The 72,089-nt window shown below is 43.7% G+C and overlaps 4 protein-coding genes and 1 long non-coding RNA gene across 7 annotated transcripts; 1 reads left to right on the top strand and 4 right to left on the bottom strand.

Moving 5' to 3' along the window:
- Positions 1 to 17,282: 17,282 nt before the first annotated feature.
- LOC115779969 (uncharacterized) lies at positions 17,283 to 19,343 on the bottom strand. Its single transcript, XM_030728875.1, has one exon. It carries the CDS (start codon positions 19,341 to 19,343, stop codon positions 17,283 to 17,285), a length of 2,061 nt encoding a protein of 686 aa, XP_030584735.1.
- Positions 19,344 to 30,336: 10,993 nt separating this feature from the next.
- Positions 30,337 to 33,961, bottom strand: LOC115779838 (trichohyalin-like). The gene is given in 1 exon segment (XM_030728696.1): positions 30,337 to 33,961. A coding segment is annotated over 1 exon segment (3,174 nt). The 5' UTR covers positions 33,795 to 33,961; the 3' UTR covers positions 30,337 to 30,620.
- Positions 33,962 to 34,368: 407 nt separating this feature from the next.
- On the top strand, positions 34,369 to 40,533 carry LOC115779840 (uncharacterized). Of its 3 annotated transcripts, none has more exons than XR_004019948.1 (4): positions 34,369 to 34,439; positions 37,675 to 37,916; positions 39,097 to 39,369; positions 39,853 to 40,533. It is a non-coding gene; the product is annotated as an uncharacterized LOC115779840 (long non-coding RNA). The 3 variants fall into 3 exon arrangements; XR_004019949.1 differs by having other exon boundaries at positions 34,425 to 34,439; positions 37,662 to 37,916; XR_004019947.1 differs by lacking the exon at positions 34,369 to 34,439 and having other exon boundaries at positions 35,988 to 37,916.
- A 7,166-nt stretch (positions 40,534 to 47,699) lies between these two features.
- On the bottom strand, positions 47,700 to 49,106 carry LOC115779967 (nuclear factor 7, brain-like). Its single transcript, XM_030728872.1, has one exon. It carries the CDS (start codon positions 49,104 to 49,106, stop codon positions 47,700 to 47,702), a length of 1,407 nt encoding a protein of 468 aa, XP_030584732.1.
- A 7,208-nt stretch (positions 49,107 to 56,314) lies between these two features.
- LOC115779966 (protein shortage in chiasmata 1 ortholog-like) lies at positions 56,315 to 64,020 on the bottom strand. Its single transcript, XM_030728871.1, is given in 17 exon segments — positions 56,315 to 56,743; positions 56,745 to 56,873; positions 57,522 to 57,671; positions 58,161 to 58,292; positions 58,630 to 58,717; positions 58,906 to 59,027; positions 59,796 to 59,907; positions 60,345 to 60,444; positions 60,529 to 60,685; positions 60,688 to 60,709; positions 61,457 to 61,520; positions 61,695 to 61,754; positions 61,989 to 62,107; positions 62,109 to 62,172; positions 62,532 to 62,619; positions 63,792 to 63,895; positions 64,002 to 64,020. Coding segments are annotated over 17 exon segments (1,959 nt in total).
- Positions 64,021 to 72,089: the final 8,069 nt, after the last annotated feature.

The following is a 72,089-nucleotide window of genomic DNA, read 5'->3' as shown; positions in this document are numbered from 1 at the left end:
GCTTGGTTAGATGCTCGCTGATTAGACTTGCAGGGACTTTGCGGCCTATGTAGCCTACGGAAGTGTCCGACCTCATGTCCGCATTTATGCATGTATAGCTGGATTGCGTGTGTTAATTACCTTGTGGTTGTGTGCTGGGGTTTTTTGGTCCTCGCTCCTTGTGCTCAGTTTTTAGGGTGCAAACATATTTGTCCCTGTTTTTTCACTTTCTTCATTTCTTCACGTCCATTCCCATAGTTTCAGCAGCTCCCTCCAGGAATTTGCTGACATTTGTGAGTCCTTATATTGATGCTTTATTAGTCCTGATTGTTATTATCTGACTGATAAAGTAGCCGGAAACGCACAAGGACTAAACACAACGTTGTGGGCTGCGTTGACCCGACGAGTAGTCACGTTTCTCTGGAGGTGCAGGCCGGGTTGCCTTGTAGGATGAGAGCGGTTTCCGTAGCTGCCTTGTGTGCGCTTCTCAGGTCTACTTTGATGTTGGTGTTTTTTTTCCTGACTAAGAAGTGTTCCGTACATCATCCACAACATCATCCACAACAAGACACTCGCTGCTATCTGTGCTATCATAGTAAAAAAAAAAAAAAAAAAACACATGGGACTCTCTGAGGAGCAGCGCGGTGTGCGCACGCACGCACATGCGCACCCATTTGCCCGACGGCGTTCCGAGCTTAAACTCGGAGAGAGGAAAAAAATGATTTCATATCAATCCACAAGACTTTTGAAAAAATAACAATATCTATCATTTCAGTTAGTTTTAGTTAGTTTTGTAAACTCACAATTCAGTTTTAGTTAGTTGTCGTTTCTTCCTTTTAATTTTAGTTTTTATTTATTTCAGTTAACGACAATGTTTTTTCAATTTTAGTTTTCGTTATTTCGTTCGTTTTCGTTAACTATAATAACCCTGCACAGGGGAAGCAAAGCTGAACACAAAGCACAGGAAAACCAGACTGTCAAAATAAACAGGAAGTGACAAACCAAGGAACATACTGACTAAACAACAGGCACAGACTCAGGACAGAGACGCAGACATATCACAACACATCAACCTACTGGGAGGACACACTCAGGAAATAAACTAACACAAAACGCTGGGCCAACGGCCCAGGACATGACACACACTCCCCGCTACTTGACCTTCACTCTAGCAATACTGTGTCAAAAGTGCACTGTGCACAAAGGTGAGCCTCTAAATATGAATGAGTGCAGTTCTACTAGTAGAAAAAACCCAAGGCCCTGGCTTAGGAGGCCTCAGTCCTTTCCACTCACCTAAAGCATGCAGTGTTCCAGTGTATGAATGACAATATAGGTGACAAATAATATACAATGTGACCATTAATTCAGATTAATATAGGTACTAATGAATGCTACAGTGAAATACCAATATCAGAGTGATAAAAATATCCAACATTCCCCCCTTTGATACCTATTGGTATCAATACACAATATTTTTATCAAACAAGAGTAAATATTTATTGAACAAGATGAACATTCAAAACACTGCGTGAGCTGTTTTTATTGATATAATTATTGACAAGCTTCAAACCTAAATCTTCTCACTCACATGGTGTGCTCATCAACTCTGGATGCTAGAATAAATCTCAATCCAGCTTTCACCAAACAAACAAACTGCTCTTACCAACATGCATCCTCACTTGCAGGGCACACCACGCAGGTCAGAGGCACCTATACTTATAGGCACAAAATATAAGGCACTTGAGATATAGTATATATATGAAAACACAATAAATGCAGTATTAGCAAAGGCAATTTAAGGCAAATTTCATAACATTGTCAGCATCTTTTAGACAATCATTCAGTCCTCATGATGTTGCAGCATCTTCTTCAGGCTTCTGCAAGGACCCCTTCCTCCATTCCACCTGCCCCCCCTTCGTTGCTCTAAGCAAATCATTGATGATCTTCTATTTCAATTCTCAACAGTGAGCTTCTGAATCTCACTGGCTCCATCGGCGATCCTGGCCGTAACCAACCTACTGGTGACAAAATCAGTGACACAGTACTTTTCCAGAGCGAACAGGTGGTGGTGGTTAAAAAAAGGACTGAGGGGAGGGTTTCAAACCAAACAAACAGGACACACACACAGTCATAAAAAAGGGTTGTGGTTTTATAAAGCAGGCATGGCGAAGACCGTAACATTCACTAACACTCATTGTGAAGACGATCGCTGCGCCCTTTTCCTCGTTTTTCCACAGACTCCGGCGCAAACGCTACTCTCTCTGTCTTTTTAAATGGATTCAGGTAAGCATATTCTTTTACACAAAATTATGTGAACCAAACTGTATTCTGTATACCATCTCACTTCTTTTTAAAAAAAAAAAATAATAATGGTATGTTTGTGTATTACATGAATGTTGGCTACATAACTAACAATTTTTTCTTTTTTTCTGTTTTTCCAGACGTTAAAACTTCAACTGTTACAACTTCACAACCATCACAGATGCTGGCCGTTCTTCCTCATCCTCCTGATTCCTCATCTTCTTCACTTTCACCATCTCACCAAATACCTGAAGAGCAACTAACGAAGCGCGGCGTCGCGGCCGTTAAGCTCGTCACACTACGCATTCTGTGTACGGCGGTGGAGAAGTATCAAGAACAGATATGCTACGAATGTCAAGTCAAACGCCCTATCGATAAGCACCACAGTTGTATGCAGCATATTCCTGATTTCTTCTATGGTCTACATTACGATGAAGTGATGAAAAGATTCTGGTCGGATCGTCTCATTCCTGCCATCAGGCTTTTCTTGTGGTCCAACAGTCTGGACGACGCACGTAAGGATTTCACACGGATTGTGGAAGCCCAAGCGTCTGAATTGAAAGATGCATTAAACATCATAGAAGCAACAGAGAGTGTGCGTTATGAACTGAGGGAGGAGTATTTCTTTGAGGACTTACCAGTAGAGCTTCTCATGGTGGAAAACTACTGGTTAGGCAAACACAGACTGTGTATGTAATACATTCTCTGTATTTTTGGTTTATGGGGTTGAAATAAAAATCAATGTTAAAAACTGTACAGGCTGCTCATTTTTAACTCTGCATTCCTCATGGAAAACACAGTGCAATATATGTTTAAACATCTTTTCATTCATAAAACATCACATACTATGTCCCAAACAAAAAAAAACTATGGTTAAAGCAATAGCTGTGTATTTTCCTATCTAAGGTGGGTAAAAAAAAAGAGTTCTTACAGCATTCTTGTGTTCTATTTGTTATCACATCTGCATTTTCTTAAAAAACACTAACTGACTCTAATTTTCAGGTACAAAGAGGCCGGCACTCACCCATGTACACTTTAACTATTCATCCCAATTACCAGGGTGTGTGTTACTTTAGTTTCTGTTTTATTAAATCCACAGTTAAAACTTTTGAATAGTCTGTTTTTTATTCAATAATAATAATAATAATAATAAACCTGTCATCACTGTGAAAAGGATCATTGCATTAGTTTCTCATCATCCAACAACATTATAAATTTGACTCGATAAAGTCAGAACATAAAGTAAAACATCACAGGATTAGATTAGTATTACTTAAATAGATGTACGTCCCTAATAAACACCTAAAAAAAAGCCCCAAAGTCTCAGTCATGCGAGACCTAAATTGTTTTGATTCATAAAGAATCAAAAACTTCACATGCACCGTTGTTTTGATCAAATGTAAGTTCGACAAGAACCCCAGACAGGAGGAGTTGAATAACATCAGGAGCTATTTCCCTAAAACACTAAGGAGTGTAGAAGATCATTTAATCATTAAAGATATGCGTTTTTCACACACTTTAACCACAGTGTGCATTGAATGATACCATAATCTTCTGTATCACCCCTCCTATGACCACTCCCCACTCCTATGTACGATTTAAAATCCACAACTTGATGGTTAAGCCTGTCTTTTGACCTGGATAAATAAACTTAAACTATTTTTTATTTTACCCAAAAGCATCTATACCAGCTTTCAGCACCATAGGGCATATCCTCTAACCGTTTGCATGCACAAAGAGTCTAAAGTCAGCACAGAAATATGCTGTGGAAACATCACAATTTAAAATACGTTTGTTTTTTTCTGTATTGTAGTCTGCATAGTGCACACAGGGTTAGCGTCAGAGCAAAGGATCATGGGAGTTCTCATGTCGGTGTTTATGTGTTTAGTTATAGAGTTATCAGCTATGTTTTGCTGCTCTCTCATTGATATTATTAGTTTGAGATGTGAATTACGCACGTTGTCTGGTATGAGGCTAGCTAGTTAATGGAACACCGTGACTGTGATGGTCGTAGCCGCTAAAGGCCTAGGGTCACAGTGACTGCTTCAGCGCACGTCCTGTGCTCTGTGCGAATAAAACAGCAGTTCCTGCATATGACCAGTAGGATGAGGTCAGGACTTAGGTTATAAGCTTGGTCCTGCAGCGTTTGCACAGTGTGAGAATTTTACAATGTCACAGGAGTACGATCTGGTGGAACTGCGCAACTTCCCTGTGGAGACGTGTCAGCTACACGCGGTTGTGCTAGACTTTGTGAAACTTACCGTCAAGTCTGTTCTAAACATGCTTATTCAAAAACACAGAAGAGAGTTTTGCGCAGGATGCGAAGCCTCACAAAAAAGGCACACCTGTGGGTCTCCTTTAGAGAGACACTACTTTTTCAAGTATTATGATCACCTATCGAAAAGATTTTGGAATGGACATTTTATCCCTATATTGATGCAAATTCTCCGTTTGGAAGGCTTCACCCCGGACACACACAGGCTTATGGGCGCTACGGAGGCTTATCTCCACGAGTTAAGAGAGGTCAATGATATTGAACGGGCACTTTTTGAAATGGAGAACAGTGTTATCGGTGTCAAACGAACATCTGTTGACCATGTGCTAAACCAGAAGTATCATCTGTGGATTTAACTTCATTGTGTGCATTTAAATCGAAACTGCATACTTTTTGGCTGGTTCCATCATTTGTACTTGATTTACTTAATTTATGTTATAAATTTTTTATTATTTTATGTCTATGAACATGTATTTTAACTATGTGATGTTTGTATTTCTGTTTTACATGATTATATTCTACTGCTGATTATCTTAGTCTGAACACCCATGAAAATAAGAGATTTTTAATCTCAACGGATCCTTTCCTTGCTAAAATATCACCTTAGTTTGATTTCACTATAGCGGACTTAAGTATTTTTCATAGTATCATATCATTGGTTGCTGATGCACAAAGTCTGCAACAAGATGTTTTTAAAATAAAAGTTTGTAATGCAGTACTGGTGAGACATCAGAGGTTTTATACACAAATCTGCACACAATGACCAATACATAATGTATTTATATTTTGGGGGTTTCAAGCGTGTGCTACAGACGAGTCATTGAGCTTAAAAAGGAAAAAAAAAAGTCCACACAGCGCTGCTCATAAACCCTAAAGGTGTTAAACCGTCTTTGTACTTCAGCACAGCTAATATCAATATTATTCCGTAAGATAATTACCCGTCTACTCATCTGCAGGATGATCCATAAAGACTTTATATGTTCATATATCACAGCAGACATTTCACAAACTCCATGGTGGACACGCAGGACTAGTGAACGTGTAGACACACAAAGTATTTTGTTTATCTCCACAGCTTGTATATCACTCCTATTGTGGTTTTAGTTTAAATCAGCTGTACAAGAGAGAGAAAAGCATCAACTATATTCTAACAACACACTTGAAAGAAAGTTCAAACTTTTACTCAAACAGCGCTGCACCGCGCACATCTACTATGAAATGGGTGAATATCAGTTAGGATTAGCTACTAGGCTTTGTTTTTTGAGTAAAATCATTTGTATTGAATTATATTACTTAAAACTATGAGGTGAAATTAACACCATCACACAAGGTTGTGATGTTTATGTATCCAAAAATCAAAACATTCAGCGCTCTGAAAACATTATTGCAGCAGGATCCTTTATACACACTTTCAGCTTTGTCCCAATAAAGTTCACAGATTAAGCAAAAATGGACTCTAAGCAATGCAAAATCCCACAGACTGGAGAAGGAGATAACTCAGAAAACCTCATACACACAGATCAACAACAATTACCCCCACATCCACAAACCCTACCAACACCGACAGTAGTCCACCTGTTCTAACATCCCCCCATCACACCCCACCAGACCAACAACAACACTTCTCCACCTTCAGACCTGTACTACCCCCACATCACCCCATGTCAGCAGTCCTGCGCGTGATTTATAGGAGCTTTATAGGAATGAAAGGCCTATGAATTTACCGCTGTTTTAATTCCTTTCATGCCAAACCATCATGAGCTATGTTTGAGTAAATTAGCCACATATTTTCAGAGCCTACATCAGTTGTAACTGGATTCTGAAACTAAGTTAAATAAAAAAAATGCAGTTGCATGAGGGTTGCAGGCTTCACACTTACTTCATACCTGCTAGAGGAATATCAGGCTCATGTAGTTGAAGAAACAATTTTAAAACATTTATTTAACAAGATACATTCACACATATTTTGTTGTAATTAAACGGGTCTCTTACACTTAGTTTGCAACCACAAATTTATTCTGTAGTAAACATCATGAATTTTTACATGTGTAACAGTTTTTAATGATCAGATACACATGAACAGATGTGTTTAATGTCTCTGTGACAAGAAAAGAATCGTTAGTTTGGACATTTGTAGCTGGGAAAAAGATCAGTAAGCACAGAAAAGTCCTTTTCTTTTTGGAACACAAAAACTATAGTTTTTAACCCATACACAAAACAGTGTATCACTCCTGCTTTATGAACGTTTATTCCATCACATATCACAAAAAACAATGTGAGGCATCAAATGATTTATACACCCTACCATACCTGGATTATTCAACATTAATAATTATCAGATTAAGTGCATGTTTGAATGTGTGAGTGAGACATATTAACTTACAGAACTTTGTAGAAAGGCGCTTCATGAAGTTCAGTTTATTCACTCGGATTAGTTTACAGTGCAGATCTGCCACATCCAATATGGCGGATGTGCTGACGTGTCACAGCAACAGGCCGCCCCGCTCAATGTGGCATCTGCGTATGTATGTCTATGAATATAAACACAAGAGGAAACTAAGAATTAAAGAGAGACAACAGAAGTGAAAGAGCAGAACAGAAACAGTCAGTTTGGTGACAGCGTTGCTCTGTGGCTGCAGACTCTTTAAACATGACTCACACAGCAGGAACATCTTCCACACATCCAGCTGATTTTTCCCACATTCTTCCCGCTCTAACTGATTTTCCTCCAACATCTTCACAGGAAGGGAGCCAGGATGGAGGAAATCTAAAGTGGAGAGCAGAGAGCGAGAAAAAACTTCAATCAGTATCATATAATACCTGCAGTAATACATAAGTAATGTGTTTTATTACATACGCACAAGTGTGTGTTCCTATTGATGAAGCTACCAAGCATTGCTGGTCCAGTGTGAAAACTCTGGCTGGCTAAATAAATGAAAAACAAGCCAACAATAATCATGCAAGAAAAATGCAGTGAGGTTCTTTATGATTCTGTATCATTATTATTGTTAATTTCCTCAAATAAATGTCCAAAACATAAATGTGCTGACTCAGCAACACTCTAATTAGTGTCTGTCAGATGTGAGATTCACAGTAAAATGTGCTGACTGATATCTGCCTGCTTTCATATATATTTTAAAAAGCTTCATTTGCTCAAGCATGAAATAATTTCTGTTTGTCAAATGGTCAGAAAGACACAAGCGAGGTAACACAGACTCACTGCCCTCACTACAGGCAGCTCCTCCTTAAGATTAGTTAACACATGAGCAACAACACCTTTAAACTTAAACAATAACAAAGATGTTGAGCCCTGTGGCTCACAACTGACCTGGTATCAAAGCTCCTCCTCCTTTCTGGCTCCACCATGGTCACATCCACCTGCATGAGCACATGACACCAGAAGAGACACCACAACAAAGTGTTAGTGCTGCATAATTGATATTTTATTCGTGGCTTAGTTAAGATAGATTTCTGATGTTACACAGACCCTGTTCACACAACATCTGAACAAAGAGTTGCTGAAGCAAAGTTCAGATTGTATTGACCTTAATTAGGCAGCGTGCAGAGATGAGACGGCCTGAATAAGATCAACAGTGAGCTGCAGGCTGCAACACAACATAGAGGTATAATATTAATTAAAACCGCAAGCGGTGATATCGGGCCCTCGCACTCCCTGCGCATCGACCCGTGGCGCTCGTCGACCCGTGCCGCACTCGGAGGTCTTGTGATCGTGATGGTGTACAGAAGGTCTGTAGAAAGTTGAATTCTTTTATAGGAAAAGATATCTTTTGCTCTCGGCATAGACGCAATGGAATATTTGGGGGTGGGGTCACGGCTCCAGCATGCAAAATAGGGCATGGGTCTGATAGACTGTTTTGATCAGGATGATGTCAAGAATGTTGAAACACATTTTCATACATTTCCGAGAAACTAAGTTTGTGGATGCTATACAAAATTTCATTTGCTTCTGTAGGGGGCGCTCTTGCAGCTACGTATAGCCTTGAATCCATAGTTATGGGTTCAGAGTGGCTGTGTACATGAGTGATTACATTTTCAGGCAGATCGGGCAAAGCATGTACGAACACGTGGCCAAACAATTTTGGTCGCCATTGAGAAAAATGAAAGCCAACTTCAATGGCCTGGTGTGACAACACCATTTAATATTTTGTCAAGATTTCCACAATATTTGATGGGCTGTTTGTCTAGATGATCTGGAGCCAATTTGGTCTCACTGGCTGAAATGCCCTAGGAGGAGTTCATTCAAATAGCAGGCCTGAAAATGGCAAAAATTGACAAAAATTGACACTTTCAATTGAAGATGCTGGACTTCCTGTAGGGTTTCCAGTATGGCTCCAAGAGACTTTTTTGTACGTCTTAGGATGTTACATGAGTGTGCAGAATTTCAGAGCTGTAGATATAATGTAGCTCTGGGGCTAGCTAAAAAACATGCTATTTTATGATATTTCAAGCTGCCAGTAGGTGGCGCTGTAACATTTATGGACTTTATGCATATCAATGTGTTCAGGGCAGGAGGCTTATCAAATTGATGAGGATTTCGTAAGGAATGGTGAAAGATAGTTTCATGCATTTCAGAGCAAAACTAATTATGTGGACGTCATACAAATTTTCATTTGCTTCTGTAGGGGGCGCTATTGCGCCTACAGTCTTGAATCTGTAGTTATGGATTCAGCCTGGGTGTGTACATGAGTGATTAAATTTTCAGCCTGATCAGACAAAGCATGTGCGAACAAGTGCACAAACAATTTTGGTGGTGAGGGAGAAAAACGAAGGCCAAATTCAATGGCCTGGTGTGATAAGGCCATTTAATATTTTGTAAAGATTTCCACAATATTTGATGGGCTACTTGTGTAGATGATGTGGAGCAAATTTGGTCTCACTGGGTCAAATGCCCTAGGACAAGTTCGTTCAAATAGCAGGCGTGGAAATGGCAAAAATTGACACCTTCAATTGAAGATGGCCGACTTCCTGTAGGGTTTGGGGTATGGGTCCAAGAGACTTTTTTGTACGTCTTAGGATGTTACATGAGCCTGTACATTTTCATACATGTAGATAAAACGTAGCTCCGGGGCTACTCAAAAAACTTGCTATTTTAAGATATTCCGAGCTGCCACTAGGCGGCGCTCTACCGTTTATGGACTTTTTGCATATGAGTGTGTTCAGGACAGGGTGCTTATCACACCACTGAAGTTTGAGCCAGATTGGGCAAGTTGGCTTTGAGTTACAGCCATTTTTGTGTTCATGGCGAATCATCGAACTTTGCCGTCCCATAAGGGTCACGCCCTTTGTCAAAAACTCACAGTTTTGAAAACACAGTAAGTCCAACTTCTTAAGGCTTTCCAGGTGAAATTTGAGATGGTTCTGCTAAACCACCTTGGAGCTGGACCTCCAAGTGTAAAATATGACATTTCCTGTTCCCACTAGGTGGCGCTGCGACTGATATTAAATATTGTCATATGTATGTGTTCAGGGGGGCACCCTCATCCTACTGGAGAAGTTTGATGCACATTGGATCATGTAGGTATGAATGAGAGGCAATCAAAATTTCATGGCGAATGATCAAAGTTCAAAGGGGCATAAGGACCCCTCCCCCTTGGCAAAAACTCACCATTTTCGAGATTTAGATTCCCCTGGGGGTGTAGGTTAGACAAATCAAATATGAAGATGATAACGTCTAAAACCTCTGAGTTATTAGAAAAAGTGTGAGGGCTGCAAATCGCCAAATTTGCATAATTAATTAAAAATGGCGGACTTCCTGTTGGGTTTAGGGCATGGCTCCAAGAGGATTTTTTGTGCGCCTGGACATGATATACATGTGTATGAAGTTTCATTCATGTACGTGAAACACAGCGGTGGGGCTCCAGTTTAGGGGGCGCTAGCGAGCCATTTGGGCGCGCCCTTGCCCGAGCCCATTAAAATACTTAAATTTTCACCAGGTGTGACGCATGTGCCAAGTTTCATGAGTTTTTGAATATGATAAAGCCCCCAAAAAGCCAATTCATTTGCCTGAATAATAAAAAAAAAAAAAAAAAAAAAAAAAAAAATAATTAAAACCGCAAGCGGTGATATCGGGCCCTCGCACTCCGCGCGCGTCGACCTGTGGCGCTCGTCGACCCGTGCCGCACTCGGAGGTTTTGTGATCGTGATGGGTCTCTAGAAAGTTGAATTCTTTTATAGGAAAAGGTATCTTTTGCTCTCGGCATAGACGCAATGGAATATTTGGGGGTGTGGTCACGGCTCCAGCATGCAAAATAGGGCATGGGTCTGATTGACTTTTTTGATGGGCTGTTTGTCTAGATGATGTGGAGCCAATTTGGTCTCACTGGGTGAAATGCCCTAGGAGGAGTTCATTCAAATAGCAGGCCTGAAAATGGCAAAAATTGACACTTTCAATTGAAGATGCTGGACTTCCTGTAGGGTTTGGAGTATGGCTCCAAGAGACTTTTTTGTATGTCTTAGGATGTTACATGAGTGTGCAAAATTTCAGAGCTGTAGATAAAATGTAACTCAGGGGCTAGCTAAAAAACATGGTATATTATGATATTTAAAGCTGCCAGTAGGGGGTGCTCTAACGTTTATGGACTTTATGCATATCAATGTGTTCAGGGCAGGAGGCTTATCAAATAGATGAGGATTTTGTAAGGAATGGTGAAAGATATTTCATGTATTTCAGAGCAAAACTAATTCTGTGGACGGTCATACAAATTTTCATTTGCTTCTGTAGGGGGCGCTATTGCGCCTACAGTCTTGAATCTGTAGTTATGGATTCAGCCTGGGTGTGTACATGAGTGATTACATTTTCAGCCTGATCAGACAAAGCATGTGCGAACAAGTGCACAAACAATTTTGGTGGTGAGGGAGAAAAACAAAGGCCAAATTTAATGGCCTGGTGTGACAAGGCCGTTTAATATTTTGTAAAGATTTCCACAATATTTGATGGGCTACTTGTGTAGATGATCTGGAGCCAATTTGGTGTCAGTGGGTGAAATGCCCTAGGACGAGTTCGTTCAAATAGCAGGCGTGGAAATCGCAAAAATTGACACCTTCAATTGAAGATGGCCGACGTCCTGTAGGGTTTGGGGTATGGGTCCAAGAGACTTTTTTGTACGTCTTAGTATGCTACATGAGCATGTACATTTTCATACATGTAGATAAAACGTAGCTCCGGGGCTACTCAAAAAACATGCTATTTTAAGATATTCCGAGCTGCCACTAGGCGGCGCTCTAACGTTTATGGACTTTATGCATATGAGTGTGTTCAGGGCAGCATGCTTATCACACCACTGAAGTTTGAGCCAGATTGGGCAAGTTGGCTTTGAGTTACAGCCATTTTTGTGTTCATGGCGAATCATCGAACTTTGCCGTCCCATAAGGGTCACGCCCTTTTGTCAAAAACTCACAGTTTTGAAAACACAGTAAGTCCAACTTCTTAAGGCTTTCCAGGTGAAATTTGAGATGGTTCTGCTAAACCACCTTGGAGCTGGACCTCCAAGTGTAAAATATGACATTTCCTGTTCCCACTAGGTGGCGCTGCGACTGATATTAAATATTGTCATATGTATGTGTTCAGGGGGGCACCCTTATCCTACTGGAGAAGTTTGATGCACATTGGATCATGTAGGTATGAATGAGAGGCAATCAAAATTTCATGGCGAATGATCAAAGTTCAAAGGGGCATAAGGACCCCTCCCCCTTGGCAAAAACTCACCATTTTCGAGATTTAGATTCCCCTGGGGGTGTAGGTTAGACAAACCAAATATGAAGATGATAACGTCTAAAACCTCTGAGTTATTAGAAAAAGTGTGAGGGCTGCAAATCGCCAAATTTGCATAATTCATTCAAAATGGCGGACTTCCTGTTGGGTTTAGGGCATGGCTCCAAGAGGATTTTTTGTGCGCCTGGACATGATATACATGTGTATGAAGTTTCATTCATGTACGTGAAACACAGCGGTGGGGCTCCAGTTTAGGGGGCGCTAGCGAGCCATTTGGGCGCGCCCTTGCCCGAGCCCATTAAAATACTTAAATTTTCACCAGGTGTGACGCATGTGCAAAGTTTCATGAGTTTTTGAATATGATAAAGCCCCCAAAAAGCCAATTCATTTGCCTGAATAATAATAATAATAATAAAAAAAAAAAAAAAAAATAATAATAAACGAAGCAATTACAATAGGGCCTTCGCACAGTTCGTGCTCGGGCCCTAATAATAATAATAATTAAAACCGCAAGCGGTGATATCGGGCCCTCGCACTCCGCGCGCGTCGACCTGTGGCGCTCGTCGACCCGTGCTGCACTCGGAGGTTTTGTGATCGTGATGGGTCTCTAGAAAGTTGAATTCTTTTATAGGAAAAGGTATCTTTTGCTCTCGGCATAGACGCAATGGAATATTTGGGGGTGTGGTCACGGCTCCAGCATGCAAAATAGGGCATGGGTCTGATTGACTTTTTTGATGGGCTGTTTGTCTAGATGATGTGGAGCCAATTTGGTCTCACTGGGTGAAATGCCCTAGGAGGAGTTCATTCAAATAGCAGGCCTGAAAATGGCAAAAATTGACACTTTCAATTGAAGATGCTGGACTTCCTGTAGGGTTTGGAGTATGGCTCCAAGAGACTTTTTTGTATGTCTTAGGATGTTACATGAGTGTGCAAAATTTCAGAGCTGTAGATAAAATGTAACTCAGGGGCTAGCTAAAAAACATGGTATATTATGATATTTAAAGCTGGCAGTAGGGGGCGCTCTAACGTTTATGGACTTTATGCATGTCAATGTGTTCAGGGCAGGAGGCTTATCAAATAGATGAGGATTTTGTAAGGAATGGTGAAAGATATTTCATGTATTTCAGAGCAAAACTAATTCTGTGGACGGTCATACAAATTTTCATTTGCTTCTGTAGGGGGCGCTATTGCGCCTACAGTCTTGAATCTGTAGTTATGGATTCAGCCTGGGTGTGTACATGAGTGATTAAATTTTCAGCCTGATCAGACAAAGCATGTGCGAACAAGTGCACAAACAATTTTGGTGGTGAGGGAGAAAAACAAAGGCCAAATTTAATGGCCTGGTGTGACAAGGCCGTTTAATATTTTGTAAAGATTTCCACAATATTTGATGGGCTACTTGTGTAGATGATCTGGAGCCAATTTGGTGTCAGTGGGTGAAATGCCCTAGGACGAGTTCGTTCAAATAGCAGGCGTGGAAATCGCAAAAATTGACACTTTCAATTGAAGATGGCCGACTTCCTGTAGGGTTTGGGGTATGGGTCCAAGAGACTTTTTTGTACGTCTTAGTATGTTACATGAGCCTGTACATTTTCATACATGTAGATAAAACGTAGCTCCGGGGCTACTCAAAAAACATGCTATTTTAAGATATTCCGAGCTGCCACTAGGCGGCGCTCTAACGTTTATGGACTTTATGCATATGAATGTGTTCAGGGCAGCATGCTTATCACACCACTGAAGTTTGAGCCAGATTGGGCAAGTTGGCTTTGAGTTACAGCCATTTTTGTGTTCATGGCGAATCATCGAACTTTGCCGTCCCATAAGGGTCACGCCCTTTTGTCAAAAACTCACAGTTTTGAAAACACAGTAAGTCCAACTTCTTAAGGCTTTCCAGGTGAAATTTGAGATGGTTCTGCTAAACCACCTTGGAGCTGGACCTCCAAGTGTAAAATATGACATTTCCTGTTCCCACTAGGTGGCGCTGCGACTGATATTAAATATTGTCATATGTATGTATTCAGGGGGGCACCCTTATCCTACTGGAGAAGTTTGATGCACATTGGATCATGTAGGTATGAATGAGAGGCAATCAAAATTTCATGGCGAATGATCAAAGTTCAAAGGGGCATAAGGACCCCTCCCCCTTGGCAAAAACTCACCATTTTCGAGATTTAGATTCCCCTGGGGGTGTAGGTTACACAAACCAAATATGAAGATGATAACATCTAAAACCTCTGAGTTATTAGAAAAAGTGTGAGGGCTGCAAATTGCCAAATTTGCATAATTAATTCAAAATGGCGGACTTCCTGTTGGGTTTAGGGCATGGCTCCAAGAGGATTTTTTGTGCGCCTGGACATGATATACATGTGTATGAAGTTTCATTCATGTACGTGAAACACAGCGGTGGGGCTCCAGTTTAGGGGGCGCTAGCGAGCCATTTGGGCGCGCCCTTGCCCGAGGCCATTAAAATACTTAAATTTTCACCAGGTGTGACGCATGTGCAAAGTTTCATGAGTTTTTGAATATGATAAAGCCCCCAAAAAGCCAATTCATTTGCCTGAATAATAATAATAATAAAAATAAAAAAAAAAAAAAAAAAAAAAATAATAATAAACGAAGCAATTACAATAGGGCCTTCGCACAGTTCGTGCTCGGGCCCTAATAATAATAAACGAAGCAATTACAATAGGGCCTTCGCACAGTTCGTGCTCGGGCCCTAATAAAGATGATTCACCTGAAAGAAACTGATGGCATTTCTATGTCCTAGAGTCCGTTAGGATCAACATCCAGATTCTGATCCATTGTTGCTCTTTAACTCTGGGAAATGACAGGATGTATATGTACAGACAGGAGCAGCAACAAGGAAGCAAAGGCTGGATCATGGATGAGCTCAAGGTCAGGTAATATGAGGAGCTGCTGAATTTCAGTAAAATAAATAAATTTCATTTTATGATCTTTTGCAGATCATACCTCAGTCTCTGCCTTCATCAAACATGTCTCAGTGTGATAAAGCATTCAGAAGATGACTTTTATGGCCCCCCTCTCTCTATCTAGCTATATGACAGATGCTCCCAGATTAGCTGTGCTACAGTAGCTTAACTTTACCTGCAGTCAGTCCTGGAAACGAAGCTGAAGTTGGTTTCCGATTGCGGCTTCCGATTCGGGAAATGGCTAAAGGGCCATTCCACTTAATTTTTCGGTGCCTTCAGTATCTTCAGCATCTTAAATCACAAACTTGGTTTAAATTATTCTGCTATCAGTTTAGAATAATTTAGTCCAAATTTGAAGTGTGTAGGTGTTGTAGTTTTGGAGCTGGGGCCGTTCTAGTGTGATCCAGATGGAAAAAAGGTGCTGAAATCGCCCGTTATTGAAGTTTCACAAATGAGATAAAGGCTTCACAAATCACAAAGTGTGTTTAAAGTATTGTGCTATTAGTGCAGAATAATCTAGTCCAGGTTTGAAGTGTGTAGGTGTTGTAGATTTTTAACTGGAGCAGATTAAAGATGCTGAAGGCACCGCAAAATTAAGTGGAATGGCCCTTTAGCCATTCCCCGAATCGGAAACTTTAGGTTACTTGCGTAACCCCGGTTCTCAGAGTAGCATGAGTGAGATGTCTCACTATGGGATGCGCCTCCCTGCGTATTCCTCAGAAGCATTTATCTCATTACGCCAATCCTGATTGGCTGGTGATCGCGATGACCATGTCAGGCGGAGCCACCCACCTTTAAGTAGCTTGCGCTACAACATAGTCATTATTCAAGATAAGCACCTCTTCTCGCTTCGCCCCAGCAAGAAGGGCTGTCTGGTGAGACATCTCACTCATGCTACTCTGAGAACCGGGGTTACGCAAGTAACCTAAAGTTCTCATTCCTAGCATTTGTTTCGATGTCTCACTATGGGAAATGGAGACTCCCGTATTGCCAGACGAGCTTATCTCAAGCAACCGCCAGCTAAATAGCAAGTAGTCCACCTATCCAAGTGAGGAGCCAGAGCTCAGTACTGCTTGGGCTACACTTGGAGCAGAGACATCCAGTCTGTAGAACCGGACGAAAGTGAGAGGTGAAGACCAGCTTGCGGCTGCACAGATGTCCTGGATTGACACCCCTTTAAACAGGGCCCAGGATGCCGCCAGACCACGAGTAGAGTGAGCCCGCAGGCCCTCTGGAGCCTGCAGCCCCTGACTCGAATACCCCAGCGCAATCGCCTCCACAATCCAGTGTGAGAGCCGTTGCTTAGTGATAGGTTTGCCTCTGTGAGGACCTGCCCATGAAATGAAAAGCTGGTCACTTCCTCGGAAACCCTTAGTCCTGTCCAAATAAGCACGCAAAGCACGAACAGGACACAGCATGTGCAACCTTTGTTCTTCATCAGAAGAAAAAGGAGGCGGGGAGAATGCTGTCAAGGTAATTGGCACATATGACCCAACCACCTTAGGCACATATGCCGGGTTGGGCTTCAGCAGTACCCTAGCCTGCCCCTGGGCAAACTGAGTGCAAGAAGGGTGTGCTGAAAGGGCATGAATGTCACTGACACGCTTAGCCGAGGCTAAAGCAAGCAGCAACACAGTCTTCAGGGACAGATGCTTTAAATCAGTCTCCTGTAGAGGCTCAAATGGGGGGCAACAGAACCCATCCAAAACCACCGCCAAATCCCAAGGGGGTGCCAGTGGCCTGGAGACAGGGAGTAACCTGCGGGCCCCCTTCATAAAACGGCAAACCAAAGGGTGTTGGCTAACTGTTTTATCACCAAACCCCATGTGGAAGGCAGCAATGGCAGCCAAGTACACTTTAACTGTGGAAAAGGCTTTTTGCTTGTCAATCAAGTCTTGTAGGAATGACAGAATCAGGCCAACTGGACACTGAAAGGGAATGTGACCCTTCTCGTGGCACCAGTCCTCAAACACCCTCCACTTACTGTTGTACAGAGACCTGGTGGAGGATGCCCTAGCATTCTGAATAGTGTTAATCACCCCCTGGGGAAGATTCACCATGCTTAGATTAACCCACTCACGGGCCAGGCCCAAAGTGCCAGGCGCTCTGGATGTGGGTGGAAAATCGACCCCCGTGCCTGGGACAGCATATCCCTGCGCAACGGGAGTTGCCACGGCTGCCCGCACAGAAGCTGATATATCTCCGCTAGCCAGTGCATTGTCGGCCAGAGCGGAGCTATCAGAATCATTGTGTGGCGATGTTCCCTCACTCTGGACAGAGTGGGAGGTATTAACGCCAGAGGAGGAAAAGCATACAGGAGCACGGGTGGCCAAACATGCGCGAGCGCGTCCACACCGAGAGGCGCGCTCTGATCGCGCAAGGAGAAAAAACGCGGACACTGCGCGTTTTCTTCTGAAGCAAAAAGATCCACTGAAGCCTGGCTGTAGCGCAGCCACAGCTGTTCTACAATGGCCGGATGCAGGGCCCAGTCGCCGTATAGCGGAGCGCCTCTGGATAGCAGATCCGCTCCCAGATTTAGAGAGCCTGCGATGTGCGTGGCCCTCAGAGACAGGAGACGTTTGCTGCTCCACAGGATCAGTCTGCGTGCCAGTATGTGCAACTGGCGTGAATGCAGTCCCCCTTGACGGTTGATATAAGCGACCGTCGTTGTATTGTCGGTCCTTACAAGGACGTGATGTCCCTGTAGGAACGGGAGAAAGCGCCTGAGGGTGAGAAACACCGCCAGAAGCTCCAGACAATTTATGTGGGATCGTTGGAGAGTCCAGAGACCTCTCACAGATCGCCCTTCGTGGACACCGCCCCAACCGGACAGGCTCGCGTCTGTGGTGACCACTTTCCCACACTGAACAGTGCCCATGGGTACCCCCTGAGTCAGAAAATCCGGATGTCGCCAACGGCGTAAAGCCATTGCGCAATCCACTGTTACTGTAACTCTCCGCGCGCCATGACGCACGGGGCTCAGTCTGAGTGAAGCTACCCAGCGCTGAAAATCCCTCATATGCAGCCGGCCGAGTCGCACTACAAGGATGGCTGAAGCCATCAGTCCCAGTAGGAGAAGGCACAACCTGAAGCGGACCAGTTTGTGTAGACGAAAAAGAGCGAGGCACGCTCTGAACGCCTTCACTCTCTCGGCTGACAGGCTGGCTGTGAAGGAGATCGAGTCCAGAGATAAACCCAGAAATATTATATGTTGTGCCGGAGACAACACACTCTTTTCTGTGTTTATTATGAAACCCAGATCGGTTAGATGCTTCACGACGACACACGTCTGTGTCGCAGCTTCCTGCTCCGATCGCGCTAGAAGGAGCCAGTCGTCTAGATATGTAGCCAGACGAATGCCCTGCTGCCTGAGCGGCGCTATCGCTGCTTCGGTGCAGCGTACAAACACCCGGGGGCTCAGGGACAGGCCGAAGGGCAGCACTCTGTACTCGTAACAGATGCCCCGAAAAGCAAACCTCAGATACCTCCTGTGTGGAGGGTAAATGGGAATGTGAAAATATGCGTCCTTTAGGTCGACAGAAGTGAACCAGTCGCCCTGGCGCACCAAACGTACCAGAGATGCATGAGTCAGCATCCTGAACTTGTATTTTCTGAGAAATTCGTTCAGAGCCCGCAAATCCAGGATAGGGCGAAGTCCGCGCCCTCCCCGCTTGGGGACCAGGAAATACCTGGAGTAAAAGCCGCTTCGACTCTGATCGGGGGGCACTATACATATCGCTCTCTTTTCTAACAGCGAGTGTATTTCCTCCTGTAGAATGCGAGCAGACTCTCCCCGTGCTTGGGAATGTATTATGCCCAAGAAACGAGGGGGAGTAACGGCAAACTGAAGCCTGTAGCCCCGTGATACTGTTTTCAGTACCCAGGATGAAGTTGTGAGCTCCGCCCATCTCTCTCTCCTCCGAGATAGAGAAGTGGCAACTTCTTGTGTTTCGTTCGCTGGGGGGGCCCCTAAAACTTGTGTTAGGAGGCCATCTTGCGGTGGGGTACCGTGGTGACAATAGGTTAACACTGCGCATGCGCGGGGTGTTAAACTTTTCACAGCGTCGGTTATGGCACTCTTCCTGAGGGGAAGTGCAGCCCCCTCCCGAGGCAGCAGTGCCATTGTGCTGTTTTCTTGTTTTGACTGCGCCCTCGACAGTAAGTCTGGATGCTGCAGTGGAACATGCTTTATTAAATAACAAGAGTGTGTGTTTCTGCGACTCAGGAGAGGGGCAGGGTCTGCTGCTCCCGAAACAAAGTCTCCTTTCCTCGTGGCCTGTGCGTGTCCGCTCTGAGGGGGCATAACGCGCAGCGACGAGGGGTCGATGGGGCGGGGGTACCCCTGCGACACACTCTGGAACATAGCAGGTGGGGCTGGTGAACAGGGAACTTCCAGCTTCTTCACCTGTGGGAAGTGAGCAGCCTGTCAGGCTGCCTTCTTCTTCTTCCTGGCCTGAGGATCGAGGGGCTGCGCTGGTCGTCCTGGCGGAGCTGCTGTCGGGCCATTCCGTGGCCAGCCTGCCCCCGTCTGCTGCCTCGGTGGGGGTACGGAGGGCGGCTGGGGCTTCGTACGTTTTGGGATTCTGAACTGAGGGGGTGGCCGAGGGACAGCCTGTGCAAAGGTCTGTCGCGGGGCCGGAGGAGGCATCGGCTCGGTTTTCCGAGGGAGGCAAAGTTTAAGAGCTTCGTCCTCCCTCTTCTTTGCCTCACATCTCTGCTGCATGGAAGCCAGAGCAGTTCCGAAAATGCCATCAGGCACGATCGGCATGTCAAGGATGTCCTCCTTTTCCCTCTCTGATAGGTCTGTCAGGTTGAGCCATCTGGCGCGTTCCTGCAACACCATCATTCCCATAGATTTCCCTGTGGCTTGGACTGCACAGCGCTGCACGCGGAGGCAAATGTCCGTAATCACAGTGATCTCTTCCCACACACTCGGGTCGGGCCTAGTCGTCATATCCTCGCACAGCTCTGCCTGATAAGCAGCGAGCATGGAGGAGACATTCAGCGCCCTAGCAGCCAAGGCCGCCGCCTTGTAGGCCCTTTCAGTCATGACGGACTGAAAACGGTCCGCCTTTGACGGGAGTGTGGGGTTCCTGGAGGATGCCGCTGCTCGCCGCGGATGGAGGTGGGCTGCAACTAACGGCTCCATAGGGGGCATGCGGAGTAAGCCGCGCTTCTCCATGCCCTCAAAATCCAAGGAAGAAGCCCCTTGTATTGGGCTTCTGCTGCTGAACGGGCGGTCCTTCCACGAGACCGCTATCTCTTCCAACAGCTCCGGGAAGACTGGGAGTAACTGCTTCGCCGCCCTGGTGGCCTGGGGCAATTTCTTCCCCTCGTAACGTGATCTGGTGGTCTCCATTACGACGTCGGGCCACGGAATGTTCAGCCTGGAAGCAGCGCGTTTGCACACATTCTGCAAATCCATGCTGGGAGCGGGGGATGCTGATGCGCTGTCCTCGCCCCGGGAGGTGGCTGCAGTGTTAGGCTTGACAGCCTGAGGGAAGGGAACGAAAATTTCATCTTCGTCCACCTCATCGTCGGATACGAGGAGCTCTGAGGTGTCCTCATCATCATCCTCATAATCCAACTCTAGCACGTCTTCCAACGGCGGAGCCGTCGCGGCTAGGTCCAGCTGTGAGCCCCAGCTGGTGCCAGCGCGCGGTTCGGCTTCCGCAATTTCTTCCTTGTCACCACCATCTGCCGCGGTCCCGGCTGTGGGCAAGGAAGGATCTGCTCCCGACAGGCTAGCTTGGCGCGCTAGCCGTCGACGGAGACTCTTCATGGTGAACCGGGCACAGTGCACGGATGAACCGGGGGCTTCGAGCGCAAGCTGGGCATGTTCCAGCCCGAGGCAGCAAGAGCAGACCTGGTGTGCATCTTTGCTCGAGATTTTGTTGCCGCAAACGCAGAGTCGAGCCCCGGAGTCTCCGCTTCCTCTGGTGTGAGGGAATGGCGGGTTCATCTTCGTTAGCTGGGGTGCCAACTATGATGACAGCAAAAGAGAGAACGGTGTTGGCTGGCGTGCCAAACCGTAATTAACCGCCTTACCGGAGGGTAGGTGGTAAAACGCCCTGGTCTATGGTGAAGACTCACGGGGAGAGGCGAGCAAAAGAAGGCAGCTAGCGCCCGGCGACGGAGAAGTAAGCTGACACTCCTGTCTGTGGACAGTTCAACTAGCTAGCCTATTTGCTCCTGAGATATGCTCCGAAGCGAGAAGAGGTTTTTGAATAATGACTATGTTGTAGCGCAAGCTACTTAAAGGTGGGTGGCTCCGCCTGACATGGTCATCGCGATCACCAGCCAATCAGGATTGGCGTAATGAGATAAATGCTTCTGAGGAATACGCAGGGAGGCGCATCCCATAGTGAGACATCGAAACGAATGCTAGGAATGAGAACCAACTTCAGCTTCGTGTTTCTGTGAAACAGACGCCGAAGCCGCCGTGACGCTAGCTCGACTTTTTCTTCGAAACAGCCTAACTAAACACCAGCAATAATTTGTACGTAAACAACATGTGAGTAAAAGTGTCAAAGGTTGTGTCAACAAGTTGTATCACGTTCAAAATTGTGAGCAATGTGCACATGATGTCATGTGAGAAAACTGAACCGCCCCACCTGATCCAGCCAAGCCTGCCGTCTCTGCACTTCTCTTCCTCTCCCGTCCTGTCCAGCATCTGTAGCTGTAGTTCACTGAAAATGATGTCATCCCTCCATCCTTGGAGAAGCAGGTGCTACCAATTGGACCTTGCTCACGCTGACAGCTCATCTAATCCTCCGATATCTGCTCAAGCAGCAGGAGGCTAATCAGCTAAGCTAGCTCGCTAATCAGCGTCTAGAGAAGCTAATGTGGAAGCTAACAGGCTAGCCAGGCAGGCAGCTGGAAAACTGGGTCAAAGAAAAAGCTCAGGTAAAAGATAAGGAGCTCGTAATAAGGAGCCGTTAGCTCTCGGTTAACAGACAGTTTTCAGACACGGTACCTTTCCGAAATCAGGGGGCCGAGAGCGAGGGATTAGCTGGCTTGAGGAGCTGGTCGCTGCTAGCGGAGCCGCTAGCTGGATGGTCCTTGGATCCAGCTGTTTTTTCCCTCCTGTCGCCTCTCTGTCTTGAAAAGCACAAAGACTTTGACATATGGGCAGCACAGAGCGCAGGAAACGAGGCGAGGGCTCACTCTGAGCACATTTAGCTGGCAGAAAGGACAGGCTGCAATTTAGCTCGGATTTTTAACCCAAACGTGCTGGTTTGGGTTTCACATTGTAGGGATTGTTAGAAAGACTAAGGGCTGCAGCCGACAGTTCGCGCATGCGCCCAGATCACACACGACGTACTTGGTACGTTCCCCTTTTCCTTTCAAGTGCAGACAGACACAGACGCCATTAGGAGCACTCATCGCCGACTCGCCAGACAATCCAGCCTCGCAGTGCCTGTGACTGCAGAGCTGCTCACCTTGTAGCAGATGCGAGATTGTGTGTCACTGATGATCCACCACAAGTTGCATCTGTGATCCCTACATGCTGAGCTCTGTGTATAGCCGTGCTGCATGATCCTTATTAAAGTTTCGCCAACATCCAGACTCTCGAGGTGTTCTTACCGACACACCGGGGCGGTCCCATGATACTCCGGCCCAGCCCTTACAGTCCATAAACAGTCACTCGTCTAAACAGCGGTCCTTCGAGCCGGATTTCGTGAGGCTGCCTTGGATTTACGCCTATGTGATGCAGCCTCCTCGACCTGGTGAGGAGCTTCCTGCAGCTTCTACACGCCCTAAGCGTCAGTCTCACCTGCCTGCTTACCTGAGAGATTATGAGGTCCGAGCAGCAGGTTGGGAACCGATAGAGCCACCCCCAGCACCACATGCAGCACAGCATACACAGGGTTCAGAGGACTGGACTCCCAACGTGGCCGCGGCAGAAGTGGGAAGGAGGACGGTGCAGGCATCCCGCCCCACCAGCGCCAGCCCTATCAGCCAGTATGCCGAGTCTACAGCGGAGGAGTGGAGCCCCGTGGGGGGACGACGATCCGCCGCGACACCTACACTTGAGGAGAATGCATGGTACCCTTCCCGGTCCAGTGCACAGCTGATCGGTCCCGCTGGGAGCAACCAGACATCTCCTTCTGCCTTCTATAGACCGTGGGAGGGCCCTGATCAGCAGGAGGCACAGTCAGTGCCTCATGATGGACATGTTGGGTTATATAGACAGTCTGTGTCTCATAGTGATAAGTTGCAGTTGAGTGCTTATGATGATGAGAATGTTATTTCCTTCTGTCAGCCCCCCGGTGGTGCCTCCCATGACCCGCAGCCCAAGTCTGCTTGGAAATCGCATGCAGAACCAGTGCTACGACCACAGCCTCTGAGGTTTAGACCGCCTGCGCCTCAGGCTAGTCATTATCCTCAGGGCCCTGGTGAGCACCCCACCTCCGCACGAGAACAAGACCTGATGGACTCCATCAACCGCATGATGCAGGGGCTACAACTCATCAAGGATCAAGCAGAGGGCCGCGTGCTGAGGAATCCACAGGTGGGTCAACAATATCCAGGTGAGCAGCTACACCATGCGCTACCTCCACCCCAGTATCAGCCGAGTGATTATTTTCCTCAGCCATCTTCATTCAGTCAGGCCTACATTCAGGGTTACCTGCACCAACCGGTTCCCGGCTGGACTCCAACCAGACTTGCCAAACCACCGAGCTTAGCTACCCGCAAGCCGTCGAGCGCACCCTCAGGCCCTCAGGTGAGGTATGAGCCACACCCTATGGCGCACGTTGCACCAGTACACCAACCCCCCGCCTTCCTTAGAGAGAGAACGTACCGGGGACCCGTTCCAACCATTCCCGACTTCGCCAAAGGAGACCCTAGTGAATTCACCCGTCTCAAGATCGCTTTGGAGAACCTTCTACCTCCTGACGCCACCGAGCTGTTCTGTTACCAAATTCTCCTGGACCACCTCAAACTAGAGGAGGCTCGCCTTGTAGCTGATGCCTATTTGAATTCATCTACACCTTATTCGGACACGATGGCTGCCTTGACCGACAGATTTGGTCAACCGCATAAGTTGGCCTTGAAGAAGATCGCCACGGTGATGAACGCTCCAGACATCCGACGAGGAGATTCCCAAGCCTTTCAGAAGTTTGCTTTACAAGTGAGAGCCTTGGTGGGAATGCTCCAGACCCTTGGACGTGAAGGCATAGCAGAGCTCCAGTGCGGGTCCCACGTCAAGCGGCTCTTGAGTAAACTTCCCTCTGACCTGCGATCAGAATTTCGGAGATGTACGTTCCGTCGATCAGGAGTGGGTACAATCTCACCGACTTCTCCGATTGGCTGCAATATGAGGCGTGGTGCCAGGATAGTGAGAGCCATGCTAGCTTCCAGGACCCTCGGCCCGAGGGGAAACGGCGCTCGGATCAGCGGCATGACACCAAGAATCCTCGTCCAGCCACGATCTTGCATGGGGTCGAGGTTACTCCTGACCAGCAGCCAGTAGAACCACCCCAGTCGAAACCTGATCCACCAGGTAAGAAAAGGAACAAGCACGCGTACTGCCCATATTGTGAGTGTGAGGATCATTTCCTGAGCCAGTGCGACACCTTTAAGTCCTTTGATAAGGCCCAAGTTATCCAGTGGATAAAGTCTAACCGACGCTGCTGGCGGTGCGGCAGAGCACATCATGCAGCCCAATGTGACCTGAAGAAACTCTGCAGCAAGTGTCAGGGCAAACACCTCCAGATACTACATGAGGTCAACGTTAGGCAGGCAAGGGAGAGGTCCTGTCTGGTCAGCTCGGCTACAGAGACGCTATACCTTGATCGGCCAGCAGAATGCAGCCGGGTCCTCTTGAAGGTTGTCCGGGTTCTTCTTCATTACGAGAACCAGACACTTGATACCTACGCGGTCCTAGATGATGGCTCAGAACGCACAATGATCCTGACTGCAGCAGCACATAAGCTAGGCCTCCAAGGCCACCCAGAATCTTTAGCCCTGCAGACCATCAGACAGGATGTACAAACCCTGGATGGCGCCTCCGTTACCTTCAGAGTTTCATCTACCGTCCAACCCAACCGAACCTTCCAGGTCAAGGATGCCTTCACTGCCGAACGTCTAAGCCTAGCTGATCACACCTATCCTGTGGCTGCACTCAAGAGAAGGTTCAAACACCTCCATGACCTCCCACTCCAAGCCTTCGACAAGGTACGGCCTATGTTGCTCATCGGGGCCGACAACCCTCACTTGATTACACCGGTCGAACCGGTGCGTCTAGGTCCCCCCGGTGGTCCTGCGGCCATAAAGACCAGGCTTGGTTGGACTCTCCAGGGGCCGGCTCAGATGGCAGAGCTCCAGCTATCACCTCAGCAGTGTTTATTCATGTCGCTCAGTCCTCGAGAAGCAGAACTGCTGAGGAATGTAGAGAAGCTCTGGCAGCTCGACCTCTTACCATCGAGGAGCGAGAAGCAGGTGACACGATCACGAGAAGACCAACAAGCCATTGATCTCCTGGAGTCCAAAACACAGCGCGTTGAGGTTCATGGTACCTCCCGGTATGCGACCCCTCTACTTCGGAGGAAAACCTTTCCGTCCTTCCAGGCCCCCATGGAGGCAGTAATGCCAAGGCTTAGGAGCTTGGAGAAACGCCTATTACAAGATCCCACGAGTGCAGCTGCTTATGAAGCCGAGATTGCGAAGCTGGAGGCCGCTGGTACAGTTGCTAAAGTAGTCAGGCCAGATATCTCATCCAGTGGAGAAAGCTGGTACATCCCACACCACCTGGTGCAACACAATGGGAAAAATCGAGTCGTATTCGACTGTTCCTTTCGATACAAGGGCCTCAGTCTAAATGAGTACCTGATACCTGGCCCTGCCTTGAGCCCTTCCTTACTAGGCGTCCTTCTGCGGTTCAGAGAACACTGTGTCGGTGTTAGTGGTGACATCAAGGGCATGTTTCACCAAGTGCGGTTACTACCAGAAGATAGGCCCCTTCTGCGCTTCCTTTGGCGCAACATGCGGAGAGAGAACCCACCGGAAGTCTACGAGTGGCAGGTGCTGCCCTTCGGTACCACGTGCAGCCCCTGCTGTGCCACCTATGCCCTGCAGAGGCATGTCTTTGACTACAGCAAGCCTGGAAGCACAGAGCGCTTCTCAATAGAGAAAGGCTTCTACGTGGACAATTGCCTCCAGAGCGTGCCATCCACACAAGAGGCCATACAACTGATCAACAACCTTAGAGACCTTCTCCAAAGTGGAGGGTTTGAGATCCGGCAGTGGGCGAGCAACGTGCCGGGCGTCATCAGCCACCTCCCGGCCGAGGCCAGGTCAGAGAAGCTAGAGCTATGGCTAACATGTGATAAGTTGGAAGCGCGCGAGTCCACCTTAGGACTGTGCTGGCAGTGTGACGCGGACACCTTCAGTTACAAGCACAGGCCTATCACCTATGACACGGTGACCATGCGGAACATCTACCGAGTGCTCGCCAGTCAGTACGACCCACTCGGATTCTTGCTACCCTACACCACAAGGGCAAAGGTCCTGGTCCAGCAGCTATGGGACCGGCGGAGGGACTGGGATGACCCCAGTCTCCCAGCAGAGCTTCTGACCGCCTGGCGCACCTGGGAACGTGAACTCGAACACCTACCTCACATACAACTGCCTCGATGTTACACACCGGCAGAGATGGACCACGCTGCAACCAGGAGAGACATCCACATATTTTGTGATGCCTCTGAGAAAGCGTATGGAGCGGTCGCTTACTTGCGGTCTGAAGATCCCAAAGGGAGGATCTGCATTGCGTTCCTTCTTGCACGCTCAAGAGTTGCCCCTCGGAAGCAACTTTCCATGCCCCGACTCGAACTATGTGCAGCAGTCACAGGAGCACAGTTGGCCAAGCTACTAAGGAATGAGCTCACCCTTGAGATTCGCCACTGTGTGCTTTGGAGTGACTCCACCACTGTCCTTACATGGCTATATTCAGAGTTGTGTCGTTTCAAAGTGTTCGTAGGCACCCGGGTAGCAGAGATACAGGAGCTTACGGACCTCCAGTCCTGGCGATACATTGATTCCCCACGGAATCCGGCAGATGACCTCACAAAGGGGAAGTCCCTGCAACACCTAGGGGAACCAAGCCGGTGGAGTCAGGGACCCAAATTTCTGCAGTTATCCCCGGAAGAGTGGCCAACCCTTCCTTTGCAGCATTCCTCCGAGTCTGGAGACACTACTGAACTCAGACGTTCGGCTTTCTGTGGTCTGAGTAGCACCACTGATCCGCCGAGTATGGACTGGTCCCTATTCAAGACTTGGAAGGAGTTGATGGAAACACTAGCGCAGGAGCTTCACGGGGCGGCTGGGCTGTCAGGGCCACCTACAGCTAGTACATACCAGGATGCCGAATTCTTTGCTTTCCAGAGGGCGCAGCAAGAGAGCTTTGCAGATGACTATGACCTCCTCAAGGCAGGGAAGCCCGTAGCATCCAATAGTCGTCTCCTTTGCCTTGCTCCGGAGTTCGACACAACGCATGCAGTCGTTAGAGTGGGTGGACGACTCCGTAGAGGGGAAGGATTAGATCCAGCTGCAGTACACCCCATTGTACTTGACCCTAGTCACCCGACCACCAAATTACTCATCCAGGAGTATGACACCAAACTGTGCCACCCTGGGCCCGAACGAGTCTTCGCGGAGTTAAGACGCAGGGTGTGGATCCTAAGGGGGCGTGAGGCCGTAAAGCGTTGCCAGCAGGTGTGTGTCGAGTGCCGTCGATGGAGATCCCAACCTGCTGTACAACGGATGGCTGACCTACCACCGCCAAGGCTTAGATTGTTTAAGCCAGCGTTCTACTCCTGTGGTATTGACTGCTTCGGACCGCTCCTGGCGAAGGTTGGCCGAAGAACGGAGAAACGATGGTGTATACTCTTTAAGTGCCTCACCACCAGAGCGGTACACCTAGAGGTGTTACCTTCACTTGACTGTGACTCCTTCTTGATGGCTCTCCGGAGGTTTTTAGCTCGGCGAGGCAAGCCAGCAGAGTTGTACTCGGACCAAGGAACCAATTTCCGAGGAGGTGAGCGGGAGCTGAGGGACACCTTTTCCAGCCTATGTCCTGACCTCCAGCAGCAGTTAGCCACACAGCAGATTGCGTTCCACTTCAATCCACCAGCGGCACCTCACTTCGGCGGAGCATGGGAGCGCGAGATCCGGTCAGTAAAGTCTGCCCTGTACACCACTCTGGGTGCTCAGACTGTGAGCGACGAAGTTCTCAGAACCATCTTAATAGAGATTGAATCCATACTCAACTCTAAGCCGCTAGGTTACGTTTCGGCCGATGTAGCAGACGTTGACCCCGTCACGCCCAATTACCTGCTGATGGGGCGGCCAGACAGCTCCCTGCCCCAGGTAGTCTATCCGCAATCCGAGCTCCTTGGACGTCGGAGGTGGAGGCACTCTCAGGTGCTGGCATACAGGTTCTGGACGGCATTCGTAAAGAACTACTTACCTGGTCTGCAGCTACGGAACAAGTGGAGGACCACTACCCCAGACATGATGGTTGGAGCCGTAGTCATGGTAGTAGACCCACAGGTGCCTCGATCGGTTTGGAGAATCGGAAAGGTGGTGAAAGTATTCCCAGGCCCAGATGGTCATGTCAGGACGGCCGAGATACAGATCGAGGACAAGATATACACCAGGCCAATCACTCGTCTCATCATTCTGCCTAAGATGCCGGAGGAGGAGGTCAATGGGCCGTGAGCAGGGAGGCTCACTTCAGTCTTTCTAGGGAGCACATTTGGCATCAAATGTGGGGGCGGCAGTGTTAGAAAGACTAAGGGCTGCAGCCGACAGTTCGCGCATGCGCCCAGATCACACACGACGTACTTGGTACGTTCCCCTTTTCCTTTCAAGTGCAGACAGACACAGACGCCATTAGGAGCACTCATCGCCGACTCGCCAGACAATCCAGCCTCGCAGTGCCTGTGACTGCAGAGCTGCTCACCTTGTAGCAGATGCGAGATTGTGTGTCACTGATGATCCACCACAAGTTGCATCTGTGATCCCTACATGCTGAGCTCTGTGTATAGCCGTGCTGCATGATCCTTATTAAAGTTTCGCCAACATCCAGACTCTCGAGGTGTTCTTACCGACACACCGGGGCGGTCCCATGATACTCCGGCCCAGCCCTTACAGTCCATAAACAGTCACTCGTCTAAACAGGGATATTCATGATATATGCCACATATCTTATGTACGTTTACTTCCCTGAGAAATTTGTCTGGAAAGTAACATAACTGATTAAAAATACAGAAGCTTATAATGTTTTGTGTCATCATGAACTTTGTATTCTGACTGTACACTGATGAAGACTAAACAATGATAGAAATGGAGACTTCGAGGTCACCCTGTTGTTGAAATTCTGTTTCCCACATTCTGTTTTGTAAATGATGTAACCAAGACTGATATGCTGTGACTATATGAAACTGTAAGTTGAATTAGAATGGGCCAGTACTTCACGCCATCTCACACGAGTATGACATGCAGTCTGACCCAGATATCGGAACTGCTTGAAATGGCTTAATTAAATTTAATAACTGCACTCCTTATTCTGATTGTCTAGTGTCATTCCTGTTTAACAAATGAACACGCAGAAACCTAAAGGCTTAAACAGCAGAGACACACACTCTTATTATTTAAATTCCTTCAACATCAGACATGAGAGGTTTGGAGGGTTTGACTGGCATGTGATGACTGCATTCTTTTTAGTGTCATTCTGTGAAAGCCAGCTCAACACACCTGACTTCAACCTTTAGATAAGTTATATTCATTTTAATCCAACATTTAGTAATGGTCCAAACCAGTATGAGTGTAATCTATAATTCTGGTCATTCTCATAAGGATCAGCATAATCATTTTCAAACTATAAAAATGCTTGTTGGTCACCACAAATTTTATACAACTTTCATATTTGTGTGGTAAGCATTTAGTCTAGCTTTGCACAAAGGGGAAAAAGTAGACATCCACAAATAACTGTTTTAGATGGCATATGATTGCCTTTATTATTATATATATAATATTACATGTAATATTATTATTATTATTACCCTACCTCCTTAGCCTGTATTCTCAAAGATGAATAAACAGGTTGGGGATGATAGGGTAAGAAAAAGAGGGAGAGAGAAGAGAAACCCCCAACATTCCCCGATGAGCAAGCACGAGGCAACAGTGGAGAGGAAAAACTCCCTGTAGACAGGAAGAAACCTCTGACAGAACCAGGCTCAGGGACGGGCAGTCATCTGTCGAAACCGGTTTGGGGGTTTGAAAGGAAAAGAAAAGAAGGGAGATAGAAGAGGGAGGGGAGGAAGAAGAAAGGGATGAAGAGGATGGAGGAAGATGAGGCTAGTTTTGCGCAGGTAGCCCTGAAGAAGCAGCAGAGTTATAACGGGTAAACACAATTTTGTCTGTGCCACGCTGAAGAATCAGTAGATTTATTCCAGAAAAACCAGAAGGGCTTCTTTTTCTTTTTCTGGCAACGTTCTTGCAGATCCTCGTTCTCTAATCTAAGGTTTTCCAGTTCACTCATATTTTCTGCATTCTTATTCTCAAGGTTCTTGCACTTTTTCTCACGTTCTTCTAATTCTTTCTGCATTTCTGCATGCTTTTCTTTCAGTTTTTTATATTCCTTTTTCAGTTTTTTAAGTTCCTTATCCCTGAAGTCCCTAATGCTTTGAAGTTTTTGTTGCAGGTTCTTTTCCATTTCAGTGTTTCTGTGCTGAATTTTGTTTTGCAGTTCTGAATTTTCTATCGTCTTTTCTGTGATTTTCCAGTGCATCTCTTTCTCCACTTTTACACGCTTCAATCGCAAACCTTCCTTTTCTATCTCTGTGTCCTGAAGTTTGCGCTGCAACTCCTTGTGTTTATCTTCCTGTTCTTTCTTCTCTTTAAGCATTTGTTGATTTTCTTTCTCTTTGACCTGAAGTTTCACTTTCAGGTCACAGAGCTCGCCCTTCAACTCCTTGTGTTTATCTTCCTGTTCTTTCTTCTCTTTAAGCATTTCTTCCTTTTCTATCTCTGTGTCCTGAAGTTTGCGCTGCAACTCCTTGTGTTTAGCTTCCTGTTCTTTCTTCTCTTTAAGCATTTCTTCCTTTTCTATCTCTGTGTCCTGAAGTTTGCGCTGCAACTCCTTGTGTTTATCTTCCTGTTCTTTCTTCTCTTTAAGCATTTGTTGATTTTCTTTCTCTGTGACCTGAAGTTTCACTTTCAGGTCACAGAGCTCGCCCTTCAACTCCTTGTGTTTAGCTTCCTGTTCTTTCTTCTCTTTAAGCATTTCTTCCTTTTCTATCTCTGTGTCCTGAAGTTTGCGCTGCAACTCCTTGTGTTTATCTTCCTGTTCTTTCTTCTCTTTAAGCATTTGTTGATTTTCTTTCTCTTTGACCTGAAGTTTCACTTTCAGGTCACAGAGCTTGCCCTTCAACTCCTTGTGTTTAGCTTCCTGTTCTTTCTTCTCTTTAAGCATTTGTTGATTTTCTTTCTCTTTGACCTGAAGTTTAACTTTCAGGTCACAGAGCTTGCCCTTCAACTCCTTGTGTTTAGCTTCCTGTTCTTTCTTCTCTTTAAGCATTTGTTGATTTTCTATCTCTGTGTCCTGAAGTTTTACTTCCAGGTCATAGAGCTCGCCCTTCAACTCCTTGTGTTTATCTTCCTGTTCTTTCTTCTCTTTAAGCATTTGTTGATTTTCTTTCTCTGTGTCCTGAAGTTTTACTTCCAGGTCATAGAGCTCGCCCTTCAACTCCTTGTGTTTAGCTTCCTGTTCTTTCTTCTCTTTAAGCATTTGTTGATTTTCTATCTCTGTGTCCTGAAGTTTTACTTCCAGGTCATAGAGCTCGCCCTTCAACTCCTTGTGTTTAGCTTACTGGTCTTTCTTCTCTTTAAGCATTTGTTGATTTTCTATCTCTGTGTCCTGAAGTTTTACTTCCAGGTCATAGAGCTCGCCCTTCAACTCCTTGTGTTTAGCTTCCTGTTCTTTCTTCTCTTTAAGCATTTGTTGATTTTCTTTCTCTTTGACCTGAAGTTTCACTTTCAGGTCACAGAGCTCGCCCTTCAACTCCTTGTGTTTAGCTTCCTGTTCGTTCTTCTCTTTAAGCATTTGTTGATTTTCTGTCTTTGTGCCCTGAAGTTTCACTTTCAGGTCACAGAGCTCGCCCTTCAACTCCTTGTGTTTATCTTCCTGTTCTTTCTTCTCTTTAAGCATTTGTTGATTTTCTTTCTCTTTGACCTGAAGTTTCACGTCCAGGTCATGGAGCTCGCTCTGCAACTCCTTGTGTTTATCTTCCTGTTCTTCCTTCTCTTTAAGCATTTGTTGATTTTCTTTCTCTTCTACCAGAAGTTTCACTTCCAGGTCATGGAGCTCGCTCTGCAACTCCTTGTGTTCATCTTCCTGTTCGTTCTTCTCTTTAAGCATTTGTTCATTTTCTTTCTCTTTGACCTGAAGGTTCACTTTCAGTTCATGAAGCTTGCCCTGCAACTCTGTTTGTTTAGTATCCTGTTCTTTCTTCTCTTTAAGCGTTTCTTCATTTTTTAGCTTGGCTTCATTAAGCATTGCTTCCAAGCTTTGTTTTTTTTTCTGGGTGTTGTGAAGTTCGGACATCGCCGCTGTGAGATGCTCTTCCTGAAAACGGAACTTCCTCCGCATAGACTCTTGCCATACATTTCTCTCTTCTTCCTCTTTTTTAAGCGTTGCTTCATGTTTTAGCTGTTCATTATCAAGCTTCACTAGCAAACCTGCATTTTCTTTCTCTTTGTCCTGAAGTTTTCTCTGCACACGTCTGTGTGTAGCTTCCAGGTCATGGAGTTTGCGCTGCACCTCTGTGCATTTAGCTTCCTGTTGTTTAAGCATTTCTTCATTTTTTTGCTTGTCTTCAAGCAATTTTTGCAAACCTTCATTTTTTTTCTCAGTGTCGTGAAGTTTGTGCTGCACCTCTTTAAGAGTTTCTTCCAGGTCATGGAGTTTGCTCTGCACCTCTGTGTGTTTAGCTTCCTGTTGTTTAAGCGTTTTTTCATTTTTTTGCTTGTCTTCATCAAGCAATTTTTGCAAACCTTCATTTTTTTTCTCAGTGGCGTGAAGTTTGTGCTGCACCTCTTTAAGAATTTCTTCCTGGTGATTGAGTTTAGCTTCCTGTTGTTCCTTCTCTTTAAGCATTTCTCTATTTTCTTGCTGGGCTGCATGAAGCTTTTCTTGCAAGTTATCATTTCTTTTACAGGCCCAATTATGATCTATCACCTTATCTTTGTATGTCTCTTCCAGGTCACAGATATTGTTCTGCAACTCTCTGTTTATCTTTTCCTGTTCACAGAGCTTGCCCTCTAACTCTCTTCGATTACTGTACTGTTGAATGTTTTCTCTAACACTGTTTTCGTTTTCTATCAGGGTGTCATTAATCTTTGCTAGCATCTCTTTAGTTCCTTTCATTGGTGTATTGAGCTTGGAGAGATTACCTCTCAACGCTTGCATCTTGTGCAGCTGCAAATGTTTATTGTTCTCATACATCCATGTTTTCTCCCTATCATCCTCTTTGCTCTGCAGCTGTTGAACTTCTTGTTTTCTGTTCATTTTTGGTTTATTGTAAATTTCTCTTGACTGTTCAGTGTCAACCTTTGTCTCTCTCTTTTTCTTCTTGTGAAGAATGGCCTCAGACATCTTCAAATGTTTGAATGTTTGAATGCTGTGAACAAATTCACTCCTCGCCTTAAAATGTTCTGCTGAAGTGTGTCTCGTGGTTACTTATAGGTACGCCACCTTCACGGCCCCTGATGGTAACATCAAAGCTTTGATGTTACCATCAGGGGCCGTGAAGGTGACGTAAGATTCTAACGACGGTAAGATTCTAACGACGTAACCAAGGTTACGGTAAACATTGCATTATGAAAATTAGATTGTCACGTGACATGTGTTCATTTTATTGTAAATAAATTTGCAGGGTTTGACCAGTGTTGCTAACTTACAGACTTTGTCGCTAGATTTAGCGGCTTTTCAGACCTGATGTCGGAGACTTTTGGAGAGTTTTGTTAACCTGAAATCCTGCACTATCGCCGTGTTTTCTGTGCATACAGCCTTCGTACAGCGTCTGTTCAGACGCTTTGACATCGCCCGGACCCCCGAGAGTACTTGACTGTTGGTACGTACCATAAGTCACGTGACTTTAATGGGTCTGTTCGTGATGCAGCCGGTGGATCAGCACAGCAGAGCTCCTCTAAGGTAAGAACTGTAAGCCGTTCTGTTAAATATTCTTTATTCATGGCATTACCTGTACAGTAAGGTTATCCTGGTAGGAGATAATTAAGGTTTTATTTATTTTTTTATTCTGAAATGTGAGATTGTGGCAGCGGAGTTAGCTTATAGCACATTAGCTTCTGGCGTATTAGCTAACACAGCGGGAAGTTGTGAGGTTAAAAGGAAAAAAAAAAGCTCCTCCGGGATTTATTTCGGTGGGGAAGGCGAGGAGATTTGGTTAGCTGTCCAGGTAGCTACGAAGCTGAAGTTGGTTTCCGATTGCAGCTTCCGATTCGGGACATCCTATTACCGTATTTTTTTCCTTATGTTTTAAGTTTTCCTTTAATGTACAGCCTCTTATTTTTTTTACGTTATTTTATTTATAGTGTGACACTACAGCATACAGCCTACACAAAGCTTAAACGATGCCTACCTTCATGTAAACACGTAGCAGTTAGCAAGATGACATCTGCGTGTCTCCCCGATCACAGCTTTCGGCCAGTCCAGTGTTTCTGTTTCAGTGATCTGAACACACTGATATCCAGATAAGTGATATACCTTCCACAGAATAGCTGCAGCATCACTACATGATTTCCCTAATCAGCGATACAGGAACAGCTGACTGTCTCCACCGCTCCACTTTCCCTTAGCGCTTAGCATGGGTCATGCTAAGCGCTTAGCTTCGCCGATGCGCTGGCTCGGCTCTACAGCTGCATTAAGGAAAACGTCGACTTGTTTGTTCAGCATTACTTTATTGATTTTATTACTTTGAAGGTAATCTGGTGCTCTTATCCACGGGTTTCTGGAAGAGCACACGTAGGCTGCCATGACAGACTGCTACTTCCGCTGTTCGGTTTTATACCTTCGGTTACCCAAAGTCAGAGCCAGAGTTAATGACAAAATTCGGTTACTTTGTGCTGTAACAGGCGGCTTTATTAGTTGGAACATGAGCTCGGATTCAACTTGTACTGTTGTCGGTTGTCACTACTTAATAGTGTGAATTATTATATCTTTATTTATATTTATAATAACTGCGGCTGCTGTTACACCCAAATTTCCCCTCTGTGGGACAATAAAGGCTGTTTCTTCTACATCAGTCTGTACATTTTTTCAAATTATTTTATTTTGTAAATTTGTTCTTTTCCCCCCAAATTATACTACCCAATTGCACATCCTATTACTGTGTTTTTTCCTTATGTTTTAAGTTTTCCTTTAATGTACAGCCTCTTATTTTTTTAAGTTATTTTATTTATAGTGTGACACTACAGTATACAGCCTACACAAAGCTTTAACAATGCTGCCTTCATGTAAACACGTAGCAGTTAGCAAGATGACAGCTGCGTGTCTCCCCCGATCACAGCCTTTGGCCAGTCCAGTGTTTGTTTCAGTGATCTGAACACTCAGATATCCAGATCAGTGATATACCTTCCACAGAACAGCTGCCGCATCACTACATGATTTCCCTAATCGGTGATACAGGAACAGCTGACTGTCTCCACCACTCCACTTTCCCTTAGCATGACCCATGCCAAGTGCTTAGCTTCGCCGATGCTCTGGCTCGGCTCTACAGCTGCTTTAAGGAAAACTTCGACTTGTTTGTTCTTTGTGTTAATGGGGTCACATTTGTTAGTTTTATTGTCCTTTAGGTTAGTCTCTTTTCCTGTAGGGACATGTAACTGGGGGAGTGTTGGATATTTTTATCATCTGATATTGGTATTTTACTATATCATTTATTAGTACCTATATTAATCTGGATTAATGGTCACATTATATATTATTTGTCACCTATATTGTCCCTCACACACTGGATCACTGCATGCTTTAGGTGAGTGGAAAGGACTGAGGCCTGCTCTGCCCAGGGCCTTGAGTTTTTTCCACTAGTAGAACTGCCCTCATTCATATTTAGAGGCTTACCTTTGTACACAGTGCACTTTTGACACAGCATTGCGAGAGGGAAGGTCAAGTAGCAGGGAGTGTGTGTCCCGAAAAGGGGGGTTGAACTCCCACTAGAGCTACTGTAATAATGTAAGGGAGTACTGAGATAAGACTGCCCAAAAGTGTTTCTAGTAATGTGAAAATATGGACAGAAGGGCGGGGTAGTGCTCCGGTGGGAGGTGTTTTCACGTGGGAAAGTTGTTTGTTTTGGCAGCCCCCAGAGAACAAGTCATGGAGCAATTGCATGAGGATCGAACTAGTATGTTCATAGTGGATTGGGAGCATCCTTCTGTGCCCACTGGCCCTGATAACAGCAGGGGGAGGTGTGAGTTTGAGCAATAAAAGGCGGTGGTAAAGTTGGGAGGGGGGCACTTTTTGCTCTTCCTCTCTCCCCTTTGCAGCGGCTCCAAGGCTCTCACTCCCAGGAGGGTTTTTGCTTTCTTGTCCTCTGTTTAACTCTGGACTTCTACTTCTTCTTTCACCCCATTTTACTCACTGTTTTCACTCATTACTTTCTTCCACTCTTTTGTACTTTACTTCTCCCCTCTTGCTTTTTAACTTCACTCACTAACGGTCCTTTCCTCTCTTTCTACTCTTTTTGTTCCTGCATCTTTTTGTGTGTGTGTGTGTGTGTGTGTGTGTGTGTGTTTCTCAGTCTCAACTATGTTACTGTCTGTGTTTGGTCTTTGTCTGTGTTTTGTGTAACTAAGATGTCTAATAAACAGCCTTCACTGTGTGAACACACCGCTGTGAACATCTCATGATGGATTTCACAGAACTCTCACCATCGGAGGGAAAGAAATACTGCTTGGTTGTGGTTGACATGTTTTCTAAATGGGTTGAAGCTTTTCCAACTAAATCAGCAGACAGCAGTGCAGTCGCCAAAGCTCTGCTGGCAGAGATATTCCCTAGGTGGGGAATCCCAAACAAAATCTCGAGTGACAGTGGTACCCACTTTGTAAACAAAGCGTTGACAGAAGTGAGTGAAGTTCTAGGTTTTCAGCTAAGAACTCACTGCGCATATCACCCCCAGTCGGGAGGGGCAGCAGAGCGTGAAAATGGTCCCTTGAAAAACAAACTGGCCAAATGTTGTGAGGAGACGGTAGCTTTCCAGATGGGTTAAAGCTTTGTCACTAGTACTCATGTACATGCACATGCAAAGAAGAGCAAGAACAAATCTTTCTCTTTATGAGATCCTTTTTTGGGGAGGCCATCCACAACCAAAATCTTACTACAGAGTTGTATGAGCATGATATGTTAACGTACTGTCAGACTTTGTCAAAAGCTGTTTTACAGAACCGGGAGGCCACGAAGGCAGCACTTCCAAGTCCAGCATCCAAACCCCTGCATTCTATACAGCCCGGAGACTGGGTGCTGATTAAAGAGCACAGAAGGAGGTGCTGGAGCGCTCCGAGGTGGCGAGGCCCGTTCTTGGTTTTACTGACTACACACACTGCAGTGCAGGTCGCCGAAAGAGCAGCGTGGGTTCATGCCAGCCACTGCAAACCCTTTCAAGGACAGCCCCAGGTGAGAAGGGAACGACTCAGAACATCGTTGAAGCTGAGAAACACTTCACCTGCACTGTTTTCACCATCATCTTTGTTTCCTTGGCCATTGCCTTGTGGTGGTCTCTTGTGGGAGACCCATGCTGAGGTATTCCACATCAGGAAAGAGAGACACACACCAACGAGAGCACACTTCTCCAGATAGTGAGAGGTGGTTCAGCTATTGTACGGTGGAGACTTGAACAGAGCTGGAAGGGGACATATTGGGAGTAATACAGTGAGACGACTACATATGGACAGTAAAGTGAATTTGTCAACTTTTTGTGAGGCTTTTTCTATTTTGGGTGTTTAGCTTTATGGAAAAGGTGTTTTATGAGTTCATGTCATTTTTTCCTGGGGTACTGGACAGCAGTAGTTGCCTCATTTGAATTGTGCATCTTTTGCATTTTTGTTTAATTAACCAAGAAATGCATTAGAGGCTTACACATGAAACCACATTGTAAAGGCACGAATAGTCATCCTGTGTCATGTTTGTAAGCTTAGCAGGTACTTCAGTTCACCTTCAGTAATGACTTGAGAGCACTCTGAGTTTGGAAATGGTATCTAATGGTGGTAATGGTTTTAGTATTCATTTTGGGGATATGCATAAACTATTCATACTACGGAGTGTGTGACCATGAAGTGACCGGTAGGTTGTAAACACTGTCCAGATGACCATTCCCTTATCTGTAACCTACGCACACCCTTCCTCTCTCAGGATCTTTTCCTGTAGGGACATGTAACTGGGGGAGGATCTCCTCTTCTTTATGGTTGGGTTAAGGAGGGGGAGAACAGGGGGTGTAAAAGGGTATAAGTACACTGTGTTTCTATGTAGAATCAGAATTCACTTACATACTTCTCAGTGTGTGGGCGACTTCTCCTCGTACGAGTAATAAACCATGTAAAGGACTCTTGTCTCTCATTTGATGAATACATTTCCACAACAATCACAAATGCAGTTATTCTCAGTGCAACATCCAAGTGAAAATAAACAATGCATTTCTTCCTGAATGACATTGATTTTTCCAAAAGTGTATACAGTAAATCTTGAATAATCAGCATATTGTATTCTTTGTAAATATGAATACTACACTATAGTCATTTGCCATGTAATCCAGTTATTGGAAAAGATTGCAGCAAATTTGTCTCATTTCTTCTTCCAGCAGCTGCAGAAGATCAAATATTGAGCTTACTGGAGTACATTAAACACCAACAAGACCAATTAACCACCAAAGTAAACTATCTGACCAACACGCTGAACTCAGCTGTCCAGAAAGAGGAATACCTGACCCTGTACAGTTTCCATGAGGCAAGAAGTATCACATGGAACATTCTTTCCCGCATGTTCCACAGTGACGTTGGACAGAAGACAAATTGGACGGGGACCAATGGAAAGGAAAGTTTCTCCCAGATGGCATCAAAAACCGTACTCTTGAGTAAGTAATTGTAACAGATTTTGCAAATGATTTGATTGTCATGGTTTAATGAAGCACAAATCTGTTAACTCTGAGAGTTGTATCGTATCATTTCATTGATAATGTGTTGACAGCCAGTTATGGGCTTTGGAGGACAGTTTTCAGGTGTACCTTTATTCCACTCACTGATCACAGCACTCTTTCAAATGAAACACTCCTCTGTGGTACATAGTTGGATACCCGGACATGGCTGCATTGATTGGCAATCACTGATGCTGTTAAAAATTAAAGATGAGTTGGACATTTTTGGAGTTTTTTCCCCACTATGGCCAAAGCTTACAATCAACATGTAATACACTTGCTGGCCACTTTATTAGGTACACAGTGCCAGGTGGAGCCCCCTTTTGCCTTCTGAACTGCCTTAATTCTTCATGGCATAGATTCAACAAGCTGCTGGAAAGATTTCAAAGCTTTCATATAACATATACCTTTGTGTGTGAATAGATGCAGTAAGAAAGACCCACGTGTCCCATGCTGCCACAGAAGAGGAGATTCGGAAACACGCCATATGATGGTTCAGTCTGGCAGCAGACAGAGGAAGAAGGCGACGTCCTCCTGTTACCGTCCCGAATCAACTCTGAGGGCTTAAGTTTATCTGTACTGTTGTTCCAAAAATGGTTATCTTTTGTCTGTTGATGTTTTAATGATGTACAGTAATGAATCAATGCATCACCTGCTTAATGAATTTTAATGGGATGTGATAGTTTTTCCTTTCTTTGACATTTTACTTGTGCAAGTGGACACATCGGGGGCAGAGTCATTTTGCTATCTGAGTATGGATTTACTGAGCTGGCTGAGATCCTGCTGACTGAAGGATGAAGTTTGTTCTTTCAGTCTGTTTACATGTTTATCTTCCACAGGAGGAAGCACTGTGGTGAAGTCTGCTTCACTGCACACTGGCTTTTTAAAGAATCAGTCAGCCTTTTGCTGTTTTTGCTCTGGATCTTTTCTGTTTACATTTTAATAGCACAGCTGCGAGTCTTTTGTTACGCAGGGAAAAAAAGCATTAATATATTTGAGGAGCACTATTATTTAAATGTGCCAGTGGTTTATTTTTGAGCAATTTCTCTGTACATCTACAGCTGAATGTTAATAAAAGTGTCTGTGTGACATCTGGGACATGTAGCTTTGACTCTGAAGTGCCTTTTTGTTTATACCTTTGGGAAGAAAAAAATATCAAGATATAGTTCGTATGTCGCCATTCAGCTAAAAAATGTTGAGACATTATTTTGTCCATATTCCCCAGCCCTAGTAGTTGTAAACATATTTAGGGTGTTTTTCTTCACTTTTTGTCTCTCCAAAGATGTTACTCCTCTCTCCTACAGCCTCGATTGCAACTACATGCAAATAACCAATTATGCAAATTAGGTGATGACATCATATAACGACCTCTAGGACAGCCAATAGCTACTTTCCTTGCTGAGGAGTTGGCAGCAGTGGGTTTGACTGATTCTTTCTCCTTGGCTGCCACCTATTTTTGGTTTTGTGTGTATTTTTGCTGCTCTTCACCTGATTTATTTGCCCACACACACACACACACACACACACACAATTCAATCTTGGCGGCTAGAGTGAGAGCTCCAACTGTCACAGTGGGGGAATTCAAATTTTTCATCTTAAAATCTTTCTCTCTCAGCTGCTGCTGTGTCCAGTGTTCCCTCTACAGCCATCATTTTACCCTCAAAATGTAGAGCCTGTGATACACAGGTGCTGCTCATAAAATCAGAATGTCATGAAAAAGTTGGTTTATTTCAGTCATTCCATTCAAAAAGTGAAACTTGTATATTCATTACACACAGACTGATATATTTCAAATGTTTATTTCTTTTAATTTTGATGATTATAACTGACAACTAATGAAAACCCTGAATTCAGTGTCTCAGAAAATTAGAATATTACTTAAGACCAATACAAAAAAAAGGACTTTTAGAAATGTTGGCCAACTGAAAGTATGAACATGAAAAGTATTAGCATGTACTGCACTCAGTACTTCGTTGGGGCTCCTTTTGCCTGGATTACTGCAGCGGTGCGGCGTGGCATGGAGTCCATCAGTCTGAGGCACTGCTCAGGAGTTATGAGAGCCCAGGTTGTTCTGATAGTGGCCTTCAGCTCTTCTGAATTGTTGGGTCTGGTGTATCACATTTTCCTCTTCACAGTAGCCCATAGATTTTCTATGGGGTTAAAGGTCAGGTGAGTTTGCAGGCCAATGAAGAACTGGCAGCAAAAAAATCACCTGACAAAAACTACATAACACCCTCTGGTTATTATTGGCTCTGAACAACCCATTTCATAGCCTATTAACTGGCTGCGTCTGGTCCGCCGGCCGAATGAAGTGCATTTATATGGCAGGCTAGACCCGCCCATTTTGACTGACACCTCATTCGGCCAATCATGTTAAGAAATGGGTTTCCCAGAGCCAATAATACTCAGAGGGCGTCACGTAGCTTTGTCAGGTGATTTGGTGCAGCCAGTTACATGATTGGCCGAATGACGTGTCAATAAAAATGGGAGGGTCTAGCCTGCCATATAAAAGGGACTACAAACGGCCCGTCACCGGGCCCTTGCCAGTTAAGGGGCTACAGCAGGTACTGGTAGCTTTGGCACTGTGTGCAGGTGCCAAGCCCTGCTGGAAAACGAAATCTGCATCTCCATAAAGTTGGTCAGCAGCAGGAAGCATGAAGTGCTCTAAAACTTCCTGGTAGACGGCCGCGTTGACCTTAGACCTCGGAAAACAAAGATGACACGGCACCCAAACCATCACTGACTGTGGAAACTTTACACTGGACCTCAGCCAACGTGGACTCTGTGCCTCTCCTCTTCCTCCAGACTCTGGGACCTTGATCTCCAAAGGAAATGCAACATTGACTTTTCAGGCTGATTGGGCAGAGAGGTTGTGCAGGAGAGCACAGGATTTAGTCCTAATGACCTTGCATTTGCACACACTGTCAGGGGTCCTTAGGCTGTGATCAGTGACCAGCAGAGGTCCTCTGAGCCACCGGAAAACATAATAGATTATGTCAGTGGTTTAAGCTTCATGAGGCAGGTGAGCAAGCTAAAGAGAAGCTGGAAGGTTCTCAAAAGTAGATGAAGATCATTTGATCGTAGAGTTGAACAGCAGCACTACGGTCCTGTGATCAGTTGTTGAATCACCGTTTCAGGCTAAATCTTTTGGTCCTTGCACTGTTAAGAGAGCATCAGAACAGGATGACCTGATTGAAATGCAAACAAAAGGAAATCTAGTAAAATCTGCCATGTAAACTTGCTCAGGCCATATCATGCTCATTGCCCATCTTCAGACTGGTCTGGTGAGGCAGGTGACTCCACAGTATGTGGAAATCCTTCTTTTAGCCACTGCTGCTGCCTCCACTTCATCTCAGGTGATGAGGAGGAAGGAGGTGTACTGGAAGATGGAGGGTTACAACCTCAGCTTCAAATTCAGAAGCTCTGAGTAACTTGTTTGCTGTATTTGGGACATTTGGATGCAGATAAATGTAACAAATTTATATCATTCAGGCTCATCCATCCTTATTTTCAGATACACCATCACGTACTGATGTAGTGAAGCATAATGATGCTGGTGATACTCAGCCTATTAAACAGCATTTTTACTGGTTGTTTCCTGATAAGCAGGAGATATTAGCAGCTGAGGTACAATATATGCTAGAAAAGGGCATTGCTGAGCCTTCTTCATCTGCTTGGTCATCTCCATGTTTGCTGGTGCAGAAACCAGACTCCACGTTTAGGCCTTTCACTGACCTTCAAAAGATTGATGCAGTCACAAAGCCAGATTCCCATCCTCTTCCCAGAAAGGAGGATTGTGTTGACCAGGTGGGTGCTGCAAAGTTTGTGAGCAAGTTTGACTTTCTTAAAGGATGTTGGCAGGTTCATCGTCATTTTGAAACCTCACTGAAAAAAATCGAGCTCTGTCATCCTCACAGATTTGACTTTGTTTTCACTTTTTTTATTCTGAGCTTGGTCTAAAGTATCAACTCAAAATAAAGATTTGTGACTCTCTCCCACAGGTGTGTGTCCTCCAGCACTGTGGTTGTGTCTCAGGTGTTGTAGAAACTCTGATGTTGGCTAAAGTCAGACGCTGTTGTGTTCAGATGTTCTGTAACAAACTGTCCTCCTCAGTGTCTTCATGCTGACTTACTCGTGTTTATTCTGCTCAAAGTAAACTGGACCAAGAGCATAAATATCAAAACAAGTGTCCATGTCAGATAAAGAAGCACTGCCTTTGTTACATGTTGCTACTTATTGTGTCTACTTTCTATTCTTATTATTTCCCATATATTTAATCAGTAGCTTCCATCTGATGTGGCTGAGTTAAAGCAACACTACACACATGCTGCACACTTGTACAGCTGCATTTCTACTTGCAGGTACAGCTTAAAGGAAATTTTCCATAGAAACGTTTCATTGTCACACTGGGAGTCAAACCTTGTTCATCAGCCATCTGCTGACCTGCGCTCACACATTCATCACCACTAAACACCTCCCTGCTTGAACTCATCCACCACCTTCCAGCCTCCATTCCCTGCTGGAGGAGATGTGATAGAGCAGAGGTCCCCAACCCCCGGGCCGTGGACCGGTACCGGGCCGTGGGACATTTGGTACCGGGCCGCACATAAAGAATAAATAACTTAAATTATTTCCGTTTTACTTATTATCTGCGCCTAAACTATATTTTATTTTGAAAAATGGGCGGATTCGCTCCGTTACTTCCCTCCATGACTTCCTCTTGACGTGTCAAGACGTTTCTGCTCACATGATACGTCACCGCTAAAATTAAACCCAGAAGCTTCAGGCCTGTCTAACGAAATCGGTTGGTTGACCTACATAACGCTTCTTTAAATTTTTGAGTGCTCAACAAGAGTAGAAAAGCGCTATGTAAGAACTAGTCCATTTACCATTTTATTTATCAACACCGGGGATAGCAGTGAGGTAGACCCAGCCATCAAACTGACTCTCCAGCGCTTGACACCGCGGCTCTGCAGCCACGCTCCATGTGAAATCGGCCGAACCCAGTCAAACCAGAAGCCAGCAAAAATGAGTATCAGAGAAACAAGCTCAGGGGGCTTACACTGATTCAGTGTTATGGTGAGTTGTATTTTTCATGCGCTTTATACAGTAAAAATCACCTAAGTCGAAGTCGCACAAATCGGGTTTTCGCTCTAGTTGGATGGCATCTGCAGGTCCTGATTTTTCCTAACATTAATTCCAATAAAATCATCACATAAATCCGTCAGATATTCACCTACCTCGGATGAAAAATCTGGTCCCATTGTAATAAATTTCCAGTTAAATGCATAAACTGGATGAGTTTAGTGCTAAAACCCTCCTCAGCTCCTGTCCGCCCACTTCCATGCATCGGCTCGTTCATGCACAACTACACACACACTAACAACGCCTGGAAATTGTTTTAGTGTTTATATCAGTTCATTTCACCGGGGACAATCGTGGCAAGTGTAAGCTACAACCTTGCACTTACGAGTAAAATTTCAGATTATAAAATTTGCAGAAGCAAATTCATAGATGAAGCAGAAGCCATTGCAGCGAAATTCGATAATAGACCCCAAACTGGGCCATTTGAATCCGACTGAGGTGATTTCTACTGTATTTGTTTTTGCGGTGTATCTTATTTTGAAGGCATGTTTTACCATGGCTCTAACAGCTGACCAGGGAGCGCTGTGGGCAGAGAGCCTGTTATTCATGTTGAGGCGGGATGTTACGAGAACGCTGCTGATAGAGTTGCATACGAATACAAAGTGGATTCACGTTTTTTATTATTATACGTAGAAAATATCACACTTGGTTATGGTCGTATCATTTATTTTGACGTATTTATTCGCCACACCTTAAAAGCCGGTCCGTGGAAACATTTTCTAACACTAAACCGGTCCGCGGCTCAAAAAAGGTTGGAGACCACTGTGATAGAGGACGCACAGGTGTGTGTTTCTGTGAGTGGTTTTACCTGTGCTGTATAGAAGAGGTGTAACAAAAAGCTGGAATATGCAAATCATGAGGACTCTGTGACCTGTTTGTTTTCATGAGTTTTAGTAATTTAAGATCATCCACTGTGTGATGAAACTTTGTGCTCTTCAGTCTTTGCCTTCGGGGGGGCTTCATCTGGGACCTCCCTCTCCCGTTTGCTGGGGAGGGCATGCAGTTGGTGTTGGGGTGTGTGGCCATGGCTCTTCAGTGCTCTTGATGGGTTGCGGACAGCCCAGGTGTCCTGGATCTTTCTCTATCCGTCTCGGGCTTCTGGTGGGTGGAGCTGCAGCTTTCCACCTTCATTAGTAAGTACATTTCATGACATGCACACAGACACACAAAGACACTCACTCTTACTCATTCAGGCACAGTATAGCAGGACTGTTTTGTGTAGCCATGCTTTCTTTCTGTCTTTTGTTTTCCTTATAAATTGCATTATTTGTTCTTTTGTATGCTGTTTTATCTTTTTTATTTATTTATTTATTTTAAGGTGCAGCAGTTGATGAACCATTGTGGTTTATCTGCTTGTGCTCTGTCCTCACTATCCCCCTTTTCCTATTTTCTCCTTTTTTTCTTTTATTTCAACTCATCGTAAGGACACCTGTATATGTATGGGAAAAATAACACAAATAGATAAAATAAGAGGACAAACATTAACAAGAGGAGCCTATAGAGAATCTATAGAGCTCATCTTGGAAGAGTAAATATGTCTGGCACAACAGTGCATTCAGATCACAATTCTGCTGCAAAATCTGTCAGACATGACGGGCTAAAAAAAAAAAAAGACCCCAACCATCCCAACTATGGACTCTGCTCTACTTCTGTCTGTTCAGGTCAGGGAAGAGGTTTGACTTCCTGAAGGTTAAAACAGAGAAGACTCAGGACAGCTGATGGACCCCCCCCCCCCCCCCCCCCCCACACACACACACACACACACAAACAACATGCGCTCTCTGAGTGTATCTATATATTTAGTGTATATATTTTGTTACACTTTTATATTATATATTTTTTAATATATTTCAATTATGTTATTTTCACTTTAAGTTAGTGTATAATCTGAGAATATCTTTCATCGGGCTGTTGTGTAAGGGCAGTCATCAAAACATTTCACTGCTAGTTGAACCTTGTATGATCATGAATGAGAGAAACTTTGATTTGGACTGAAGGATTTTAATGGACCAACTTACAGGTGCATTACTGCCACCTACTGGACTGGAGTGTGGATGGAGATTAGCAGGGAAGCAAAAATTTTATAATCTGTTTTTAAACATTTAAAAGGCAAAAACAAACAAACCAAAACCTTCCTTAAAGAAAACTAATAACCCTCAGTGGCTCAAATATCGTGATATGGAAACAGGTCCTTTGGTGTTTGTGTAACTGCTGTGAGTTCCATGAACGCAACACAGCAAAATCAAAGGCCAGATTGAATTCAGACCGTTGGATCAATAATTTCTGTGAGCCTTTACAACAAAGCACCTCTGCTGCTGCTGTGGAGCAAAATAATAATCAATCACAGAGCAAATGTTTGCTGTAACCCCCGGATAAGAACAGGAAAAGAAAGCATGAACAAAACGTCTGATAGAGACAATAAATCTTTGTGAGCTTAAGCTGACATAAACACACTGGAACAAACAGCAACTTTAACAGCATCAGTGTTCAAGAATGATCAAATCAGTGTTTGTGTTCATAGACATACAGAACATGGACTCATATGTGAGCCTCTGGTGTCTTTAGCTCTCATTTTCTGCTGTTTCATTGGCTAAAACATCAGCAGATGATTTTGTTAAATAGTCTTTAGTTGCAGCTGGAATCAAGAATCTGCAGTTTTCTCTCTAGTTTTTAGTCACTGTGATTTAGACTCAACATTCAGGACAAAGATCAATTTGTAACAATGACAAACACAATTTAAGACATTTCCTGAATATCACTGAATAAATGTAATTGTGTGTCAAACAGTGAACAGTAATCTGTACTGACACACATGGGAAACAAGCAGCAGCTCAATGATTATATCAGCATCAATAATCTGCTTCAAAAATATCAATAAAAATGACTTCAATGCTTTCAAAGGAAAACATCAGAAAGTAACAAAAGAAAACAGTTTTGTTTGGCAGCTGAAAAATAAAGAAAATATACATGTGATCACAAAAGTCTCATTGTGTGCTTTGGGAATATCCTGAACATTATACAAAACAGAAAGATGTGTCCCATCATGTCATTGGTGCTAAAATCTGATTCTAAAGAAAAAAACGCACATTAAAAAATCACCACACAGACGTTAAAAAAGAATCACTTTACTGTGAAATCTGACACATTTTGATATCACAGGTTTTGGCGTCTCCTGATTCTCCAACACTGAAATATGGGAAGAGTTTCTCAGTGAAAGTGTGTCTGTGAGTGCAGATGTGAGTCATGTCTTCAGGGTTGTAGAAGGACACCTCCCCCCTGTCATAGTGCAGCTGGACTCTGATCCTCTGGAGACTCTTCTTCACTGTCACAGTCTGACCAACAGCATCAGTGTATTCTCCACTCCGATGCAGCAAACACCATATTCCATATTTTGGTGAGATAAAAACCTCTCCCTTCCTGTCAGCTGACTCTTTAACTAAACCCAAAATCCAGCCAGGATGGTCTCCCACCTCCACCTCCCAGCTGTGTTTCCCTGAGCTGAAGCCCTCAGAGCCAAAAACAGTGACATACTCAGTGTTTCTCTCTGGATTGTCAGGAAGCTGCTGCTTTGTGTCTCCATGTCTCACACTGGTCAGATCATCAGACAGACAGAGACAGGGGTTTGCAGTGTTTGGGTCCAGAATGACAGGACTGAAGTGGAGCTTCTCCTTGATCTTCTCCCACACTCTGAAGGACAGGTTGCCCAGGTGTTTGGCCACATCTATCAGTGCTCCTGAGAGCAGCTGTGGATCTGACAGTGAGCTCTGGGCTCTGCTCTGAGTGGCTTTATAACTGCTGAGGAATGGCACGCTGTGTTTCTGCAGCTCTTCTTCAACAGCAGAGATGTTGTCTGACAGAGAGGAGATCTGCTCCTCAATCATCTTCATCTCTCTGCTGATAGTCCTCCCCTTCTGCTCCTCTTCCTCCCTCAGAGCTGCCAGTCTGGACTCCTCTTCCTCTCTCAGGAACTGGTGGAGCTTGTTGAACTCTGCTCTGATCTGCCTCTCTGTGGACAACAGCTGCTTCTTGGAGTGTTCAATCACTTCATTGTAGGTTTGCTCCACTTGTTTGTATTTGTTCCTCTTGTCCTGCAGAGACTTTAAGGCAGATTTCAGCTGCTCCTTCAGGTCACTGACTGCTTCTTCTCCAGGAACCACTTTGTGACCATGATGGAGAGAAAACTCACACTCAGGACACACAGCTCTATCTTCATCCACACAGAACCAGTAAGGAACCTCTGGATGTTTCTCACACACCACCTCCTCCCTCTGCTTCTCTTCAGGTGAGCTATCACTCTGCCTCTTAGCAAAGGAGTCAGCAAGTTCTTTGAGAGAAAGATTTATGGATGGTTCATCCTTTGAGGATCTTCTTTTACAAATGGGACAGTTTTTGTTTTTGGCTTGTTCCCAGAATTTCTGCAGGCAGCTTGAACAGAAGCTGTGGCTGCAGCTCAGAGACACAGGATCTCTGAAAGTCTCTGAGCACACATGGCAGCTCAGGAAGTTTTCAACAATTACAAGTTTCTCAGCCATTTCCAACGATTTCCTGATGATTTATTGGTAAGACTCACCAAAATAAAGTCCTTTTTATTCAACAAATTTGTGTTCATCCGCACAGATCCCAGCCTTTAATGCGTCTGCGAAGTACATACGTTAAGTTTCTTTTCCTCTGTTATGGGTGGAGCTGATAGTTATGAGCCTGCCATTTGACTCAGCGCCCACTAGATGGAGCTGTTTGTTACAGGCAGCAAATTGTGCAGCATGAAGGAAAAGGAATGATTTTAGCCTGAAATGAGACGCTCTCTGCTCCGAGGAAGGAGATTCAGTCTCTCTGAGCCTCAAATAAATGTCTACAGCATTTGGGACAGAATGAGATTTTAATATCTCACATATTAAACAACCACGAAGGAGCCTAATCATGTGATGTGTTAAGAGGCTTTTTTTGTTATAGAGTGCATCTTTAAATTTACTTCATGTTTGTTTACTTCAGATGAGAATGACTCTCATATATAACTATATTTGTAAAAGTAATCACCATGATGAATCACAGCTGTCACCATGTGTCTGACATCACTGAGGCAGGAGTTTAAATCTCAGCACTCTGACTTTTTCTGCTCTTTTGCTGCCTGCTTCACTTTGTCACACAGCTTCTATTTATTTAAGTGATTTTTTCTTCTTTTTTTTTTTTAATTCAGTAGATCTGGCCGTAATCAGCTTTCCAAAAAATGTAGTTAATCACGGTTAAATTTATGATTTAACAAAGGGAGGCAATTAAATTTCCACCGAGGGCCATGTAGGTTTGGATGGCTTTTTTCCCCCTTTAATAAATGAAATCATTAAAATCTGAATTTTTAATATTCAAATTTGTTTGATGACCTTTAAGTGTGACAAATATGGAAAAGATGCAAACTATGAAAAATCAGGAAGGAGGTAAAAACCTTTTCACAGCTCTGTATGAAGTGAGTTTACTGAAACACTCACGAAGAAACAGGAAGTAAATGTTGCTGGTTAGTCACTAAATATAACACCTACAGTTCAGACATGTTACTGAGAAATTTATGTTGTATTATAAACAGTCTGAGAACAAGATCCTGCTTTTATGGATAAAAATGAAAAATGTAGAGGAAAAAAGATAAAGTGTTACAGTTTCCTCATTTACTGTCAAATTAAACATCAACTGTTGGGTTTTCTCTGTATTATTGTAGGGTCTTTACCTACAATATAAAGCACTTTGAGGTGACTGCTGTGATTTGCCGCTATATAAATAAAACTGAACTGAATTGGATAGAAGTGCTATTCCAAGTGCTGGTCACCAGCATCTGGCATAAAATCTTGGTCAAATTGAATGTATGGATCATCAAGAATGAGATTGCCATAATGCATCAGTCAGAGCAACAACTGCTTCCCCATTGGCCTTCAGGGTCCATCGGGAACTATGCTACCGTTTGTTGAAGACAAAGAGGAGAGGGGGAAAGGTGTGTTAGGATGCAGCAAGAGTGAAGGAAACACAGGAGAGTGGAGGTTAGAGGTGGGACTATGACTGGTAAAGGGACACAGCTGGCTGATATGATGGAGAGAAGGAAGGTAGATATACTGTGAGAGCAGGAGATCAGGAGGAAGGGAAGGGAGGCAGAGAGAAGTGTAGGTGGATTCAAGCTTTTCTACCATGGTGTAAATAGGAAGTGAAACAGAGTGTGGGTAAGAGGTAGTTAGCTCAACATTGTTTTAACATGATTTTCACTGATGGTGGGAGACAGGAGGCTGAGCTGGAGGTGGCAGAGTTGAAGATTAAGCTTTTCATTGCGAATGACCAATTAGGAGCAGATAGGATTATGAATGGGTAGGCTGAGCAGTTTGGAGACAGAGAGGCAAGATTAAGATGTTTGGACATGTGTAGAAGAGGGACAGTGGATATACTGGATAAAGCATGATGAAGATGGAGTTGGCAGGCAGCAGGAAACGAGGACCACATCAGAGAAGATTTATGGATGTAGTGGAGGAGGACAGAGGGTTGGTGTGACCGAGAAGGATGCTGGGCGATGGAGGCAGATGATCTGCTGTTGCAGCTCCTAAAGGGAGCAGCTAAAACAAGAAGTTGTCATCAATGGAAATAGACGAGTCCACTCTAGAAGTTTTATCCCATTTATCTGCCTCACATATACAGCCGGTATATCACCAGTCACCAACTAGGCTGTGGTGATCGTCTTTGGACTGAGGCAGGAAGCAGAGTCAGCACAAAGGTCGTTTTTGGTACTTCCACCCTGGGTTCATCTTTCAGCCCTGCAGGTTTGAAGTTACCTTTAAATTCCTGCCCACACAGATTATCTGAGGACATCATCTAGCATGGTGTTTGCTTCAAATATTCTTCTAAATAAAGATGGAAACTAATATCACTGATCTTTCCAACCATATCACTGATTATGGATCTGTTTCATGATCTACACCAGTTTTATTTTATTCTTGAAAAGTGTAAACTAACCCACACACAGACCTCTGTCTGGACTCATTGTTGGAACACAGTCTGGGTTTTTGCTGCTGCAAAGTTCTGCACTGTAACATCAGGTATTTACCATGTGGTGATTCTATTGTCTTACTGACCCCTCAAAGTGCTTTAAGCTATAACACATTTAAGCGTGCATGCAGCTCACATTCTGTACAGTAAGCACTTTAACTCAGCTGTGGCCAGTTCATCATTAATAACCAGCAAACCTAACAGGCACATCTCTGGACTGAGGGAGGAACCAAAGAGCACAGAGGCAGTCCCACACTGGGTCAGGGTGTCACAGGGTTACAGCTCCCTTTGGAGGGCCAGCACACACAGATGATTCTGATATTAGAGAACATCGTGTGAGATTCAGCCCATTTTAATGTCACCTGAAAATGAATGGTTACATGAGAAGTTATTCAGAATTACAGTGGGGCATGTGGGCTGTTTTACCAACACTTTCTAAATAGATCTAATATCATGACCCAGAAGACCCCCCCCCCCCCCCCCAGGTTTTTGTTGAAATTCAAGCAGTTCACACCTTAAATCATATTCAAGTATTTAAGGGTCCCAATGAAAAAGAAGATTTAAGAACAGAAACAGAACAATTTTCAGAGAAACTTTCAGCGATCAGTGCAGTGCAAAAATTATTTGCACTGCATTTGATTTAGTGCCATTACATTCACCTGTTTGGATAATGAGACTGTTGGAACACAGACAGTACTAAGACTGTACAGTGCTGTCTCAGTACTGTCCTGTCTCAGTGATGTCCTGGACTGTCTCAGTACTGTCCTGGACTGTCTCAGTACTGTCCTGTGGAAGTAGCAGGCTGCTGCATATTCCTGAAAAAAGGTGAAAAAGAGCAGGAAAAGAGGAAGAGCAGCTGACAGGGATGCAAACTCTTCTTGTTTAGACAAACCTCACATCCTATATTGATACTACAGCGCCACCTGCCTAAGCCAGCAGGTACTGCATGAAATATTAGTCTATTCTTAATTCATAATTTCCCAATTATACAGATTGAGTCAGGCTTTAAATTAACTTTTTAAATGATACCAAAGGCAGAGTACAGCCTGGACATGTTGGCAGTCTATCCCAGGGCACAGGAAGAACCAGTCATGCTCACATTCCCACTTAAAATCACCCAAACTGCACATCTGAGCCGTGGGAGGAAACTGAACCTGGAGAGAATGTGAAGTTTCCACACACAGAGGTGGCTGGTGGACTCAAAGCCAGGACCTTGTTCCTATGAGGCAACAGTGCTAACCACTGCACCCCCGTACCATCCTCTGCAGCTCACTGCTGCATAAAACAAACAAAAAAAAACCCAAGAAGACAGATGCTCAACTTAATAGAAATTTATTCAAGTATAACAAGGTGATATTGCAAGCTTTGCTAAAACAGTCATATATATTTTAAAAAATATTTATTTTGCATTGCACAGTTACAGCCAGGACAGAACCTGAAAGATAACCTTAAAAAAAAAAAAAAAAAAAAAAAAAACTAAAAATATTCTCCACGATACGAGTTATGGTTCTAAGTTTGCATTTTAAAGTTTGATTTACAGGTTCTGCTTGATGGCAAAGCTGTAGATCAACATAATATCAATATAACTGCTGAACCACGATCGAGTCCATAGACAAGGAGGCTTCAGCAACTATTTATATCCCCACGAGGGCAGCACTCAGCAGCCGTCCCACAGCTCAGCCTCCTGCAGCACAAATACGACAGGCCACACACTCCCGGTTTGCTTTGTCAGTGCTGCACATCTCAAAAAGGAAGGTGCACACACTTTTACAGAGGAGTTTACAGTGTTCACAGCATTTAGAGAAAAAAATAAAATAAAAAGGCATTTTCATAGAAAATGTTCTGGTCACAAAGACTCCCAGCATGGCTGAGAACGAGGAAAAATTAGCTTATTCTCTGTCATAAAATAATGATCCACTGTCTATGAAAATGCAGCGAGCTGAAATGACTCCAGCCTGCAGCTCCAACTACGTGAAACAGGGTCATCAGTCGAATCCACACGAATCAAACATGTTCATTCTTTGGGTTCTTCGCCTTTTTAAAGTGCTCAGAGTTTCCAGACGAACGTTTAAAAACGAGAACGTGATGAAGAAAAACCAGCTTATGGTAAAAAGTGACACAAGAAGACCAGAACTATGAGCTGGAATGGGTCTTATTAAACTATGAAACATGTCTGAGTGTAAAAGCAGTTAAATGTAGGAGGCACGTTTTTACAAAGGGGACAGCAAACGCTTTGTGCCCTCACGTGCGTCAGCCCTTATTTTTTTATACAAAGCATTTTTTTTAACCTTAAGACAGAATAAAAGTGCACTGAGCACTGCTCCCCCAGCGGTCACTCTGCAGTTTATGGCTTCAACAGCAGGAAGTTTACAGCCTGTAGCACAGGTGAGACATAAAGGTCCACTAATATTCTAACTTATTAAGGAATAAACAGATCCCTGAGGACTTACAAGTTAAATGATACGGACACGATTAAAAGTCTCTTCGTTCATTAAGAGCTCTGCTCCACATCTTTGGGTTCCATCAGTGAATTAAAAGCTGCTTATTCCAAAAAACAATAATCTGAAAGTCATTTTTATTGCACATCTGAGTCCGTTTTAACCACAGCAGCAAAATGTTTTGCTTTGATTCAGACAAAAAGAAGTGAAAGAAAGAAAAACAGGACGTGATGTCACTCACTGTGACTTATTGAAGGTGAGGAGGAAGACGATTATACCCGTCAGGAGCATCATCATCAGCACCACAGATATCAGGAGGAAGGCCCGACAAACCGGCTGACCCGTCAGCCTGAACAGAGAGCCGCTCGCCCGACCGGACTCGCCGAGACCTTCCGGTGCCGAGCTGGGAACGCCCACATCCAGGGAGTGGTTGATGGATCTCAGAGACGTCAGTGACTGCCGAGGCCATCGCCGTTGACCTTCAGTCGACCTTAAAAAAGGACATTCATTAACAAACAAAGCTTCACGTTTTGTCACACACATCAGTGATCAATAACTGATATGGTGCATAAAGAAAGCCTCCAATGAAGCAGACGTCTGACCCACCATTACATCAGCTCCCAAATCAGATAACATGAATATTAAACTGTCAGCTTCTCTTTGCAACACTGAATAACTTCAGTTTTAGTTTCATGGCTCATTAATCAGACTCTGAGTCAGCATCAAGTCCAGCTGTATTCAGCATATGAGACTAACTGTCACATCCCTTTATTGAAAGCCTACCCTGAGACTGTTCAGCAGCATGTTCCTGTTCATAGATGCTATTAAAAGTGTTCTGTTGCTGATCTCAGGTCAGTGCAGTAAACCTTAAACTTTGAACACTGAAGGTTTGTGGAGTTTGTGGTTCTCTGAGGCTCATTCAGATCTACTTAGATAGTAAATTATGTGATAAAAGGCTGCCTGGCTTTCAGTCAGTACAACTGTAGCTTTGGATTGAACAGTGTGCAAAACATACTGCTGACCTTTTGACCTGCAGCTTCCCTTTGCTGCGGAGGAAGTGGATGCTGTAGACTCTCTGCACAGCAGCTGGAAGGTAAGACAAAATGTTTGAGTCTGTGGCCAGTTTGGGAAGGCCAAGCGTGGGCAAGGGCGTGAAGCTGCGGCACAGCGGGCACTGGATGGCGCTGGGCTCAGTCGACTTGACATTGATGCGTGCCAGGCACTCCAGGCAGAACGTGTGCTTGCACTGGAGCATCTTGGGGCAGCGGAAGATGCTGTTAAATTGACTGAAGCAGATGGCGCACTCCAGGTCCGGACAGTTTTTCTCAGAGCGCTCGGCTGGGAGGGGAAATGGGTGGAGGTCTGAGGAGGGGACGATCACAGAGACCTGATATGAAGAGCCTGGAAGAGGGTAGGGATTCTCTGTGAAAGCAGGCTCTGGAGAGGAGACTAAAGCTAGAGCAGACTGAGGACTGGAGCCGACACTGAACTCTGGATTTGAGTCTGGAAGCTGCAGTGCGGTGCTCGGTGATGGGACCGAGTCTTGACATCCTGCGTGGTCTGATGAGGCCTGGTGTGAAATTATAACAGAACTACGATCCGTCTGGATGACTGGAGGAGATGGATCGTACGAAGGATCAGAAGCCGATTCTAGGGGAGGGGGTTGTGAACAAGATGCTGCGACGCCGCTTGGATGAGAGTTCGATACGAATCGCTGTAGGGGTTCATGACGCGTGTGCCGACAGGCTGATCACCGAAGAGAGGAACAGCTCTGAGACGGAGGCTGAGCCTTCAGTAACCCGGGACAAGAAGCATCAGTTGTGGATTAAGAGACAGGATGGAGGGATGATAATGCCCCCCAGTCTTCAGCTCATCACAGCCTTTCCAAACTCTAAAAAAATAAGGAAACCTGGTCAGTTAGTACGAACCAACAACACCAAATCTTATTGCCTTGGTAGAGTCTACACTGACATGAGCATTCCTGCATCATTAAAATGGATGACAGGAAGTACAAAGGCAAACAGGAATAATATATAAATAATATAAATAACTAATAAACTACAGAACAATATACAAACTAAGAATCTAAACGATAAGTAAACTTAAAAACAATGAAACCAAAAGAACACAAAACGCAGGACCGTGACAATAACCTGACGTTCCCTCACTGAGCCCCACATCCGTCCACAGAGTTCAGGAAGCTGATCTGTGATGAGCTCAAACATTTCCTGATCCATGATCTGCTTCTCCAGAGGAAGACAGGGCTGCATTAAATGCACTGAATCATTAGTTTAAAGGTCATTGTAGAGTGTAGGGTATGTGGACATTTGGGTGCTGGCTGGTTTCTGGAGGATGGGACTGGAACTGAAGGTGGAGTCCAGTTTGAACGGAGTGTCAGCAGGGTGTAAAGACAAGGTGTAATCGTTTGGTGGAGCCCTGTGTGTCCACTCATTGACTGATCTTTCAACAACCCTCCCCACCACCCCGGGTAGGCTCCTCCAGCCAGAAAGCTTCCCATCCTCTTTCCGTGGATCACTCGCGGTCCAGCTTCCCTGGAAATAAACATCTGGGCTGCCAACAGAATCACTCAGGTCAAGTCTGAAATCTGAATTGCCATCCTGGAGTGTCGGGTCTTGTTTAAAGAAGCTCTCCTCTGCATCCGTGACTCCGAACAGGAAGGTGGTATTCTGGTTGCTACAGAGCAGGTCTGGATGGGGGGGGGGACTTCATGCTTTCATATTCATCAGTATCGGTCTGTGGGCCGCTTTGTTGGGTTATTTCAGTGGTAAAGGTCTGAGGGTATTTTGGATCTGCTGCCAGCGGATACAGGGAGGTGGTGTCACTGAACAGCTAAACCCGGAAGAGAAGGGGAAAAAAAAAAAAATCCCAATTACTTTTTCCTCACAGAAGATAAGATTTGGCAGACTGACATGCATATGAAATTAATGCAGCCACAGATGCTGTTTTATAGCCACACGAATAGTCATTCATTCTACATTTACTTTAGCCTGTCTCGCAACAGAGATAGGAAGTGGAGCCACAACCTCCCCTTTGCAACCGGAGGTGTCGCCCTCTGCTGGCCAATAATGAATGCAGGTCTAAGGCACTTCCATGTTAGCGCTCTATGCTTACAATGTTTGTTCTCTGGCTCATTGCCTGTGTTGCCAGATGTGAGATCCACTGGTGCACCTGTAGCATGTGTAACCATGAACGGTTCACACCTGTGCCACGTGTAGGACTGTGCCTTACTACGTTTGTGAACAATCAAAGTTTCTGAACTCTGATCACACCTCAAAATGGTAGAAAATGCACAGCTGTTATAGAAATATGCATATCTCTTTAAATAATTTTTAAAATAATTTTTAAAGAACTCTGATAGAGCGACACTGATCCAGCTTAAACTAGGAGTGCGGTACTGGGGTAACTGAACAGTACTTTCCCTTCAGTCTAGAATAATAATGTGTTTATAAAATGAGAATATTTACTGCATCTGATCACCTTGAGCACTTTATGTGGCACCTCAGGGAGCAGCTCCTTGAGCTGAGACAGAGAGGCCGCCAGGAGCCACTGGAAGGATGGAGCTCTGCTCAGCATCAGCTGTCCAACCAGAGGGTTGATGCCAGGGAACTGTGACAAGCTCTTTTCTTCCTGGTGGAAGCAAAAGAAATAAACAATGACAAATCAGAATCAGAGCAACTTTTGTCTATAGCAGGGGTGTCAAACTCCTGGCCCTGCCCCCTCCTTCTGGTCCGCGAATTGATGTCAAAAATAACATACAATTTGGCCCTTTAAGTTACTTTTTTGACATTTCGCTTTCCCCTCCAAATAAAAGGGTAAACCTCTTAATTATTGTGCACACAGTCAATCATTTTGGTTGTGTTTTGGTCTCCAACCACTAGTTTCTGTAGTGTGACCGTAGAAATATGAAAACAGAACTGAAGGCTCACTTTCTAAATGTACGCCGTCCAGCTATCCTTTAGGAGTACAAATGGATTCCTTTAATTAGTCATAGCTAAAAAATACAAACATGCCCTTAAGAATGGAGTCGAAACACTGCTTTAGTTCACCACTGAACTGATGTGAATTATTCTACATTTTTCTCTATGAATGGCTTTGGTTTTGGGATTCGAGGCTCACCTGTGAGGGCATCACAGTGAGCCAGTCTCTATTCAGGAAGCTGAGAGGGTCTCTGTCACTGGACATCAGGCGGTGGAAGCAAATTCGACTGACGGACTTTGCTATTTCCAAAAGATCCGACACTATCAGCACCTGCAGGACAGAGTTCAGAAATGACTAGATCCCATTGTTCATTTTTTCAAAACTTTTAGTCTTTTTGTTTAAAATATTCATCCAGAAACCTCATTAATTTGATTTAAAATGAAATAGTCTTTCTTCTTAGGATTCTATTTTCATGTGAATGGAAATAGACCCCAAAGTAGAACTGAGAGAACATGAAGACCAAACATCAGTTCAGCCATTTATACCTTTGCCAGCATTTTATGGGTAACTAAAGGCTGTGCTCAGCATTTCTTTAGAAATTGAAAAGATTGGGTAAAACAAACAAATGAAAGATCAGTTACAGGCAGGAGTAACATTTATGTTATACCTTCACATCCAGATCCTCAGACTTCATGCTGAACAGCACCAGAGATGAATAGACCAACACCAAGTTGTTGAAGGCTTCACTGGAAAATCTGCAGAGACACAATCCAGAGTGAGCCTTTGTGTATCGTACTAATGTTTAGCAGACATAAATCAGGACCTGCCTCACTTTGGAAGATGAAATCATCAGATTTTAGGAGGTTTTAGGGTCAATACTTGGTTTAAGATTAAATACACTCTCCATGAGAGGCTGTAAGATGAAGTGTATGTGGACACCCACCCTCCTCCCTGACTGTCTGGGCAGTGGAGAATGAGCCAGCACAAGCTGTACTGAAGAGAGAGAGCAGTCAGCCTCATCACCAGCCCCTCACTGGCTCGCTCGTGACACAGTTCATCCTGCTGCTACACACACACACACACACACACACACACACACACACACACACACACACACACACACACACACACACACACACACACACACACACACACACACAGAGTCAGTGTCAGTAAAAGTATGTGCGTTTTTCTTAAAGTTGTTGCAGAGTTTATTGTTCAGCATTTCCACACAATACTCAAGAGGCTCATTACAGCTGGCGGGACAAAAAACACGAGGAAATCCACCCTCACAGCAACTAAGTGTGTACGTGTGTCTGGCTTCATGAGGACTGATCTGACTTTGAGACTCTGGGAGTGAGGCTGATGTAGCCAAACCTCCCTCTGAAGGCTGTCTGAAGGATAACACTTATTTTAGGGTTCAGGTTAGAAAGACCTTTATTCGGGGGGGGTAGTGCACTATGTTCACGTACCATGTACACGTTAATCACAAGTAGGCGAACCACTAAAATCAGTGCATAATAACCTGTATTTATTAAAAATTTTAAAAAACAGGTGGGGGTAGGGGAAAACGTTCAGCCATAGAGGTATTATAAGAGACATGGGTTTTCTGTTTTTAAATCAGAGTTGTATAGTGATTCTGTAAAAGTCATTTTAAAGTCCAGTGATCACCGAAATGAAAGTTACATAATGCTACAAAATAACTGAAATATTACACTGAAATGTCTAAAGAAAACTTTTTTTTTCCATATTCATTGAGTCTACTGTCATTAGATTTACATTAACATCTCTATATAATATCAGTTAGGTTCCTGCTTCTGTGTTTCCTGGTACCTGAATGACAATGGCGGTGCTTTCATCCACTGTGATCACCGTGTAGTTGTGGATCCCCCCGAGCATCTGCAGGGAAGGAGAGTGGCTCCTCTCCAGCACCGTCACATTGAACCTGCGACAGACACGTTTCACCGCACAACTAAACAGCAGCTCACCATTGCTGGGAGGAAGAAACGTGATCAAAAAATGACCTCTGCTGTCTGAAGGTAAGGATAATCCATACAAGGCAGAGGCAGAATATTGACTGATTGACTTTTAGCTGTCAGGCTCATAATTAACTGTTAAAATGTCAAAAGTGATGCAGCAGAAGAGGAGAGGAGAGGAGAGGAGAGGAGAGGAGAGGAGAGGAGAGGAGAGGAGAGGAGAGGAGAGGAATATAAATGTAGGATGAATGACCTCACTCACACTTAAATTCGCATTCAAAGTATTGGCCTGAGCACAAAGACTTGTGGACTTTGACCTACTCAAATCATGTAAAAATTATCCCGATGCTGGTTGGTCATTTAACTTGTTATTGGACTGCAGGTGTTTTTGCTCATTTGAACTCACCCTGACTCGAGTGTTTGCAGCAGCAGCGAACAGTTAAGAAGCCCCTTCGTCACGAATAACACGTATGGCACATTGTCCTCCAGACACCACAAGGTATTCTCTTTAGGAAAACAAGCACATTTAACAGGATCTAAACAAAAATATCTTCAATAATATCAATAAGTTGAATGTGGTGGCAGCTGACCAGCATCACAGATGCTGGTGTTGAACGTTAGGTGGCTGATGCTCCTCTCCCTACAGATCGCAGACCACGGAGACTGGCCTGGATGGTCGTACTCAACCACCAGAGAGAAACAGGTCCAGGGGAAGTTGGGGCCAATATCCTGTTCATACACCACACACACACACACACACTGTCAGGCACACTGGGAACAGGACAGAGTGTGAGAACAGCATGTTTAGTCATACTTATTCAGACAGCGTGACGAATGACCCCTAAACTGAAGATCACTATAAACAGCTATTACATGTATACATTTTGTTATTGCCAGAATATAAAATAATGCCATATTCTGGTTGTGATTTATAAGTAATTTGCTGAAATTAGGCTGTGATCTGGACTAAAAACAAACAGAAAAGAATTATACACTCAACATATATCTCAATATTTTCAATAGGCTCTTCTAATATATGTTTTAACATATTTGAGCACAAACCAGGATGTGAGTGATATCCAAACTAAACAGTGAGCGAAAGATAATCTTAAAAGTGGTGTCACACACGACTCCTGGTCAAAAGTCTTGGTGCCGACACGTGCTCTGCTGCCCTTTGGAACTGAAAACACTCCTCTAAGTCTTTTCAGAAACGCCCTCCTGAGGCAGCTCAAACGGTACGAACAAAAAAACCTGTAACAAATAACCTGAAGAACTTGTTGGGGAATCCTCATAAGAAGTTGATAATTAAAAAAGCAATCTATTTTTAAATGTTAATAACCTCAAACTTTATTAACCAGCTCTCTTTCCTTCTAGCTATCAAAATTCTATACATCTTGAAATCTGCTCGACAGTTTAGATGAATAGATGATTTTTTTTTTTTTTTTTTTTTTTAAATTTTATATTATTTTTTTTAAATTTTTTTTTAAATAATAAAAAAAAATGAATAGATGATTTTACCTGCTGACTACAGCGGCACCGTTCAGCTTTTTCTCATCCTGCTCTGGACAAACTGCAGCTACGCCTCAAACAGCAAAAAACGCAAATACAATTAACTGTTTGAAGTCATCTGTTTGCCTTATTTTTCTTTGAATATTGTTTTAGTTTAGTAACCCTTTCTTCCACAGTGCTGTATTTATTTATTTTTTTTTAGTGCTGCTGATAATGTGATGACTGACCTGGTCAGTGTGCTGCTCACCTGTAACCTGGTTCAAGCTGCTGATTATTGTTGATCTGCTGCCATCAGAGTCAACTGATACTGTACGATGATAAGAATCTGCACAGACAAATAAACGGAGCTCTTATTGAGTGTTTTTCACAGAAACATTTATGACTTCCAGCTACAACTTAGCTGATAGAATAATAGGACTGATGACACACACACACACACACACACACACACACACACACACACACACACACACACACACACACACACACACACACACACACACACACACACACAGTGTATTTTATCTCTTGTTTCAAACACTGACTTTATCTGAGGTATTCTGCCCTTTCCTGCTGTTCAGCCACTCAGCCACCAGCTGCTGCAGCTTCTGCAGTTTGAGGCTGGGCTCTTGGTTCTTCTGACTGAGGTAGAGTCTGCAGCAGCCTCTTCAGCAGCTGCTGCAGACTCTGCTCTGCACACGCCTCAGCTGCCTTCGTCAGGTACTCTGTTGTTCATGAAGAGAACACTGTAAATCTCACAATACGGTGTCTGTTTAATTTAAAGCTTGATGTAAACACTGAATCTAAAGTTAAGGCCTCAGAAATCCCAGCTTCTTGTTTTGAGTGATGGGATCCCAACTGATTGCGTAACTTCTGTCTGGAATATTTACAGGAGATATTTCTGTATTTTGCCCCGGCTGTCTTTCACTGGCTCGACATGGACATCGCTTTCACAAAAACTGAAAATATACTATAATAAAACTAGCATCATCATGAAATTTACTTTGACTTAACCGTCCAGCTTTAACATTTTAAACTAACTTAATAAAGTTTGGCTGCTGGTATGACAGCAGTTCATACTGACCCAGACCCGTACTGAGGTCGCACTTCAGCAGCATCTCCTTAAATGTCACCAGCACATGGATCAGAGCCACCTGGTTGAAAAGCACTTCCTGATATGCAACACAGTGGGAGAGGGAGTAGATAATTTACTTCCTTCAAATGACGAAGCTGAAGTTGGTTTCCGATTGCAGCTTCCGATTCAGGAAATGGCTAAAGGGCCATTCCACTGGATCACATTAGAACTGCTCCAGCTCCAAAACTACAACACCTACACATTTCAAACCTGGACTAGATTATTCTGTACTAATAGCAGAGTATTTAAAACCAAGTGTGTGATTAGTGAAACCTTGATCTGATTTGTGAAACTTCAATAAAGGGTGATTTCAGCACCTTTTTTCCGTCTGGATCACATTAGAACTGCTCCAGCTCCAAAACTACAACACCTACACATTTCAAACCTGGACTAGATTATTCTGTACTAATAGCAGAGTATTTAAAACCAAGTGTGTGATTTGTGAACTCTTTATCTGATTTGTGAAACTTCAATAAAGGGCCATTTCAGCACTTTTTTTCCCATCTGGATCACACTAGAACTGCCCCAGCTCCAAAACTACAACACCTACACACTTCAAACCTGGATTAGATTATACTAAACTGATAGCAGAATACTTTAAACCATGTGTGTGATTTGTGAAATCTTTATCTGATTTGTGAAACTTCAATAAAGGGCCATTTCAGCACTTTTTTTCCCATCTGGATCACACTAGAACTGCCCCAGCTCCAAAACTACAACACCTACACACTTCAAACCTGGATTAGATTATACTAAACTGATAGCAGAATACTTTAAACCATGTGTGTGATTTGTGAAATCTTTATCTGATTTGTGAAACTTCAATAAAGGGCCATTTCAGCACTTTTTTTCCCATCTGGATCACACTAGAACTGCCCCAGCTCCAAAACTACAACGCCTACACACTTCAAACCTGGATTAGATTATACTAAACTGATAGCAGAATACTTTAAACCATGTGTGTGATTTGTGAAATCTTTATCTGATTTGTGAAACTTCAATAAAGGGCCATTTCAGCACTTTTTTTCCCATCTGGATCACACTAGAACTGCCCCAGCTCCAAAACTACAACGCCTACACACTTCAAACCTGGACTAGATTATTCTATTGTACTGGCTTAATAATTAGAGCACAATGAAAAGAAAAGTCCAAATAGGCAAGTGTGTGTTAGTATGACAAGCCCTAGTTAAAACCATAAACATGCCAAACTTCAAACTTGTAAACACTTTTATTTCGGAGCTTTTCTTTGAGTTTTATGATTTGATCGTCTCTGTATTTCTGCTCGTAGTTGCATGAGAAGCTCTCCTCTCTAACTGCAAAAAAGGCATTAAGTTATGAATCACTTGAATTCTTTTTCTGTTTCTTATACATGATTATTTTTAGATTGTCATATTGCTTCAGTCATTTTAATTCTCTTACCTCTCCTCCACTTGGCCATGTTCAATTTGTTCCACTGCCTCAGCCCTGGTTAGTGCTCTGGTGTTTTCCAGTGCATTTATGAATGCCTGCGTTACATCCAAAAATGTAATGGTAAAAACTGTTTTCTAAAAATACAAATATTTACTTTACATTCTAATAAAGGTTACAAAGGGTTTACGCTAACATGTTTCATTATTTCAGACCCTGCTTCACCTCACCTATTTCTACCTAGGCGTTGTAGTTTTGGAGCTGGGGCAGTTCTAGTGTGATCCAGATGGGAAAAAAAGTGCTGAAATGGCCCTTTATTGAAGTTTCACAAATCAGATCAAGGTTTCACAAATCACACACTTGGTTTAAAGTATTCTGCTATCAGTTTAGTATAATCTAATCCAGGTTTGAAGTGTGTAGGTATTGTAGTTTTGGAGCTTGAGCAGTTCTAATGTGATCCAGATGCAAAAAAGGTGCTGAAATCGCCTTTTGTTGAAGTTTCACAAATCAGATAAAGGTTTCACAATATGTGCAATATGACCCCCAGATATTTAATTGATTCTGTATTCCATTTAAATGGGTATGCATTTTTGAGCTGTTCAGAAAGGTGACCATAAGAAATTATTTCGGTCTTTTCTATATTCAGTTTGTATCCTGACAATGGGCCAATAGCACTGAGAAATTTCATTACTTTAGGCAATGAGGTCTCTAATTTGGTTAGATATAAGAGTACGTCATCCGCATAGCTTGCTATTTTGTGTTCTAATCTGTCTATTGTTATACCACAAATGTTATTATTCTGTCTAATATATTGGGCCATCGGTTCTAGGAATAAGGCGAAGAAGACAGGGGACCAGGCACAGCCCTGTCGGACCCCTCTCTCTAGTACCAGTGGTTCTGTCATGTAACCATTAATTTTGATCCTAGCAGTTGGGTTGTTATAGATGGCTTTAATAGTATCAATTATTAAACTGCTTATCTGGAATATATGCAGTACTTTGTATAGGTATTGCCAGCTTACGGAGTCAAATGCCTTTTCGGCATCTAAACTAATTATCATTGCTTTTTCATTATGGCGCTGGTATGTGGTCCATAATATGAAGTGTGCGTCTGATATTGTCTTGTGTTTGCCGTTTGTGAATAAAGCCGGTTTGGTCATTCTGTATTAGGTCTGGTAGTATATTCTCCATCGTTTTTGACATTATGGATGTGTAAATACGGTAATCCACATTGAGAATGGAAATTGGCCTGTATGATCCGCATTCAAGTCTATCCTTTCCTTCCTTTGGTATGAGGGTTATGATTGCCTCTTTCCAGCTAGGGGGGATCTGTACTTTTTTGAGTGCCCAATTGAAAGTTGAGAGGAGAAGTGGAGCAAGTTTATCTTTAAGGGCTTTATACCATTCTGAGGTAAAACCATCACTACCGGGTGATTTATGGGTTTTTAGCTTTTTTATAGCATTTTGTACTTCCAATAGTGTAATTTCAGCTCCTAATTTATTATTCTGTTCTTCAGTCATGACTAGTATCTAGAAAAGAATCTATTTCATGTTCTTTATCCCCAGGAATTTTTGAATAAAGTTTTTTATAAAAGGATTGGAAAGCAGATTGTATTTTTTCCTGTTTAGTTTCTGTTATGTCTTTTTGGTGGTCTCGCATTTTGTAGATTGCCCTTTCAGCTTGTTGTTTTTTAAGTTTTCATGCCAATAATCTAGTGAATTTAGTCCCACTTTCATAATGACGCTGTTTAGTAAAAAGCATCTTTTTTTCTATTTCTTGTGAGGTCAAATCATTAATTTCATTTCTTAGTCTCTTGATGTCTATTAGTATTTGAGAGTTTTTATTTTGGGCATGTTGGTTCTCCAATAGCTTTAATCTCTCTTGTAGATCTTGCAACGTCTTTTGTCTCCATTTCTTTTTAGCGGAGGCAATTGCAATTATCTTCCCCCTTAGGACGGCTTTTGCTGCATCCCACAAGATAGGTGGAGAGATTTCACATTGTTATTTTCATCTAGGTATCTCTGAATGTCTTCTGCCATTTTCTTTTTAAAATGAGGATCATTAAGCATACTTGAATTAAATCGCCATGTTGTGTCTCTCTTCTTTTCTTCCAAGTCCACTGTAATATAAATAGGTGCATGATCACTTAAATCTATAGTTCCAATGTCCATATTTGAAATCCTGGTTCTATCTTTATTAAAGATAAAAAAGTAATCTATCCTCGTATATACTGAGTGTGGGCTGGAATAATGAGTATATTGTCTGGCGGTTGGGAACATTTCCCTCCAAATATCTATTAGACCTACATTCTTAAGTAGTGAGCGAAGTTTGATATGTGCTCCCTTGTTAACACTTATTTGACCTGAGACATCTAATTTAGGCTGCAAATGAATGTTAAAATCTCCACCACAGATAAGGGTTCCCTCAGAGTGGTAAACAATCAGATCTATAATGGTTTTAAAGAAGGTGATATTACTACCTGGTGGTGTATATACATTGAGTAGGGTAAACATTTGTCCATTAATTGTTCCTTTTATCAAAACAAATCTCCCTTCATTACTGTGAATGCTGCAAGCATTCACAGTATTGTTCTTGTACTCCAAAAACCTTCGGTCGCTAAAAACTCAAGCAGTGTTTGGGCTACAGATGCCGTTCTGGTATCAAAACGTTCAGCCTGTTCTGGAGATTTATGCTATTACTTTTCTTTTTTGTAACCTTTATACTTTTTAAGATATTGAACTTTTTATAATCTTCATTTTTGCCATTCAAAATGAATGGGGAAGTTTCAAATCCTTTTCAAATCCTTTCAGACTTTAAAAGATAATACTTTCAGCTAGAAAAACCACTTAAGCTTTAAAATGAAGCCAAGCCTTTCAGCTATTCAGCTATTACTTGGTGTTTCAAAATCTTTTACGGTTTAAGCACAGTGAGAGTTTAAGTTTAAGGTGTTTTTTCAGCCGTTTCAGAGTTTATAATGGTTGTGTATTGCGTTTGCTAGAGTGGGAGCCTGATTAGTAGAGTGGGAGACTTCAAAACTTTCAGGTGGAAAATTTATTTTTAAACTGCCACTGTGTCCACACTCTTTGCGCTACAGCCATCATTTTATGCTCAAAATGTAGAGCTGCTTCTCTACTTTCAAACAATTTGTCTCTAAACCCTGTCAAATGTACACTTTTTAAACTGTAAGCATTCAAACAGAGGGAGTACCTTCCAGCTCCTTCATTAACCTCCATAGTAATTTCAGAGAGGTGATTTTCTCCAAAGCAGAAATGAGCACCTTATTTAAACTGCTCCCACGGCCACACTTTTGAGCCCAGGAAAATTAAAATTACACCACTGTCTAGAGCAGGTCCTTGTCACGCTCACAGTTTAAAAATGATTTTGATAGGAGCTACGGTTTTTGATTTAGAAGTTATTTGACAGGTGCACTGAGGCAAATTTGACAGAGTGCATGCATCCCAGCAAGTAAGCAGTGCACTTGCCAGGTGTTTCCAATTAGCGCATTTACAAGCATTCAGCTTGGCAGAGCTCTCCAATATGTATGCTTGCAAACCTCAGTGCTTGTGTGACACTACTGTTGGCTCAGTGGTAGAAAACAGGACCATGAATGCACAAGAAGCAAACAGAGCAGGTTCAAGTCCCACTTTACTCCGAACTTTAAAAATTTTCCATTGAGCATTCATTCACCAGCTTAAACTCTTTCAGCCAGATTTAAGCTCTTTGAAGCATTTCCTGGCATTTCAGCTAGAGAAACAATTTAGGCTTTAAAATAAAGCCAAGCATTTAAGCTGTTCAGTTGTCCAGCTGTTCAGCTGTCCAGCAGTCCAGCTGTTCTTTGAAATGTAATAACTTCAGCATACCTTCAGCTAGAGACACCGTTTAAGCTTTAAAATAAAGCCAAGAGTGCATGCACCTCAGCAGGTAGGTAGTGCACCTGGCAGGTGTTTTCATTTGGCGCATTTACAAGCATTCAGCTTGGCAGAGCTCTCCAATATGTATGCATGCAAACCTCACTGTTTGTGTGAGGCTCCTGTTGGCTCAGTGGTAGAAACAGGGACCATGAATGCAGACAGAGCAGGTTCAAGTCCTGCTTTACTCCAGACTTAAAAGATTTTCCATTGAGTTTTGAACTTTAAATCTTTTCATATTCAATGATATTATACTCATTCTTTCCACAGTTTTCTGCACCTTATTTCTCCTTCATGTTTAGGACAAAGTTTCAGTGTTTATTTCTTCAAGCCATTTTTGACTCTTTAAAACTTTTTATATTGACACTTGAGCAAACTTCAGTTGAATAAGAAAAAAATTTTCTTGCTTTTTGTTTTTTTTTTGTTTTTTTTTTTGCTGATACTACACTCACCCTAGTGGTTAACCAGAGAAGCAGCAGCTTTAATAACACAATGTCAGAACAGCATACTCAGGAAAAATGGCCCAAGGTCATCAGATGCCATAGCCATCTCACTCATGGTGGCCCATTTCACCCATTTCAATGACTTTTATCGTTTTTCTTCAGCTACAGTAAAAATTTCTTTAGGCTGTTTTTCTTCCCTTTAAACAAATCGAGTTTAGTTAAGCTACTTTATTGACAGTTTCAGCTATTTTGTATTTCAACTTCATTTTCAGCATTTTTCAGCTGCTTTAACTCTTTCAGCCAATCAGAATTAAGCTCTGAAGAATTTCCTGGCATTTCAGCTCCAATCATTCAGCTTGCAGCATTCACAGTGCATTTTCTTCAGGAAATGCTTTTTCTAGTTATCCTTGTGTTTGTAGGTCATTTCGAATCTTATTTTATTAGAGACCTGTCGGGTCGTGGTGCGGCTCTCTCCCTCTGCCCCTCTTACCAGGCGGAAGTGAGACCAATCGAAACCAGTGCACCTTGATAGTAACTTCACACTTTACAAAAACTCACTGGAGATGAGCAGGTTTCGTTTCCAGGATTTATTGAAGCACAAAGTTAAACAAAGCACAAGAAAGCAAAAAGCCCTCCCGGGAGTTGAGTGCCTTGGAGCCGCTGCAAAAGGGGGGAGAGGAAGAGCAAAAAGTGCGCTAAAAAAAGGAGCTAAAAGAGCTCTCTCTCCCAACCTTGCCTCTGCCTTTTATCGCCCAAACTCACACCTCCCCCTGCTGTTATCAGGAACAATGGGCATAGTAGGAAGCTCCCAATCCACTATGTATCGTACTAGTTCGATCCTCATGCAATGGCTCCATGACTTGTTCTCTTTGCCAAAACAAACAACTTTCCCACGTGAATATACCTCCCATCGGAGCACTACCCTGCCCCTCTAACCATATTTTCACATTATAAGAAACATTTTTAGGGCGGTCTTATCTCAATACACAATTTTCTCCCTTACATTATTACAGTAGCTCAGGTGGGACTTCAACTCCCCTTTTCAGGACACACACTCCCCGCTACTTGACCTTCACTCTAGCAATACTGTGTCAAAAGTGCACTGTGCACAAAGGTGAGCCTCTAAATATGAATGAGTGCAGTTCTACTAGTAGAAAAAACCCAAGGCCCTGGCTTAGGAGGCCTCAGTCCTTTCCACTCACCTAAAGCATGCAGTGTTCCAGTGTATGAATGACAATATAGGTGACAAATAATATACAATGTGACCATTAATTCAGATTAATATAGGTACTAATGAATGATACAGTGAAATACCAATATCAGAGTGATAAAAATATCCAACATTCCCCCCTTTGATACCTATTGGTATCAATACACAATATTTTTATCAAACAAGAGTAAATATTTATTGAACAAGATGAACATTCAAAACACTGCGTGAGCTGTTTTTATTAATATAATTATTCACAATCTTCAAACCTAAATCTTCTCACTCACATGGTGTGCTCATCAACTCTGGATGCTAGAATAAATCTCAATCCAGCTTTCACCAAACAAACAAACTGCTCTTACCAACATGCATCCTCACTTGCAGGGCACACCACGCAGGTCAGAGGCACCTATACTTATGGGCACAAAATATAAGGCACTTGAGATATAGTATATATATGAAAACACAATAAATGCAGTATTAGCAAAGGCAATTTAAGGCAAATTTCATAACATTGTCAGCATCTTTTAGACAATCATTCAGTCCTCATGATGTTGCAGCATCTTCTTCAGGCTTCTGCAATGCAGTGTTCCAGTGTGTGAGTGACAATATAAGTGACAAATAATATATATAGTATGACCATTTATTCAGTGTGTGTGATTAATATATGTAACATTACATGATATAAAAATATTGATAGAAAATACTGATGTCAAATGATAAAAATACACCACATTTCCCCCTTTGATGCCAGCTGGTATCAACACAAAGTATTTTTATCAAAACAAGGGTAAATATTTATCAAACAAGGTGAACAGTAAAACACTGTGTGAGCTGTTTTTATTAATACAATTATTTGCAAGCTTCAAACCTAAATCTTCTCACTCACATGGTGTGCTCGTCACCCAGGGTGCTAGAATAATTCTCAATCCAGCATTCACCAAACACACAAATTGATCTTACCAATACAGCATAGCTGGTCAGAGGCAGCTATACTTATGGGCATGAAATATAAGGCACTTGAGATATAGTACATATACATGAAAAGGCATAATACAACTACAGCATTGACTAAGGCATAAGAGAGAGAAGAGTGGTCCCACTTTATGTCAAAACGAGTGATTTATGAGGGGCAATAAAAATATGATTTATGACATGTCATAATTTTACAACCGGATATATCATATTTCTATAACCGGAAATATTTTTTCATATTTCATAAACAGTGAAAAATGTAGGTCAGGAATGCTTGTGTACAACCAGTGTGCACCCCTAGATCAGGGAGATTTTATTTCTTAATGAACAAAATAAAACTGGATGTCTTTAATCCGATTGACTCCTTTTTCCTCATCGTCATGGCCAAAACACAGTGCGGTTGCAGACCGTGGTGGAAATCGCTATTTAATGTTATGTGTTTATGCCTTATTTTACCGAAAAAAAATATCAGACCTAAAAATCCACTTGAAACGCCGACGCCGTAAGGCCGAGGCCCAGAACCCAATGTAACGGCAAAACCTTGTCTGCGGAGTTGTCGAGAAGCCGAGTGGCCGCAGTGGCGGCGCTCAGGCACCGCTATAATCACGGAGCCTTGGTTTTCCAGAAGGTGTTGACAGTCTGAAGACAAGAAGCTGAATGAATGCAGAGCGAAAACTGGAGCCGCTAAGTCTAACCAAAGGGGTCTCCAAAGACCCCACACCTCCTCCCCTTCAACATCAAACCATTGGGATGCTAAGATGTGTGTATGATATAAAATTATGGCAGCCCCCTTCCCTTCCGGAGATCTGGCCAGGTGCCTGTCATAAACGCCCCCCCTTCCTAGGGCTGCACTTAAACAAGTTGTCTGATCGTTCAGCCGTAGCCCCTATCATTTTATCTGATAAGCTGCGATGCTTGATCTTTCCAAAATTATGACATCTGACCAGATGTCCGGCCAGGTGCCTGTCATAAACGACCCCCCTTCCGCCTCATCAACCACGGTGCTCTGGTTTTCCAGGAGCCTTTCTGGCTAAATAACAAGTAGGTGTGAATGACCTCTCTTTAACCTCCCGATCAGATTTTGCGCTAAGAGCCGAAAGCTCGATGTTTCACTGGAGACGGTCAGGAGCTGAATGACCCTCCGGACCCCTCAGACCAACGCGAGCGAAGCCCCGCCCCGGGACTCTGGGGCGCACTGACCTGTCAGGTGCGCTTTTACCGCAGGGGGTGCGAAAAGAGCGAATCAGTGACCGTCCGCAGGTAACGAGCTGGGAGCCAATCAAAAACACACCTGGATTTTTTATTTGAAATCAGCCTGAGAAAATCCAGTTTCAAGATCTGTATGCAAGGCAGCTTTGTAGACTCAGCAATACAACAGGACAGCTGAGCAGCTGTACAGATGGACAACCGAGAGTCGGCAGATCCTGAAGATGCTCCGTAACTACCTTACAGGCATCACTTTTTACCAGCAGTGACTGATGTTGTCGGGTCCCCTGTCACTACATTCACGTGATTTCCCGCTTGAAAACATGTAATTCTTTAAGATATTTTTTTGATAAACAGA

Source organism: Archocentrus centrarchus, chromosome 5 (genome assembly GCF_007364275.1).
Source record: "Archocentrus centrarchus isolate MPI-CPG fArcCen1 chromosome 5, fArcCen1, whole genome shotgun sequence".
Taxonomy (NCBI): Eukaryota; Metazoa; Chordata; class Actinopteri; order Cichliformes; family Cichlidae; genus Archocentrus; species Archocentrus centrarchus.
This window is presented reverse-complemented; position numbering and strand designations above follow the sequence as displayed.

Coding starts and splice junctions, on each gene's coding strand:
- LOC115779967 (XM_030728872.1), bottom strand. CDS start 49,106: ATGGCTGAGAAACTTGTAATTGTTGAAAACTTCCTGAGCTGCCATGTG.
- LOC115779969 (XM_030728875.1), bottom strand. CDS start 19,343: ATGGCACTGCTGCCTCGGGAGGGGGCTGCACTTCCCCTCAGGAAGAGT.